Source organism: Rutilus rutilus (assembly GCF_951802725.1).
Source record: "Rutilus rutilus genome assembly, chromosome: 18".
NCBI lineage: Eukaryota > Metazoa > Chordata > Actinopteri > Cypriniformes > Leuciscidae > Rutilus > Rutilus rutilus.
Genome location: NC_140231.1, coordinates 25,759,757 through 25,820,704, shown reverse-complemented (window position 1 = coordinate 25,820,704; position 60,948 = coordinate 25,759,757). Strand labels below are relative to the sequence as shown.

General features: G+C 38.9%; 2 long non-coding RNA genes across 3 annotated transcripts; both read right to left on the bottom strand.

The window, feature by feature from the left end:
* Positions 1 to 2,142: 2,142 nt before the first annotated feature.
* Positions 2,143 to 14,519, bottom strand: LOC311276780. The gene is made up of 3 exons (XR_014625126.1): positions 14,439 to 14,519; positions 14,199 to 14,322; positions 2,143 to 2,949 (listed from the first exon to the last, which is right to left on the bottom strand). It is a non-coding gene; the product is annotated as an uncharacterized lncRNA (long non-coding RNA).
* Positions 14,520 to 14,688: 169 nt separating this feature from the next.
* On the bottom strand, positions 14,689 to 24,427 carry LOC311277607. 2 transcript variants are annotated; one of them, XR_014625303.1, is made up of 3 exons: positions 24,299 to 24,427; positions 15,674 to 15,978; positions 14,689 to 15,337 (listed from the first exon to the last, which is right to left on the bottom strand). It is a non-coding gene; the product is annotated as an uncharacterized lncRNA (long non-coding RNA). The 2 variants fall into 2 exon arrangements; XR_014625304.1 differs by lacking the exon at positions 24,299 to 24,427 and adding an exon at positions 23,425 to 23,535.
* Between the last annotated feature and the right edge of the window lie 36,521 nt (positions 24,428 to 60,948).

Genomic DNA, 60,948 nt, shown 5'->3' with positions numbered 1-60,948 from the left:
TAAAAGTAATCCAGACTTGCTTGATGAGCAAGGTTTACTGTGAAATCTATGGCTAAATTTACCGCAGGGAACAAACAGACAAAAGAGATAGACTAGGCCAGTAAAAACATTAAGCGCTGGAGGATATTCTGAGAAGACAAAAGCCGTTTTAATCTAAAAGCGAGCACTCGCACAAATGTTGGCAAAGCCAGTGTCCGTGCTGCCATCGAAATGACCTGCCCAGAATGCTGTTGGTATTAAGACAGCGTGGAAAAACACACAACCAATCGAAGCCAAGCCATCAGCCTTATGTGCCAGAGCTCTGCACATCACTAAAGCTGCCCAAGTGACAGCGGCTGTCAATATATCGATGGGATGTCAGGAATTCTGTTAGGCTTCTGCTGCATGCAGACAATGAACTGCCAGCCCTGCGTCTATCTGCCCCCTCCTGACGCTTTTCCGTTCCTCCAACTGCCCGAACCTCAGACACAGGCCGTGATGAAACGGAAAACACCTGTCCTGTTCGATCTGCCGTATCAGCCGCACACACGAAGCCAAGTCGCACGGCCAGATGAACATGTAATGAAGAGAGAGGAAGTGGGGGATGGCGTGAGAGTGAGTGCAAGAAGAGGTTAACAAGGTAGAAAGAGAGCAACTCCAGCTGCGCTAATGTCTGCCATCTAATATTTCTCATTAATTAAGCCCACAAACAATAGCGTTTCCCAGGCAACCACAGTTACCTAGATTAGACCGACCTGATACATGTACATGCAGATCTCAAAACACTCCAGGCTCCTGGAAATCTGCTGAACACACTGCAGCATCTCTGCAACACACTGAACAGGAAACATAAACAAAAGATGGATTTATTTGAATTGAACTGTGACAGCGAAGTGATTGATTCAGTTCTTGGTGTTAATGATCTCTTACAATATCAAAATAATGTGATACCTGCATGCTGCATCTATAAGGACACCAGTATCTGATATCCAGGAGATTTTATTGCTGCTTAATTGGTTGGGCACCAAGCGTAGTCCACTGAAACACACACTTGATCCTTTTCAGGAAGTCACAACACTTCTGGTCTTTAGAGAACTGCAGTTTTGCAAGATAAGGAGAAAGGAAATCAGAAGAAACAGATACAAAGGAAGAAAGTCCATAAGTCACTTTTGGAGGAAAAATGACTGAATACACCATTAAAGCGCCATGTCACAAAAGAGATAATAAAATAAGATAACACATTTTTCTGAAAAACAAAAAAAAAGTTATACCTGTACCCTTGAAACTTGTTGTTTGTATGCATCCGTTTGTGCTCATACTGAAGCTCAATGTTTACGCTGCGTAACTGATTTAGAACTTTGTACCTCCAAAATCCGAATAAGTTCAAAAACAGGCATCTCTTAATCATCACAGAGGTTTCTAGACACAAATGGAAAACACATATTTTCATTTGGCTTCTTTGTGATGTTGTGCAACTGGGCTGTGATCCGTGTACGTGCCAGCAACATCTCAGAGCCTCTGCCAGGTAGATTAGCTCAGAGAAGCGAAGCAGAACCGCGCTTCTGATGCGCCGTGGACGTATGCAAATGCGCGGGGAACGCACAAACAATTCAATCACTTTCCTTCCTGTCTGGGATGCATGCACAGACATGATATCTGAAGTTTCAACAAGCTTACAGAAGCTAAGAACCAGTTTTAGACCCACAGAACCTTCCCCTGTAAGTTGTGTTTACAAAGTGCTCCTGTATCAGGCCCTCCAGAGTGGGAACGGATAAGAAAATTGCTCCTCAGTCTAACGACTAAGCAGGTTTACAGCAAATATTAGACTTTTCACTCAAAACACCATGATGTGCTGGTGCTTTAATCCCCGGGAGATCTTTTCAGATTAAAAGCTCATCATTTAGTGACATCGTTTAGTGATATTCTCCAGGATCCCATCAGCCGACTCACTGTCAGCCAATTACGGCAACAGCAACACTCCAAACAAACTATATAGCGCTACCTTTATCATCACATCGGTGTTTGTTAAGAGTAAGCCAGTCTGTCTCGAGCTAATATGCGATTAACGACGCCCTGTCATCCGAACGTGCCGCCCGCATAATTGTGCCACTCTGATACAAGCTAATGATTTGATGAACAAATTATTGATCTAATGGTCTGGGCAGACGCACCACAGGTAGGCTGGTAAATAAATAAGAACGCTCCAGTTCTCCCGGATGGTGGACTCGTCAATCTTGGGAATTGCCTCTGGAGTGCTTCAGTCAGTTAACATTTTAGAAAACCGTCACCCCATTAATAATAAAGCCATATTAACATAAGTGAATTCCTCCACCGTGTAGGATTCACTGAGGCAGTTATTAAAGTCCAATTTGGCCCCATTAATAATGCATACACCTTTGACTCTCCAGTATCAAGATTATGTGGAATTACTGAGGGCATACATTATTTATCAGCGACATTCAATTGGGGACCTTGATGAGCCTTAATTGGTGGTTGGGGGTGTCATTAGGCTGTCTCTGATGAGACCTGTCAATCACCCCTCTTGTTCCTCTGATGCGGCCATACCTGCCCGTATCCTCAATGCCACCTGTGCCACCTGTGTCATGGCGGATGACAGCAGCGACACCCCGCTATTGCCAGGTTGCGCCCTGCCCTCTCGCTCTTGTCCGTCAGACCCGTTTGAAGGGGTTTTGGGAGGGATTGGTATGCCACAGAGCAGCAGTATGGACACTGGCCCCTGTGTGTGTCTGACCCCTCTCTTTCCGTCGCTCTCGCTCAGTCTACCTGCTTTAAAAGTTAATGACTCCCGGCTCTTGCAGGGCGTTCCAGAAGGTTGTGGGGCGGTTAGACATTCAATGCATCATTCTCCCTGCGTCTGTCCTCTCTGTCAGTCAGTCACACGTGTCAGGATGGGGACTTTGGGCTGTTCGAGGCACCTGCAGCGCGTGGGTCACACACACACAGTGGGAACTGCAGATGGAAAATCAAAAATGAGCATGGTTATTCACACAAGTAGAAGCAGATGTAGAGTGTGATATGTAAAAGAACAATAAAACGTCATTATTTTAATGTATTACTGTTTGATCTACAAAATTAATTTACTTTCTTAACAAATATTCCCAGACTTATTTGGCAGATATTTTATTTAACAAAAAATCTAAAACAGCTAACAGTGCATTCAATATAAATACTTTTACAGTAGTTCCCTGGGAATTGAACCCACAACCTTGGTCTACAAAAAAATATCCCGATGGATATAATCAAGTGTTGCACTATATTATTTACCGCTGAATATTTAGTTTTACTTAAAAATAAGTCAAATCGCAGCCATGTTTTGTGTGAATTGTGTTTCATGTCTGAATGAGATTCATGAAAATATCATATGCAATGCAAACAAATACAAATATATGCAAATAATGATAAACATACTTAAAGGTGCATTGCGCAACTTTTCATGTTAAAAATACCCGTTTTCTAACCCATACATGCTTAAACAATTGCCTGATGGGCTGACTGAGCCCTTCTCTGATCACTGCGATTGCCTCTATAATCCTGTACAGTAAAATAAATAAGAGGGATTCGGGTCGGAATCTGAGACTGGGCGTGACGTCATGCGCGTTCACGGCACGCTCATATGTCTGGCAGGTTTGTGTATGCGCCGACGCCGCCATTCTCCGTAGAAAATGGATTCTAAGAGACCGGCTTGTAGTTCATTTCAAACACCAACGCAAACTCCACGTAAGATAAAAAAAAAAAGAGAACTTTTGTCTAGTGCAACCAAAAGGTCCAAATTGGAGTCAGACAGGCGTCGGGGTAAGACGAGAGTAAACATAGGGAAGGCTTTCAACAAATGGAGAGATCTCCGGTCTGCTCTAGGGCTCAAACGGGATCCTCAGTTGGCTTTTTTCTTGATAAAAAGGTAAGATATATCCCATTCTCTAATGTCTGATACGGCCAATAATGACAATAAATGACGATCCATAAAATGTGTAATGCTTTAGCGTAAGCTAGATAAATGTACAATCGGAATAGGTTTTACTAACTTGTCAGTGATCAGGTTCAGAATGATTGTGATATAAAATGCTGATATATAAGTTAGATACTTAGACACAAATTTTGAGCAAATTACTGCTTAATTACGATGTATTGCTATTGGAATATGCTACTTAGCTGATCAATAAAACAGGCTAAACCCCCGCAAATCTTCGGCGGATTAGCCTGTTTGGCTTTTATGGTAACGTCATAGTGCCACTTGATTGTTTATTACCTTGAGACATTTGGGTGTACTTTGTTGACCGACTGTGTATGGTATGGTATCATGATTACAATTTTGAGCTTTTACAAAGTTATAACTTATATTGTTCATGAACGTGTTTCCATAATAATAGTCATAAGTGGATACAGTAAACACATAACACAGTTCAACATGGAGATAGATGGGAATAAAAAACGAAGTTTTCTACTACCCCCATTTTTTCCCTCACACATAAGTGTGTTATTTACTCAATTGCCTTTCCTTTCACATATTTTAAATTACTTGCAGATTTAAAACTTTATTACCTCTGAAGACATTATGATTGTAAACAAAAGATTTGTGCGGCTGATGCTCCTTGGGTTATGATTATGACCAGCTCGAGCTCGTGCAAGCGTGCGTGTGCGTGTGGTCCGTGAGCGTGCACACCTCTGGTTGCAGTTTTGCTTGCCGCCAGAGGGGGCGTAGTTCTGCGAAAACTCAGACTCTCGCGCAATGCACCTTTAAATTATCCTTCAAATTTATTCTACTTTTTTTTTGTGCTCACCGAGTCTGCATTTATTCGATCAAAAATACATTAAAAATAATACTGTGAAATAATATTCCAATGTAAAATAACCGTTTTCTATTACTATATATTTTAAAATATATTGTTTAAATTCCTGCCAATGTTGAAAACAGTTGTGCTGCTCAAATTATTTGTTTTTCAGGATTCTAATATTAACTTACAGTTTTTCTCAGTCGCTTTGGTGCATTTCTCACATCACTTTTTACATTTGCACAACAGTTAGTTCAACCTCCACAACATTTAGTCATTTGTGCACATCATAGTAGCAGTTTCTCATTCCTTCAAACAAATTGCAAATGCTTTTGGACATGCATCAATTGCTTTCATACAACTCTCTGCTGTTTTATAACATTATCATTTGCTTATGTCATGTCAGTCAAAATTAACTATACTTGTTAATGCTGAATAGTCATTCCATATAAAACTAATAGTCCTCATTTCATTGCTTAAGTCATTACATACAAAAATGTTGAACTAGTTGTCAAAATCTGTCAAGCAAATTTTACACATTTTTTTTAATCTTTTTTTTTTCTGAAAATGTCTCCTAAATTGAACAATTTGCAGTTGAGCTAGAGATGATATTCGCTGTGATGTAGATGAAATTATGTGGCCAGACAGAGAGGAACGTCTGGATGTGCATGAATGATTACAGTACTATGTATGTTGTATGTTCAGTTACAATATGTACTGCAATATTGTTTACAGTTGTGCACAGCTCTACCCAAAGGGAGTTTATGTTTGTTGTAAATAAGGGTGTATTTTTTCTTTTGCACAATGCTGTGAACAAATTAGAATTGCAAAGAGCATATGCAGTAAAATGTGAAACATACACATTCAGTGTCTTGTACTCAGTTACCTCACTAAATACAGTAATGTGTAACTTTACTGTATTTTTCAAATGGCTGTGCAAATAGTATATAGTGCTGTCTTGAGCATTTTCAGGCAGTGTCACCAAGATCTGACTTTTTTGCATTGAAAACATGACAAAGCCATTTGACTATCTTGTTCATAAACAATGGTGTCAGGACTTTTCATCTTGATGACATTGACACTTTCATTGACATGAATACTTGCTTTTAAGGAATGAGCTCTCCATTTTGAGCAAGTGACACGCTTTTGCAGGTTATCAACTAGGTTTTGCAATTTGTACTAATTGTTTTGAAAACTGCATTAACTGTTGTGCAAATGTAAATAGTGATGTGAGAAATGCACCAAAGCGACTGAGAAAAACTGTAAATAATACTTTCATTTAAAAAAGAAAAAAAAGAAAAATCTCACTGACACCAAACTTTTCAATGGTATACATGTACAATGTACAGTATGAGATTTTTTTTCGGTCAAAATATGACCCATACACTGCATGTTTCGTAAGATTTGAACTTATAATATTAGTATTTTAGGAGAATCTCACATGTGTCAGCATAACAGTCTAAATTAAAGTGAAATTAATGTCAGAAATGGATGTAAGTGTAAATGGAGTTGATTTCTATGTTCAGACAGGATGTACCAGACATAAATCCGCCGTGCTAACTCAAAGAATATGAACAGTGCGAGAATGAGAACAGGTAAAAAGTGAGGAAAGGCGAAAAATGGAACATGTGAAAAATCATATTGGCATTTGGTGATGTACTTAAATAAGTTGGAATGAAACATGGTTGATCCTGCTTATTAGCTGAGTTTCATTCACACAGATGCACCCTGGGTGAACAGAGGTGGGAGGAATAGTTTCTCTCTCACTGCCAAAAAATAAATCAGTGATGAAACTGATGTGCAGAAATATTGTTATGGAAATTGAGATCATTGGATGATGAGCACATACTCATAAGTTCTAAAAAATGTGCTGGAGTTCAGTTTACAGCTGGACTCTTGAGTTAGCAAGATTTGAAATACACACACACACACACACACACACACACACACACACACACACACACACACACACACACAAAACGGCCTTACAAACACAAAGATGTCAAATCCCTACTTTGGATAACTTACAAAGAAGAAAGAAGTTATAAAGAGCGTGGTAGAGCGTAAAGCTGTATTGCATGGTGAATAAAACACAAATTGCACTACAAAGATGTCAAAAACAAGGCAAACAACTGCTATTTGAAAACGGTGATTTCTCAAAGAAAAACAAAAGCCTTCTTCTTCTTCTACACCATCTTGAAAACACAAACAACAGGGAGAGCCTGATTTCAACTTATGTTGAAAAAATAATAAAATTGGAACTTCAAAATCGATTTACCTATGACAGCAACCATATGATTCAATGAATGTCTGTTTAAAGCTGTTGTTTGTTCACTGTTTATTTCACATTCCCAAATAAACTTGCTCACCAGACTCACAATGTGAGGAAATTTTAGCCATTTCTGAATAAAAAAGGCATCCACTAAAGATCCTCACTGTCTCTATCCATCACTTTAAATGTTACCTACTCTCCAATGGGATGCCATCGAATATAATTGGCAATTCATTTTAGGCCCTGACAATATAGTAGAGTAATTTTGCCCACATTCAAACAATACCAGAGCAGGATAAAGCCCATGTGTCAACCGTCCTCTCCATTATAGCGTGCACCGATTGCCTCATCTCCGTGGCCACCTCGTGCACATAATTGTTTTCTGCCGCTCTTCCCGCAGCCAAATTACACACGGTCCCTCCTCCCTTTGGCAGAGAGCAGTGGCGACGGCATACAAACACAGACACACATGCATACATACACAAAATCCTCACACTTCACTTATCTTCACTGTCTACATCTTAACGAAAAATGGCGGCCAGAATATATCCCTGTTTTAGGCCTGCGATCCTGGACTGATATATTCCGGAAACCGTAAAAAAAAAAAAAAGATGTCAAATAGATTAGGACAGTGAAAAGGGGAGATAATATAATGTATTCTTAAAAGTTAAATCCTAATTCACCTGCCACTTGTAATCAAATATTTTGATAAGTGATCTGAGAAATAATAAAAAATGGGATGTAATAGGTTTTTGGTGTTTACACATATGCAGGAGTACTATAATGCAAAACTGTCTTTAAAATCATCCAGTTCAACAAAATTGCTCTAGCAAATTTCTAAAATTAACTTTTAATTTGCTTCTAATCTAGTATCTGTCAAATTACCATATATCATATTCAAGGTAATGGGTAATGTGCTATACCATAAGAGACAAAACACAATTCAAGACTTTTGTAATGCGGGATGGTGAACTGATGCAACACTAAAACAGTTGATGAATCTCTGAATTATGAAACTGCATGAGAGAGTGCGGCAGTCCCTGTGCAGTCTGATCATTTCTAATCCATTTTCAAACCTACTCTGGATCAGGTAGGTGTTATAGGTCTAGTTCTTAATAACATACAAGTACTGCATACATTGGATGGCTCCAAAAAAGTGGAACCCAAAAGGGGTTCATGTGAAGGCATGGTGGAGATTTATTTATGGTGATATATATATATATATATACACACACACACATATACATATATATATATATATATCCCCAAACTGATTCAGAGTAGGTTTGAAAATGGATTGGATATATACACACACACAAATGTTTGGTTTTCATGTTTTATGGGGGACTTAACAAAGACATAATGATTTTTATACAGTACAAACTGTGTATTCTATCAAAAAACATAATTTATGTTTTCCTCATGGGGACCAAAAAATGTCCCATAAGGACAAAGATTGCGGATATTGCCATCATAACATAGGGTATACCTCAACCCCCCCAAACACACACACACACACACACACACAAACTTGTTTTTACATCTTTACGTAGACTCTCCATAGATGTAATGGTTTTATACTGTACAAACTGTATATTCTATCCCTCTAAACCAACCCATCACAGAAAACATCACTTTGTATGATTTATATTCCTCATGGGTCCTAACCAAATGGCCCCATAATGTCTAATTTTTCACTGTACTATTCTGAAGGGACATTTGGTCCTCTCAATGAAGGTTAAACAAGAACAAACAGATAGATAGATAGATAGATGTATAGTATAGTGTGATCTGCGCGCACACACACACACACACACACACACACACACACATACACACACACACACACACACAGTTCATTCAATGATCAGCACGAACTTGACCTTTCTGGTCAAAGTTGTTCTGTAAGTAATCTGCTCAGCAACTGCATGCAAATCTACTCTCACAACGTGCTTTGTTGTTAAGCAATTTATAGTTTTATCACAACAATGATATGCATCACAAAATAGCATCAAAGGTGGTTGAGGGGGCCCATAAAGCATCCCCCTTTTTCCCAAAGAATTCTACGAACTACAAGAGTCCTCTGCCATTTCAGTTCAGCTGTTGAACAGAACTAGAGTTCTGTCCCGTCATTGCTGTCATTTATGCAATGCATAATTCATGTGTTTGCATCGCACATATGCATACATAACACGCAATGAGAGTGGTTTTCACCATCCGAGCTTCCAACAGGGGATTTCGACTTCCTCTCCCCTCTACATTAAAGCTGCTTGGTATATATTCCATATTCCGAGTTTTGCACAAGATTACCGTATTACTGACCTTTGCTGACTACATTCATTTTCACAGAAGAGTCTTGAATCTCGGTGGTTCTGAAAAGTGGAAATACTCTGGTGTGATGCTCAGTGCTGTTTCTCAGGGCATCTCACCCGCCCAATGAGAGGTGAGTCATTTTGTGGCCTTGTTAGAGGAGACTGAGGAGAAAGAGAGAGAGAAAGAGAATTTGACAGGGCTATGCTGTTAATTGCTTCTTTGCAGGAGGCTTCGTCTTCACAAGGTCCCTCTCCCCCCTCCTCGCTTTCTCATTGTACAAAGACGTACAGTAGGAAAAAGCATATCGAAAGGATTGGAGCCTGCCACGCACCTGCCCCCTGAAGCCAGCCAAACACAGACAGACGCTTCAGTCCTTCTCAACGGGAGTCCAGCTCTGTGGTCACAACACCTCACAGATCCATTTCTCTCATCTTTGCTTTCAAATCTTGTTGTCTTTTGAGGATGTCAGTTTTGTCATCGTTTCTCAGAGGAAAGGTTTATTGCTCTTTTCACAGCTCAAGAGACTTAATGAAATTCTCAGGTGTTTCATTTAACTATCGACTCTGCTTCAGATGTTTTTCCTAAACATTCTTTAGGAGAAATAAATAAAGACACAAGAGACAATTACTGACATGTATATATGTGGATAGAATAGCTCAGAAGGTGGAGTTCATGTTGAGGCCAAATCAAATCATATATGTACGGTATGTGTGTGTATATATATATATATATATATATTTGAGGATAACTAAGGAGGATAACTATAGCAATGACGAAAAAGATGTAATTTTTACATTCTAAATATAAAAGAATAGCAGAGCCCACACCACAACTATAACGATAACGGCACAGAGAAATTATATTGTTGGAATTGTTGGATATTTCTTTCCATCAAAAGAACTAAAATTTGACAGCCAATCAGAATCCATCCCGCTTTAAAGAAGTTGAGCATTTAAAGTGAACGCTTAAAATAAACAGAACGATATTGTCTGTGGTGTGGATGCTAAAATAGTAGTTAATTGACACTTTTGATCAATTTAATGCATTCTTAGGGGAAAAAAATATGAATTTATTTTTGGACATCGCATTTAAATTCACTTGGCTCAAAACTCTAAAGAGGAACATGCCATTCAGTTTGTGCCTGCGTGAACATTCTGATTTGGATGCTCTGTACTAATAAAAAAATTATCTGAAGCAACCTCCAAACACACATCAAGTAAATCAATTCACCTCTCTGGCCACTGTTCCTCAAAGGAACACAACAAAACCAGTTGAAGGGAAGGAGTAGGCACCTATAAAGAATGCGAATCACTGTGACTTAGTAACAGGGAAATAAATCAGTTTATCTAACATAAATAGTACAGGTCATGAGCTCACAACTCAACATGTGCTCTGGGCCAAACCTTCTAATGCTGCTTTTAAAATTTGGATCCTTTTCTGCTGCCATAAACACCTCTCAGAGCCAGTGCTGCATCATGCCACGTGAAGCCCACTCAAACCAATAATAACCTGTAACCTTGGAAACGAGGCACAGGCACCAATAATTCTCGGCACACACTTTCAACACGTGTGCGGCTGGTGCGACATGCTCCCTGAGTGTGAAATACAACAGGGACTCCAGCATTTTGAGGACAATTTCTTTTTAAGAGCCCTCCATTTGTATTTAAATAGAGATAGGGAGCTGAGGGATAGAGAGGGAAAGAGCGTGAGGGAAAAAAAAGGGAAAGAAAGTGGATCCATCTGAGCGAGCTGTGGTTAAAACAGTGGCATAAAAAACTGTCAGGAATAAAAATAGATCTGCACATACGGGCAGACACATACGGGCAGACAGATCAAATACTGTATTGGTTCTTTATGGTCACTTAAAGTAAACTGACCTCATCTCATGGCAGTGTGTCCTAAAGGCCTTATTCCAGCTGTCCACCATATGTTGACATTCAAAACGTGTCCTGAGGACCCATGGGGGTCACTTTGAAATCACAGTAGGTTATGCTCTGGAAAAAGAGGGAAATGATGTATATGTTTGTGTATGTGCACTGGTTGTGCAGGGCAGCCTTAATCCTGCATTTTACTTTTATAACCCCTGTAAAGGAGATTTATTTGCCTCTCATCCCCTTAAAAGTGAGTCTTTTATGAGTGGGGCACCGCAGTGGGCTTGGGTAAGAGATGCGCTATTGCTTGGAGGCAGAGGGATGTCCGCAGGGAGCACAAGCCCTCTGAACTTGCGTCACATCTGCATTCGGCCCCATGCTTCACCTGCCTGCCTCTCTCTCTCTCTCCCTTTTCCTCTAGGGAGATTTAAAATAAGGATCAGGATGGATATTCAGCCTGATTCTTACTGCACACCAGGCAGGCACCACTAGTTTGGCTTCATATTGGATATTTGGTACAACAGTACTAAAATTGTTTATCATGCAAAAAAAAAAAAAAGAATAGAAACAATGTATTAAAAAAATTAATAACATTACAAAGATCCTTTCCAAAAAAGGAAAATTTACAATTTTGAGTTCCAAATGTCCCTTGAATTGTGATGGCTTCATGCTCTCAGCAACAAATCATTCACTGCCTTGTGTGCAGCACTACGACATATACAGTATTGTTCAAATGTTTGTGTTTAGTAAGATTATTTTAAAGGGAACTTATCATGCAAAATTCACATGAGCATAAATGTGTCTCGGCAGTGTATGTACAAAACCACCCTATAATCGTAAAAATCCACCCACTTTTTTTTTTTAAATCCCCATAAATCATAAGCAGTGTCTCAGAATAAGCTGTTTGCAGATTCTATGCAATGTGACTTCACATTGCACAGGCCCTACCCACCACTGCTGACAGACTCTGCCCTATTAGCATAGACCCGCCCTCAGAGAGCTGTACACAATCCATCATGTTTATCTCCTCTCCAGAGCATTTAACAGCAGCATTCAAGAAATGTATTCTTATTAAAGCTTCTAAAGTTATTCAATCAAGAGCAGTGAGTGATTTTCTGTTTTTCTTTTGTTGTTTGATTCATATTAACAGCATATATAGCATTGGGTACTGTATATTACGGTGCTTTAACCTTTTAAAACACAGATCTAATATACATATGCCATTTCTTTACTTGCTGTTTATGTTCACAGACATAACCGACTGCGCTTATGTGAAGTTGGTGAGTTTTTCCTTCCACTAAAATAATATGGGCATTTACAACATGGTATAATAAAGATCTGGGGCATTTTAAGCTGAAACTTCACAGACACATTCTGGGGACACCTGAGATTTATATTACATTTTGTAAAAAGGAGCATAATAGGTCCCCTTTAAAGAAATTAATTCTTTTATTCAGAGAGAATGCATTAAATTGATCAAAAGTGACAGCAGACATGTATAAATACGTTTGAACTTTCTATTCATGGCCACGTACACACTGCAACTAAATTTGGTTGTCAATTTGGGTAAAATGCTTCAGAGATGTTTCTCTCCTCTTTATGTGCAAGCAATCACAGGGAAAGCAGTACGAGCTCTGAATCATACGTGTTTCCAGATCTTGCTAGAAAAACAGAACAAGAACAAGGTCACAATAAACTGAAATAAATCAAAATGCTTTATGCTGAAACTAAGATCAAAATATCATGACCTGCACTTGCTCACTTTAATAACTCCATAAACTTTATCGCTTTATGAGCCAAGCTTAAACAACAAGCCCAAAAAGGCTTATAATTAGTGAACATGGCAACACTGCAAGTGAAGGTGCCTTTCCGAGCATAAGCAAAACAAGACGCCTCCGTTGACTATGCTTTAGTTAAAATTGCTGAACACAAGAAGTCTTTTGTGGCTGTAATATTTCTTCGGTCAGAATGGCAAATAGCAAACACGCAAGATGCCAAAAACGTTGCTAGGGTTACCACAGTGTCAATCATCTCAGTTTTGGGAGCGAGTCGTATTCCTTACACACACGGAACATTATTCATAATTTATGAATACATATATATACATAATTTAGGGGCCGCACTCCTGCATTTAAATTTGGTTGTCACTCCTGAAACTTTACAGTGTGTGCGTGGCCATTTGAATACTGGAAAGAAAAAAAATCACGGTTTCCACACAAAAATTAAAGGCCCACTGAAGTGCCTTGAAACGTGCAGCATTATTCAATGTGTTGATGTCATTTCCACTGAAACAGGAAGACAGGGCGGGACATATCGAAAAGCTCCTCCCATTTTTTTAAATAGCCAATAGCATTCCGTTTATATCACAGACAGCTCGGCCAGAGAAGTTGAACTCGGTAAAGCCGCAGTGTCCTCCGTTAGTCTGCCGGTTCACGTGACACTAACCTGAAACCAGACTTCCCCACCAGCATGGATGTTATTTTGCACGGCTTCGTGAAGAGAGCTGACTTTTTAAGTGACGATGACCTCCGGGGAAGAGATAGCCTGCGGGCATCTCTTCGGACTGGGGCATCATCGTATAACCACACGCCCTTGCTCCCACGATAGTCAAATAAGTTGAAGTCAAGGGCACAAAGACACGCGAAGAATAAGGTTTTCCCCATGAATGAATTGACATCATGGAGATCCTCAAAAGTGTTCCCATAGCACTGAATTAAGGGCAGCATTAAGTGTAGGGAACAGTAAGGCTAACATATTCATACTAAAAGCCAAAAACATGGGGACTTTAAGCAGCACAACTGTTTTCAACATTGATCATAATTACAGGAATTAATTACATTTTAAAATATATTCACTGAGAAAAGCTATTTTAAATAGTCAGACTATTTAAAAATATTTTACTGTAATTTTGATCAAACTATTGTAGTCATGGTAAGCATAAGAGACTTCTTTCATAAACATTAAAAGCCTTACTGTACTGTACTGTAGTACAACTGTCCTGTAGCACAATCTGACTTTGAGTACCATCTCGTGGTCACTTCCTCATCTCGTTCCCCTCTCTTCTCTCCTATCTCTTCCTGTCTTTCTTTGAACAGTCCTGCCAAAATAAAAGGCAAAAGCCCAAAAATATAACTTTAAAAAACACAAAACACATTGTGGATGACACAAATTATGTTGAAACCCATATTTAATGTAATCATGACTTTGTCTTACCTTGCGCAGTTTTGTTCATAGTTTCAAAGAGAAGCCCATGGTGCGCAAACAGTGTTGGTGTCTTGGACTAGTATGGCAATGGTCCTGTAATGATTATGTGGCAAAGCACGAAACTATAAACGTCACGGTCATGCGTTCAACACAGAGAAGAGTCTCACAGGCTTTTAAACAAAAGATAAAGATGTTTCCTCCTCCTTTTGAAAAATTTATATTTATTTTGACATTTCAAAAGTGAATGATTATATGGTCCCTGTGAGTTTTAGTTCAGTTCGCAACTTTTTTTAAACCCCACGGAGGAATTACAAGTAGGACTACAGAGGTGCTTCTGCACAGAGGGGCTTCTACATATAAAAATAATAAATAAAAACCATGAATAAAATAAAATAAAGCATACTCCTTTTTTAACACGTATTATAAAATAATGGGTTACAACCCACCAGCTGAGAAACCTTCCTGCCACATACAGTAGAGGCCATTAAAACAGCAGCACTAGCTTGGAGATTATAAGCAGAGGACAGTCCTGGCGGTAATGGTAAAGGTGGGCCGGTATAGTCACAGCCCCGCATGCTGTTGTTTGTGCCTGCTGTGTTTGAGTTGGGTGATCTTTCCACGCTGCTGACTGCTGAGTGATTGATGATTAGACGCTTTCCTTCCAATGTCTAACACAATTAGAGTGAAGGTCATACTTAATTCTTCAACAACAACCACAACTATCATCGGCAGTGTGTGTGATGGTTTCCACAGAGCACTCTGTCAAACACAGCGCTCAGACTGATCCGGCTAGCACGACAGCTTTCCAAAATGGCTTTTTGCCTCTCCATTCCTCCATCCTTCTCTCATTTTTCCTATTTCCATGGCCTTTTCTCTTCATCTCCAGAGAATATGATTTGTCATGGTGACTGAGAGAGAGAAAGAAAGAAAAAATGTTTACTCCGGGAGCAAAAAAAAAAAAAGTCTCTAACGCCCCTTAATGAATTCTTTTAAAAGAATCGACGCAGTGGCACAGAAAAAGATTAATTTATCACGCCATCAAGCACAAGAACTACTGTTGAGAGGAATGGGTGTAAATTGCAAGGCGATGACAATGCCTGTGTTACAGATGGATTTCTCTGTCTGCGTCTCATATTGAGAAGGGGGGGGGGGGAGGCGGTTGGGGGGAGAGAGGGGAAGAAAAGCAATTTCGTCAGCGTTCGTCAAAACTTTCAGACGGGGGTAATTTTGATCCATTAGCTCACCTCTGTTCGCCTCCACCAATTCTACACGTTTCACTTTTCTCTGCTTAAGATCTTGCTGCGAGAGAGAGAGAGAGAGAGAGAGAGAGAGAGAGAGAGAGAGAGACTCCCTGTGGCCATAAATGCATCTGTTTTCCATAACAACCTACAGGTCCCATCCAGCACAGATGTGGTTTCACTCCATAAATGCTGATTAAGTCATTGTTATATGCCTGAAATTACAAGAGACACCAAACAGCATTAACCTGACAGATTTCTCACTTACACTTTCCTTGTAGTGAGGTTATTCAGCCAATCAGCGAAGGGACCTATAAGAAAAGAGACAGAGTTATGCACTCATGAATATTTATGTCGGGTTATCAGGGAATAGGTACAAAGGAGGTTTACTGATCACACAAATCCAAAAGCTTCTCATTAGAAGAGCATCGCTTTAAGTGCATCCCGAATGCTTGAATGTTAATAGCAGGTCTAGGTTTGAATATTAGCCGAACCAGGATAAATCACCAGGTTCATTACGCCAAAAGCATATACCATTAGTGTGAAAAGCAGGGCCCAAAAAAGGCATAACCCCTTTTATGTTCTGAAAATTAATTCCCATTTCTTGTCTAATCCTTCCAGACCTTTAGTTTTGGGTCGCCTGATTATCATCCCTAATAAAAATAATCTCACGAATTAGCCTGTTTTCATTTCTCGTCTCCCCCGCACACCATAGCAACCACCGCATGGGATTTAAGCAAGAAATCTCCCATCAGGCAAAGCGCACACCAGGTAATGCCGCAGCAGCGCCGGATTGATAAGGACTAGAGAGAGTGCCGCCATTATCTGCGAGGAGCGGCGTGTGTGAAGGATTAGCACGGATCAAGCTTATCCTGGGCTCCGCTGGCCAGCCGGAGAAGCTCTTCCCCTCTTACCTCAGCGCTGCCCAGGGAAAAAGGCCTGGCTCCTTATCCCGACAGAGGGAAGCTTACAGGCTATCACACTTCCTAGAGTCAGCACAATCCAGCACCAAGAGGATGGCGGAGGTGAAAGAATTACTCAGCAGGGCCTGATATGTTTCCGGCTGGCCCGGAATATGCCACAGCAAGGATTATGTTGGGATTTCTGGGAATCCAAGGGATGAGTGTGAATAGTGGTACTATAGACGTAATATATGATGCTTTGGATGGGGTGACGGGCGGATGTATAGAAAGACCCTGCATCCCAATGTGCATACTATCCATCCTAAATAGTATGTAAGATTAGAATAAGTGTGTCCCAAAGCACAGTATGTGGAAAAGGTAATACCGGATGGTCTATTTTTTCAGGAAATGTGGATCCATGCACACTGTAATGGGTAATATTGCCCAAAAACCATTGTGCTTTGGAGGATTCGTTTTAGAACTACAAACACAAATAAAAAACTTCTAAATGTGAGTGAGGGGCTTGATTTATTAAGTCAATATCTAACCTGATATATCTTTTATAAAGATACAAATTGCATAAAAAACATAAGCTGAATGTTCTACTCGTTTCTCTCCAATATGGTTGAAAGACGTTTTTTTATTTTTTATCATTTGAGTAGTGTACATTTAATTAAATAAAATGTAGGGTGCTTATATAAGGGTTTTATATGAGGAGTGCTTATATGTTAACTGTGACAGGATGATTGATAGGCCGGTTTACAGTGACAGCTTGCACTAAACTATGTGAAAAAGCGCAATTTTATAATGTGGAAGTATGTCCAAAAGCTTGACTACTCTGCTATACACCCAAAAGTATTTACTTTCCCTTCTCAAAAAGAGAATACTTTCATTGGGACACAGCAAAAGAATCCCTGCCGCAGTTGAAAATACTGTTATCGTTTATTAATTAAAACATTTCAGGCCTATCGGATTCGTTTTAATAGCATTCAGGACCGCATTTCCACCTACTGTATGAAATGGAAAATGACTTTCTCTTGACTCATAAGATTATTAATGTTAAATTAGCGAAGTGTAAAAAAGAACGATAAAAAACTAAATTGCATGGAAATTTTGTCAGGTGTTCCCAGGAAAGAAATGAAACGGAGAGGAGGGGAGTTAATAAAGAAAACATGTTGTCAGTTTGCAATCTCTCCCACTTCAAACATAATTCAATTTCAGCTATGAAAGGAGATACAGCTTTTAATTAAATTTGTTTTAGTTTTTTACCAAGGTGCAATAGGTGAGAGACCTCAATTATAACATTGTAATTAAAAAAAACCACACGCACAAAAATAAATAAATAAATAAAATGTACAAAATGGAGAAGGAAACTTGAGAAGCGTATGAAGTCGCCACTATCACATTGCTCATATAAGTGGAGGAGAGAATCTAAAATTGAAAGTGACAGTGGAGCCTTTGGAAGGCAGCATTTGATTTCCAAATTATCATATTTTCTCAGTCAATAATGAAAAGCTTATGATAGCTCCTCAGTAGCTGCACCGACAGCCTTTAATAAGATAGGACCAGTGAAGCAGGGGATAGTGCTGAACACAGCTCTGTCTGTACACGCGCACACGCTTGTGTGTGTGTGTGTGTGTGTATGTGTATACGCTCTTATAGCTCAGGTTATGTTCCTTGCAGGTCTAAGATTACAGAGTCTCGGATTTTAATATCTAAGGTATGAAATGGAGATGGCATTTGGTTCTTGATTGAAATTTTAGCAGCTTGAGTATGGAGAATAATTTGATTTTAAAAGGACAAATGCATTTACAGCCGACGGCTGGTTTACGCTAACCTCGTCTGAGGTCACGGCCGCCTCTAAAACAGCTAACGAAAACCATCTCCCATCCCCCAAAACATTGCGCAGGCGATGCTTGTCAACACAAAGGGCTGAAGATAAGCTATAACCCGCGGCACGCAAATGAATTGTAGCGTTTTTAGGGCGAGGCACCCCTCATTGATTTGTGAATGTAATCTCCGGTGATGAGCCGTAGAAGGTGAACGTTTGCATACTGCAGTGATTACGGGCCTAGCCACCGCTGCACACTTCATTAAACAGGGCCGACGGTGAAGCTCGATGGCAGTCTCTGGGATAATTGTCTGAGAGGGGGTCAGAAGAAAAGTTGCAGGTCCCGGGCAGGCGGTCTCAGCGAAGGCCTGCAGGTACGCCAGAGGGGCCAAAGAGCAGCAGGAGAGATTTATCAGGGGAGGCTTCGTTCCTGAAGAATGTGACTTGTAGCGTCGACAACATGAAATGCATTAGCTTCCAGGAAAAGGTCTTTTTCTAATCTTAAAGTTTGTCACACCCTTCAAGGCTGAGATACACAGATGTGACTCATTGATGCTGCTCTTAAAAAAAAACAGAGATGAATTATTCATAGATTACCTCACAAGTCTGCGGGCATGTGTACTCAGAAATATGCTAATATTAACTGACTAGTCAATTTCACTGACTTGATGTATAGTAATCATAAAAAATGGACAATCCAAGCGCATTAACGCTAAACAGGTGAGCGTCAGGAAATTACACAATAAAAGTCTAGCGTAAACTAGCGTATCACAGGGTGGTGGTGATAAAAGAGAGGATTTTGATGTGAAAGTGAATATATATTTAATATACAGAAATAAAGTAGTCCACTCAACTTGTACACTATATTCCAAGTCTTCTGTGGTCATACTATAGTACAAAATGTAAAAAGATAAGCTACAAACAAAGTCAACTCCAAAGGGGGTTATTCTCTATCAATAAACACCGTTTCTGAACTCGAATCTTGAGTATTCCTCATTTAAATAATTCTCACTGAAGGCATATGCAAAAAAGGTGTTAGGCCTACTGTATGTTGAAACTTGCGGTTATGGTAAGGACATTTCCGAATCACGCACAAAGCAGTTGACCAATCACAACACACTGGTCCACCTGACCAGAGTACATTGTGCTTTTCAGAGGGAGGGGCTTCATAGAGATAGGAACTAAACAGAACGTTAGTGACAGACTAGGGAGGGAGGTGCTGCATCAATGTAAAATAAGTGAGAAATAAGCTGTTTTTTGAACATTCAAGCATGAAAACCCATTCTAGTAGACCCCAAAACCAAAATCAAGACTTTGCACAATGGCATAATACTAAGTATTCAGTAATGATTTAACATTTTTGGTCCGTTTCTATCCAAAACTATTGCATTGGCTTTAGACTACCTGTAATTTAATGCATGAGCCATGTTTACCAGTTTAATTATATTTTATTGAGCTTTAGCACCCTTTCTGAGATTGAAATCTCCAATCCCTATTCATTGCATGGAAAAGAGCTGAGAATATTATGATGTATTCACATGTGAATATGACTACAGAGTTTACTAAGCTATATAAAAACTATTTCTCGAAATAAACGTGGCTTGTGTTCAGTAATCACAAATGGACTTGGTGAACACTGCCAAACACCAAACATGTCACAGCAGCACAACTAGCCCCTCTGTAAAGAGATTACTGCCCTCTTTTGAAAGAGCAATCCACCTTGACCATCTCAGCAGCCTGACAAGGACATCAAACAATCAGTGCAAGACCAACTGTTAATGGCCACATAAACATTATTGATGCCTCCAACAGCTCGTGATTTATGAGGCCAAAACTATATTACATGTGTAAGAGAAAGCCTCATTAGAATTTGCCTTCTACTCGCTGACAGAAACTACCCATTTATGAAAAGCAGGCAGTGCCCTGTCCTTCCTACTAACCTTTTTCTCGAACAGAGAGACAAAAGAACAGAGGGAGTGATAGGGAGAGAACGAGAGAGGGATAGACTCAGAGAGGATCTAACATTTAAAGACAGCCCGGCAGTGGGAGGCTGCGTCTTATCGCGCGCATAGACTGTCAGGGCATCTCTGACCCTCTCATTAGATATGCAAGCGCATTAGCCGGGACGGCTGTCTGCTAAAGGTCAGGCAGGGAGGATGTTGGGACGCATGGAAGGAGAGGCACAATCTTCAGCCTCACCCCTTTGAACTTCAATCACTCCGGCCAGCGCTTAATAGGCCTCTGGGGAGGTTCAAAGCGAGCAAGATGGTGGAGGGAGGCAAAGAAATGTAAAGGGACATCACGCTACCTTGACATTTTAATTAAGAATCTGCCATTAACATGCACGGAATTGTGGGGGAAAAAAGACACCTAATGTAAATTCATGAAATACTAGGAACAGTGTAGATGGGCTTCCTTTTTTTGTAAACATGAACCATGACCTGAGAAGAAAAAACAGGGAGAGAAGCGATAAGAAAATGTTTTGAAAGGGTAAATTAAGGAAAGCAGACAGCATAAAATTTGGAGACAGAAGCAATGATTTTCCCAACCATTTATGTGCATTATTTGTGCATAGATTTTCTATGACATCTTCAAAATCACTGATAAAGATGAAAAACCGCACTCTCAAGGTATAATTTCATAAATTTATTGTAACCATGTCCACACAGACGCGTTTCGGCCTAAGCCATCATCAGTGTGTATCTTCAAAATCACTGCCAACACAGGCAGTGAAATGATTAGTCATGCTTCTACTTTTATAATAGTGCTTGAGCAATTACATTAGAACAGGGGTTTTCAACTAGGGTCTGGGGACCCCCAATGGAAAAATAAATAAATAAAAATAAAATAAATTAAATTAAATGAAAAATATTAAATAAATGAAAAATAAATAAAATAAAATAAAATCCATTCTGCTTTCAAAAGATTGTTGAAAATCATGACATGAATCATCATTATTTTATTCCATTGACATTCATAGTTTGATTTTCAATACTTAATAGAGGTTAAATATTTTTCAACTATTTTAAAAAAATTATTATTCCGCTGCATTACAGGACTGGAATTAACAGCCAAAAAAAAAACAACTTAACACCACATAGCCACACAAACTCATGCGCATGTACAACACTTAAATACAGGCATATCTTCCAATCGCCTTCAACTTTTCTAGAAATTACGGTCGCACCTTAGACACTGAACTCAATAGACTTTCCTTTAGTTCCTATTTTGACAAATCCCATCTTGAGCTATGAAGAAAGAAGCAGGTATTGATCCAGGGGGCACCTAATTTATCACGCTGCCTGAAATCCTGAAAAAAAATATTTGACCAAGGGGGTTATTCAATACCATTTTCTCCATCTATCCGCAGAATTAAACCAGTCTTTTTTTCTAGCAAAAAGTGAGTGATGACAGCTGTCAGACAGATGAGATTTGTGACAGAAATTCTCTCTCTCTTTCTTTCCTTTCCTCTCCACTGGCTTCATTTTCAACATGAATAGACTTTCAGGCACCAAGCTATTGACACAGAGATATGCGCACGGTGTCGTTCAAACGTACAAGAAATCCCACACATGGAACAGTATCAAAGCAATTACCTTTACTATAGAGCACTACATGAAAGCATGGGCTAAAGTGCTCTCACACAAACACATTTCACAGAGACACAATGGGACAAAGTGCTTGAATAAAAGTATTAAGCAATAGAACAATTTCCATATCAATATTTAGAGCAACACCAAAACCTTGTTGCTCTGCATTTGCTTGGGTGATCTAGGTGGTTGCTAAGACAATGATAAGTGGTTACTAGGGTGTTTTGGGTGGTTACTTGCTGGTCCAAGTCAAAAGATACCACCATCAAGTCTCTAAAATATTCAGAAGATATGGCTTGGGTTTCCTCTTCAATGCAAGTCTAATGGATTTCTTTCTATTTGTTTTTAGAAATTCAAATCACAAAAAAAGGCCAAGAATCCTCAAATATGATATTTCTATTGTGAGGTACAATTTCTAAAACACAAAGGTAAGAGGCATTAGCAAATAATCACAAATGATGTATGTATATATTTTTTTTTTTTTTTGAAAGTATACGTTAAGATTTCTGTTTTGGTTTTCTAAAAGAAATATTATTAAATTCATAAATTAATATCAATGTATTTAAATTATACTATAATACTATTAATATAATATACAAATTAAGCTAAATTTGATAATATAAACAATATCAAATTTGGCAAAAGTAAGTAAGTAAGTAAATAAATAAATAAATAAATAAATAAAGGCCACCCTTTAGATTAGGGTCCAATTCTCACTATTAACAAACTATAAACTACGACTTTTCCCTCAATAAACTCCTAAATACTGCTTATTAATGGTTAGTAAGGTAGTTTAGGTTTAAGTTTAGGTATTGTGTAGGATTAAGGGATGTAGAATATGGTCACGCAGAATAAGGCATTAATGTGTGCTTTATAAGTACTAATAAACAGCCAATATCCGACTAATATGCATGCTAATAAGCAACTAGTTAATAGTGAGAATTGCACTATGTCTATGTGTGTACTACTATGTGTGTGTCAAACTGACGTCACAAACTACCTTGTAACCAATCACGTCAACGAGTGGATCTCTGAGCTGGTGTGAGTGAGTGGAGGCGGGGCTAAATTTCATATTCATAGAACCGTGTATGCTAAATGAGGCAAGGGGTGTAGAGTTACATTCAAGCAATTATAAGGCATGAATCCTTCTTTTTTTCAAGGAAAAAACATTTAAATATGTAATTTTGGTGATCAAAGATGAGTTTTAAAGGATAAAATGATTGACTACAGGGGGACTTTACAACTGTCATTCACACCTGTGATGTCATTGTTAATATAGTGCCTATCTTTGCAATGCAAATGAGCCTAGAGTTATGAGAATGGAGCGAACTATTACAGCATAAGTATAATCATGTATACGTATTGTCAGGGAGGGAATCTATTAGAGTAACCTTGTAGGGCGGGGGAAATAAGAGGATAGATAGGGCAACTCACCTCCCTGATGGGTTTTGTGGTTTTGGGAGGTCCATAACTCAAAGCCCTGGTACTCACAAGGTAACAGGGGAATGCAAACAGGAACGATGGGAGCTGGAAGCATCGTCTCCGTGGCCCAAAGTTATCTCTTGCATCCCAGGTCCCAATACATTACGATGAACTACCGTAACTGTCCTGCCCGTGGCTGCAAACTGTGGCTTCTGTTGCATGCTCATCATTAAAGAGATAGCAAAGCGCTATCGGGAAACATAGAAGCCCCTGCAGCGAAGATCACTTGGATCTTGTAAAGGGGAAGAGAACAAGCAGAAAGAAACTACACAAAATCAGAGCAGATGTAAATAAAATGCAATTTGATTTGAAGTGTTTTTCAATCACAGGACATTTTGTTCAATCCCTTTTATTGCTGTCGCTACACCTGTGTGAGGAACACAAAGGCTTTTTTCTCGGGTGTCGCTGGTAAAGGCAAACGCTAGTTCTATTCTCCGTGTGAGGCTGTGTACAAATAAACTGCACGATGATCGGCTGTCAAAACGGCAAATCGTGCAAACTAAGCATGCGAATTTGAATTTGTTTGTGTCACAGCGCGTGCGGGGGCATTCCTGGAAACAATAGCAGGCACGGCGAAGAAACAATCAGAGCCCGAGTCGCGTCTCCAGTCAAGAGATTGTTCTATTGTTTTCTATCAAGCTCGCATTGTATTTTCCAGCATGGAGACAACTTTCTTTTCTTTTTTCTTTTCTTTTTTCAATATTTCAAGAGAAGTGAAGGAACTGTTTCCTGTCCTGCTCCATTAGACACGAATTGTTTCGGGGGGGGGGGGAGGAAATTGGTTTGAAAATTGTGTTGTTTATTGTTCAAAGAAAAACACGCATACCGTAGAGAGAGGACCGGGTCTCGAGATGTCCTCTGGGCGCAGGTTCGACTGGAATCTGTTATGAAATGTTCAACCCTGGGAAACATTCAGAAAATTGATTGGTAATTGAACAAAGCATTTTCAAGACAAATGTTCTGGTGAATGACCATACGTATAATGTGTTCGGAGGTAAGAAACTGACTGAGGCGTAACGGAACAGCATTCATGGAGGCCCTAACATAATAGCAACACTGTTCCTCATACTGTATGTATCTGCAAGCCATATGAGTCTCTCTCTGGGTTTGGCAAAATACTCTGCAGTATCTGAAAGCAAGATAATTACGGACACAGTTACCAGACCAAGAAGTTCAGCGTAAGGTGAGATCTGATAAGCAGCATATTATGTGTGTTTTTTTTTTTCTAAAGAATTGTGATGAACCTATTGTTGAACAGCAGTAAAGAGGGTGAGGAAACCAAGGCTATTCATGTGCATTTGATAATAGATTCTAATTACATAAAAGCCACGTGTCACACTTTTGTCTCATAATTGCGCCTATTGTGCCATATCTGAGTAAAATGTACTCAGTCGCACGCTCATAGTCTGTTATTGTGACCATCTCTTTTCATGTCATCATAACAGGTCACCAGACAAAGGAGAACATTATCGAGCAGAGGAAGAAAGCCTGCACAGGCATGCAATATTATGAAATGTTTTTTAGTCTTTACCAATATAATAATAATAATAATAATAATAATTATATCAATATTGATAAGAATATCAATAAAAATTATGATACTATTTATTAGTTGTTAGTTTTTAGTCTTTACAAATATAATATAATAATAACAAATGTATTATTATTATTATTATTACCTAACAAAAAATAGAGCAATATAAGTAATAATAATTAATAATAACAATTATTATTATTATTAACACATGACAAAAGAGAGCAACAACAATAATACAAATAATAATTTTTATTATCATCATCATGATTATTTTGTTGTTTTTTAGTCTGTAAAAATATAATAATAATAATAATAATACGGTTTAATAGTAATTGTTGTTATCAATATTATCATTATTATTAATATTATACATGCCACCTGACAAAAGAGAGCATTACAGAGTAAAAGAAGAAAGACTCCACAGGCATACAATATTATGAAATGTTCAACACAGATGATCATGGACACGGCTGTCAATCTTTTAAAAAACATTTATTAAATCAAATTCCATGATATGCATGATGATTATTATGTACCCAATGATGTATTCACTGAATCACTGATTTTTATTTATTTTCTCCTGAAGTATTCTCCTGAAAACTCTTCTCATAGTGACTGCCTATGAATGACAGAATTATATTTATGCATGTTATGGATCCTTATTGCTATCAAATATAATCGTTCAAAGTAGGATATTCAATATTGTAGCGCAGAGACGCAAACTAATTACAGAACACATCTCCTGTAAAATGACTAATCTCACAGATAGCCCGCAGTGCAGCCACATTTTTTGCTATTTTACTTGATCCCAAAAGTAATTACATTTCCCTCTAGATAGAGAGAGTGGGGGAGAAGAGAGAGAGAAAGATAGAGAGAGCTAAAGTTACAGTGGGAACTGCTAAGCCACTCCTCTAACCAGATATGACCTTCATTTGAAAAATGACATCTGAAGACTCAATTACGCCGATAAGCATTATTAGCCTTGTTTGGATGGTGGATATGTTTGATAAGTTAAAACCTTCATATAGGTATTTAATATACTGAGCAATACCATTATGAAACTACACGTTAAAGTGTCATACAGTATCTTTCTTTTTTACAATGATTTGTACATCAAATGACAAAGCTCGATTCATGCAGTAATAAGCATAGGTATGTTTGAAAGGACTTTTTTTTTTTTAAACAAACCCTTTTGATCGCATAATGGCTTTGCTTGACACTCAGACAAATAATAAGCTTTCCTAAGAAATAATATAATGTTATAAAGTATATAAACCATGTAATTTATGTAATGTAAAGCAAACCATCTGAATTGACCTGTTAAAACCACGTCCTGGATAAGAGTATAAGGCACTTTCACACTGGTTTTCCACTGGTCACACAGGTCAACCTGCAACAATAGACATTTTAACCAGTTTGTGCAAGTAACAAATTAATGTTGCCGGTCTTAATATGGTCCAAACTGGTTTAAGCTGTATTTTCTATAAAAATATAAACAAATATATAGATGAATATATAAATATAAATAATAATCTATATATATACATATTTAAATGTATTAATTACAAATGTTCGTATGGTAAAGTTTTATTCAAGTCAAAATATTATTTAAAAATGATCGACAATTTGACAATTTCCATGTTTGTGTGAACTATCCCTTTAAGTTGCATGTGTAACATGGATTCATTCTCAAAATCATTTTATTATTATTGTGGTAGAAATTACCAATTACCATTATTAGCCTTGTTTGGATGGTGGATATGTAAATAATGATGAATATGTATTTTTATTATATTTATTTTCATATTTTCATTTTTTTCATCATAAATATTTTTTTTATATCATTACCATAATTGCTAGCGACTAATTAAGGTTTCTTGGCATTGGAAAGGACATACTGTCCACCCTTAAATCTACACTAACACTTTCTACATCTCATGAAACACACACACACACCAACTAATTTGTGGTATCCAGACGGAAATACAAGTATATCTGTTGTTCTAACATGTTTGGACTGTCAAGAGCGCTTGTTTCTCCCCCAGCACCTTCCCTTCCTGGGTCTGGGCTAGTGAGAGTCTCCTGCTGGGGCAGAGACTGTCAGAGCTAGAGGTCTTCACATGGGTGGATGTGATTGACCTTGACAGGCTGTTTGTTCATCTTCCACCTGGGTACGCTCACCCATCCCTGGCCCCACAGGCATGAGAACTCTGCTTGGCTCTGACCATCTCCCTTACTGAGAAAACCTTAAACTTTAAAGTCTACAAAAAGATTTCAACTGTTGTTGCCCAGGAAAATCCAGATGGAAAAATTTTAAACACATTGACCTTCTGTATCTTTTGAAAACAAGTTGTCACAGTGGAACCTGCCATTAAACAGCTGATTATATAATCTTTTATAATAAATTCTGCAAGCAGCCTATAAACAGCTGATTAAAGGCTGCTTGCAATATTTATCATAAATGATTTATCTGTGCATATCATTATTTTAATGTGCCCTCATAGTCTTAATCAAAACCCCTTCATCTCGCAGCGACCCTTCTCTGATGACGTGTTTACTGGCGCGAGGGCGGGACAACCTCTGTCACACACATGAGATCGACCAATAGCAGACCACAAACATCTAACATCAAATCAATTCCCAATGGACAAAATCAAGTTTGGCATTTTTCTTGTCCGAGAAAACTGGATAAACATTTCAGAATATATGGAAGATGAGACAATCGCAACTTCCGTTTCACTGACACTTTAACGATAATGATAAGATTGAACTGGTAACAAAATATATAAAAATATAAATTGGAAGGTTTGACCAATATATATTTACTCAAAATTCAGATATTTAATTATTTACAATAAATATAAACACTCATTAAATACACGATTGCATACATTTGTAGCATTTATAATACATGTGATGACAACCTGCCAATAAAAAGTGATTTTCAGTCATCTTTGCAGGAACGCAATATGAAGACAGTACAAAGGAACATTTATACACTCACCTAAAGGATTATTAGGAACACCATACTAATACTGTGTTTGACCCCTTTTCGCCTTCAGAACTGCCTTAATTCTACGTGGCATTGATTCAACAAGGTGCTGAAAGCATTCTTTAGAAATGTTGGCCCATATTGATAGGATAGCATCTTGCAGTTGATGGAGATTTGTGGGATGCACATCCAGGGCACGAAGCTCCAGTTCCACCACATCCCAAAGATGCTCTATTGGGTTGAGATCTGGTGACTGTGGGGGCCATTTTAGTACAGTGAACTCATTGTCATGTTCAAGAAACCAATTTGAAATGATTCGAGCTTTGTGACATGGTGCATTATCCTGCTGGAAGTAGCCATCAGAGGATGGGTACATGGTGGTCATAAAGGGATGGACATGGTCAGAAACAATGCTCAGGTAGGCCGTGGCATTTAAACGATGCCCAGTTGGCACTAAGGGGCCTAAAGTGTGCCAAGAAAACATCCCCCACACCATTACACCACCACCAGCCTGCACAGTGGTAACAAGGCATGATGGATCCATGTTCTCATTCTGTTTACGCCAAATTCTGACTCTACCATCTGAATGTCTCAACAGAAATCGAGACTCATCAGACCAGGCAACATTTTTCCAGTCTTCAACTGTCCAATTTTGGTGAGCTCGTGCAAATTGTAGCCTCTTTTTCCTATTTGTAGTGGAGATGAGTGGTACCCGGTGGGGTCTTCTGCTGTTGTAGCCCATCCGCCTCAAGGTTGTGCGTGTTGTGGCTTCACAAATGCTTTGCTGCATACCTCGGTTGTAAAGAGTGGTTATTTCAGTCAAAGTTGCTCTTCTATCAGCTTGAATCAGTCGGCCCATTCTCCTCTGACCTCTAGCATCAACAAGGCATTTTCGCCCACAGGACTGCCGCATACTGGATGTTTTTCCCTTTTCACACCATTCTTTGTAAACCCTAGAAATGGTTGTGCGTGAAAATCCCAGAAACTGAGCAGATTGTGAAATACTCAGACTGGCCCGTCTGGCACCAACAACCATGCCACGCTCAAAATTGCTTAAATCACCTTTCTTTCCCATTCTGACATTCAGTTTGGATTTCAGGAGATTTTCTTGACCAGGACCACACCCCTAAATGCATTGAAGCAACTGCCATGTGATTGGTTGATTAGATAATTGCATTAATGAGAAATTGAACAGGTGTTCCTAATAATCCTGTATTTAGCAACACTATGAGCAACACTATGAGAGTATATAGCAGAAACAACAATGCTGGTATAACCATAGATATCTATGGGTACAAAATGCTTTACTTGACTAAACGTGCGTCATTGTTTTCAAGTACCTCCGTTGTCACAGTCCACACTACAACGCAAAAACAGCGTTTTCAAATATCTCCGTCTTTATTGACAAAAAAACTATCTCAATATGTACGGAAGGCCAAATAAGAGTGAAAAGAAGTGTATTTTCAAACGAAAACATATTAGTGTGGACAAGGCCTAAATGTATGCTTGTATGTAGGTTTCAATTTATTAACTTTTTTATATAACAGCTAAAGCAAAAATTATGATATATTTTTAGTTTGTAGGTATTTGATAAGAAAAAAAAACCAAAACATTTGTGTAACCAGAATTCTGACAATGTCCCTGTGTGACAACTAGTCCTGGTCTCTCCTATATTTGTGTGAATAGAGTCACAAAGCCACTAGCTCTCTGAGAACCACTCCTTTGTCTTTTTACTAAAACTCTTGATGTAATAGGTTTCTCATGAAAGCACACCAATTTGTGCACTTCATAGAAATATATTGTTAGTGTGACTCAATCATTGCACAAAAAAAAGGTCTTAAATTGGTGGTTTCATGTGTGACTGGTGTAACAGGGATGTCATTGCGCCTGGAGAGACCGTGATGGAGTGTCATACAGTGGTAACACAGCACAGCTGCATTAAAGACCAGCCCTAATGAGAATAAATGTTCCACAGCACATGTCAAGGTTCATTGTATTGCCACACAGGCCACATCATTTAGCTAGGGGAACGCAAACACACAGGAGGGGGCACAACAGGACCTATGCCTTATTAGTGGTGCTTGCTAAGGGAAGCATCACTACTATTGCTCATACTAAAGGTTAGGGTTTCAGGAAACTCTTAATGCTAAGTATTAAACTTCACCGCGTTTCTACTTTCAGATTTTTACTACAAACAATTGGTTTCACCAACCACTCAAAACCAAAACAAATAGTGTTCCAACCAATCACCGACAGGGGGAGGGTGTTGTGAGGTTTTGAGCCAGCTTCTTCTTCAGCTCCGACTTCGCGTGCAGCCGTGCACGAGCACAAAACCTCACAACACCCTCCCCCTGTCGGTGATTGGTTGGAACACTATTTGTTTTGGTTTTGAGTGGTTGGTGAAACCAATTGTTTTTGTGTGCAGATCTCAGAGCCTAGGCTGCCTACAGAGACGCGGTTTTATGACGGCATGCTTATGGGACGGGCAGCTAGCGGATCGTTAGGAAAGATTAGATGAATGTGATAAAAAAAATTTGGGCCTGAAATCACTGATACAACCTTTAAAATATTTGTAGAATATTTAAAATATTTTAGTCAAAACGTTTACTTTTTTTCCGTTTTTTAATCATAAAAAATAATTTTATTATAATTTCATATACATTTTTTATATATATATATTTTTTAGGACTTTACAGAACTGTTATCAACAATTTCCTCAGAGTTTGACTGTTTTGCTATTGCTGGGGATTTTAATATTCACATAGATAATGCAGAATCCAATACGGCAAAAAAAGCATAACTGTTTTAAATACTTTTGCTCTGACTCAACATGTACACGGACCCACACACAATCGTGGACACACTCTAGATTTACTTATCAGTAAGGGTCTAAACATTTCATCGATTGTTATTAAGACGTAGCACTGTCTGATCATTTCTGCATTTTCTTTGATATATTGATCTCTCCTACTATTGAAGCTAGATCTGTGTCTGTCAAGAAGAGAGGCTTAAATGAGAACACTAGTGGTGTGCTATTTATGAAGGCCATATGTTTAACACCAAGCATATCTGCGGACTCTGTTGATTCTCTCCTGTTGAGTCCTTTAATGTCATTTTTTCCCCTTACATTACTTTTACTTTTATACTTTAAGTAGTTTTGAAACCAGTACTTTTACTTGAGTAAAAAGCTTGAGTTGATACTTCAACTTCTACAGAAGTATTTTTAAACCCTTGTATCTATAGTTCTACCTGAGTAATGAATGTGAATACTTTTGACCCACTATTGAAGATCATAAAAAAATATTATGAGACATATAGATATTTTATATCTATGTCATCCAGCAACTCTAGTTACCCTTCCTTCTCAAGCTCGCTTTAACTCGTTCTCTCTCTCTCCATCTCTTTCCTGTCTTTTTTGCTCGGACAGTCTCCTGTTTTCAGCTGGAGGCAGAGTTCTGTCTGTAAACCTCTGGAGACGCGCTCTTTCTCTCTCACTCGTTTCTCTCGCTCTGTCTCTCTGACAACTGCTGCAGGGGTAAAGGCCCGTTGTGTTTCTTGGTGTTTGTTTTAGGAGGCTGCATGTTAAGTGACCTGTCCATCCAAAACACTCTCTCCATCTGATCTCTCTTTACATCTCAGTCAAACGCTCAGCATGGACAGCGGTATTCATTAATATAGTAACAACCTATATGACACACTTGCATAACCCCAAACCTAGCACGTGCGCACACACACACATGAAACCCAGCAGCAATGAAACAGAACACCTCCGGAAAGCAGTTTGTGTCACACTCTCTGTACACCCTAAGGAAGTTCATAGTACAGTGGAGAGATAGAGACGTTCGCTAAACTGTAAACAGCAGATTAGATGCGTGAAGAAAATGTAAGTGGTGTTTGAGCAAGAACTTGTTACCTAGGTGTGTTACTAGTGTGTTGCTTGCTGATGGTTATAGTGTGTTAGGTGGTTCACTACAAAATAAATAAATAAACAAAACATAAATTTTATATATATTTATTTGCAGTGTTGGGGAGTAGTTAACTACAAGTAGCGACGCTACTAACTTAACTACATTTTTCAGTAGCTTGGCAGTAGCTCAGTTGCTTTTTAAACAGTGTAGCTTTTCCAGTAGCTAACTACTTTTTGCAGCAAGTAGTGGTGTAGCGCGAGCAAAAGCTACATTGCGTTTTGTTGTCGAGCCTGCGCGAATCAGCGCGATGCAAGGATATTCTTCTTCTTGTTAGATTACAAACATTTTTTTTGCCATTACCGCCACCTGTTGTTTAATCACGCATCTTGCGGCTAACGGTTCACTGACGTACAGAAGTGGGTTGACACACCCATATTATCCATGATGGAGCAAGACGATATTTGAGTGTTGTGTGTAATAAAACAATACTCTTTGAAATCATAATTGTATTGCATTGTTTTAAACACTAAATATTTTACTTAAAACATTCCTCAGACACTTATTCAGTTATTTATAATATACGTTGTTCAAAAAAATCAAAAGTAGTTTCAATGTAGCTAGCTACTTTTTGATAGTAACTTGTAGTGTAGCTAACTACTTTTCCAAAAGGGTAGCTTGACTGTAGTTTAACTACTTTAACTTACGAGTAGCTTGTAGCTTGTCAAACTACAGTTTCAGAGTAGCTTCCCCAACACTGTTTATTTGTGTGTTTCATGTGGTAAGACCTAAATTAACTGTTTTTATATATACATTTTTTTTTATTTCATATGACAAGATCAACCTGACTATATAACGACTTTTATTTTTCCCAAATTCTGTTTTTTAACTTTAAAATTTTTCCGTTTAAATCGTTAAATTACATTTTAGTAATAAAAAAACATGTCTAATTTTCTTATTAATTTACAGTATTAACAATTTATTAAAAGTAAAAGAAAAATTTATTTTAATTTTATTTTTAATTCCATGTTTTCTGTTTATTTTTTTCTGGATTACATTTTAATGGTTGAATTATACTTTAATAATCAAATAATTTCTAATCAACTGAATTCATAAAACTAACAATTTAATCATTTACAAACCTTATTTTTACAGAATAATATAGAATGGAATTTCCATTGTTATGACTGGATTCCATGATTCCGTTCATGTTTTCAAATCACGGAAATCATAAGGCAAGGCAAGTTTATTTATATAGCACATTTCATATTCTATGGCAATTCAAAGTGCTTTACAGAAAGGAATTAAAATAATCACAAAATAAAAGCAAGGAAAATTAAAACCGTTATAAAATAAATTAAAAGAGATATAAAATACAGTTATAAAATGAATTAAATGAGTAAAAAGATGATGCATACTGAAGATAAACTTCTCATCTGGCAAAACACCGGTATATCATATTTTTCCAACATGACATCATGACTTTGCATAAACATACACGCCACTTTCAAGTCAAGTGGCGTGTTATCTATACGCATTTTGAGCTATCCGTGTGTATGTCCATGCCGTTAAATGTCCGAGTGATTCCGCGTGTACAGTATGTCTACGCCATTAAATGTCCGAGTGATTCCGCGTGTATGTCTACGCCGTTAAATGTCCGAGTGATTCCGCGTGTATGTCTACGCCGTTAAATGTCCGAGTGATTCCGCGTGTATGTCTACGCCGTTAAATGTCCGAGCGAAACGAAGCAAAATGTAAATCTACATCTGGGGAGCGATATTTTTTTACTAGGATGGTAGGGGAAGACTCATAAATGGTATTAACCCCAGTGACGGGTAGGTTTAGGGACGGGGTTGGGGTAAGTCATATATATTTATATAGAGAATAATGTAACATTAAGTCAACGGCGTTGATAAACACGCTGAAAAGCGATTATGCGTGTTGATAGCACGCCAAAAATGGAAATACGAATTGGCGTGTCACACATACGCCATTTCATGAGATCAGTCTGTATTTTTCACAACTCCCAGTTTTACTCTGAGCTTTTCCCATGGTGATTACACTGTGTCTGTGGTGTTCTTTCAGCACGCCTAAGAAATCTATTGGACGTCTCCGATGGACCCGATTTTCCCCTAAATTCGGACAGGAGGAGCTCTAGGACCGACTCACGGGGTAACCTCGGGTTCACTGCCCCATCAGTCCGAACCCCAAAAACCCATTTGTTCGGAAGCTCCAGGAATGGAATCAGTCCAGTCCGCACCCCACAGAACCTCGAGTTTAATCACGTCAAACTCACTACTCCACCACAGACCCAGGCCATCAGCATGGTTTTATCTCTCTTACCCAATTCTCAGTGCCATTTGAGTTCAGTTTAGAATAAAAAGGAGGATGCAAAATAAAATGCAGTGTAATCAGTCGGACGTACTCATTCAGTAAATGCACAGCTAAACAGATGTGTTTTGAGTCTGGAACTGTCTTGTGGTCTTTTTGGGAAGGCCATTGAGGAGTCCATTACAATAATCCACCCTGCTGGTGATGAAAACAAGGTCTGACTCTAGTGTCACACCGAGATTCCTGACTTGATTTTTAGTTATTTGACCCCTAGCGTCAAGGTATGCGTTCACCTTGAGAACTTCCTCTTTGTTTCCAAACGCAATGACTTCAGTTTTGTCTTTGTTTAGCTGAAGAAAGTTTTGGCACATCCAACTGTTGAATTCATCAATGCATTGGCACAGGGAGTCAACGGGGCTGTAATCGTTAGGCGAAAGGGCTAAGTAGATCTGTGTGTCGTCTGCATAGCTGTGGTAAGCAATTTGGTTCTTTCTCATTATTTGGCTCAGTGGGAGCATATACAGGTTGAACAGGAGTGGCGCAAGAATCGAGCCTTGAGGGACTCCGCATGTCATGGATGTCCACTATGGTCTCCTATACTCACATAATAACCTCTCCGTCCTAAGTATGATCTGAACCATTTTAGGACTATCCCTGAAAGCCAGACCCAGTTTTCCAGCCTGTCAAGAAGTATGTTATGATCGACAGTGTCAAATGCAGCACTGAGGTCGAGTAGTACCAGAATTTATGTTCTGCCTGTATCACTATTTAACTGAATATCGATTATTATCTTTATGAGCGCTGTCTCTGTGCTGTGGTGTGGTCGGAAACCCAATTGAAAATTGTCAAAGTATCCATTTGAGATTAGGAAGTTGTTCAGCTGATTGAAGACAACTTTTTCAATGATCTTGCCTTTGAAATGAAGATTTGAGATTGGTCTGTAATTACTTAATATGTTGCTATCCAGATTGCTCTTTTTCAGGAGGGGCTTGACAACTGCAGTTTTAAGGGACTTTGGAAAGGTCCCAGAGAGATGTGAGGAGTTTACCACTTCTAGGAGATCTGCTTCTAAACAGTTCTGTACTGTTTCTTCCAACATTTTACCATTCATTTCTTCAAAATCAGACATAGTAACTTTCTGAGGATGTGGTCTGATCTGTCTTACCTCAGTGCCACACGAGGATATGCTGATCGTCTTTCTGATATTATTGATTTTCTCAGAGAAGAAGGAAGCAAACTCACTGCATTTTCTGTTGAGAGCATTTCACTGGGAATCTGGCTTGGGGGTTTGTTAGACTCTCTACAGTAGCAAAAATAGTGCGTGTGTTATTTATGTTTCTGTTTATAATATTTGAGAAGAAAGTCTGTCTAGCTTTGCCTAGTTCCACATTGAAAGCATAAAGGCTGTCTTTATAGATGTTATAATGGACTACAAGTTTTGTCATCCGCCACATGCGCTCTGCTTTTCAACATTATCTTTTCATATTTTGCACTGCTGTTGAGTTTCTCCAGGGTGCTTTTTGTCTGCCACTCTTCTTCCTGACTTTTACAGGAGCAATATCATCAATTACACTCTGTACTTTTGAGTTAAAGGCTCAAGCTTGATTGACTGTCAATGATTTTAACGTTCATCGGCTCGTTCTGAAAGCGATTCTACAGTTATCATTCCTTTGTGCTGTTATTGTTATAGTTATGGCATAGACTTTCCTATTCTCAGAGAATTAGAAACTTTAATTATTAATACCGGGTTTCGTTATAGTTTGTAGATCGTCCTTGGTGTTCAGGAAACATGTTTGAAAGCAACCATTATTTTTGCAATTCCGCTTAGTGCCAGTTTAGTGCAGTTAAACCCATGTCTAAAAACGCGTGAGAGAAAAAAGGATTGTAAAACTACATGATTATTGTATACCTAATTGTCGAATAAAAAAAACAACATTACAATTATTGTATTAGTCACATTATCGCTTAATTTTATTTAGGGATGTCCCGATCCGATCCACGGCATCGGTATCGTGCCGATACTGGCCCAAAACGCTAGATCGGATATCGGAGGGGAGAAAAAAAATTATCCGATACCTGATCCGATACCCATTAGGGGTGGAATGCTGAATGTACGTTCGGTGCATGGATTTACACAGAGAATACACGGTATAAAAATAAATAAAACTCGCGTGCACATTAATTAATGTAATACGGAACAAACGTTACTGTTAGATACGCGCATATTCGGGTTCTTTAGGGACACCTAATCTGTAGCCCCGCCTTAGCTCTGAACGCGCGTCTATATCGCTTCAAACACTCACTTTATGATTATACGCGCGCGGCGCGTCCTATTCGCTTTGGACGCGCGAATGGATTCAAACTGTTCAAGCATCGAAATAGACGCAATAGACGCGAATTTGATGCTCTATTCGCGTTTGGTGTGAACGCAGCAAAATGAACAGGCTGCGATGTCAAGATTGCAATGCTGGAGTGTGTGTGTGTCAGAGAGAGAGAGGCATGGGCGCGATCGAACAGTGGAAACATAAAAACATACTCCGTCATTTTCATACACATCATTAAAACTGCAAAAAGTGTTTAGCCTACTTATATTTGTGTAAAACACAACATTGTGCTTTTGTCAAACTGTAACTGTCACCCAACCAAAATCACACACACGCACACACACACACACACATGCTGTTTAAAAGCAAAAATGATCTCATCTTTTGGACATTCATCATATTGCATTGGTTTTCATTTCTTGTCCTAAAACAGAGCACTAATCTGTTTATTTTGAAGTTACACATTCTACATTGAATAAAAAAGAAAATCAAATGTGTTTTTAAAAGTAATATTATTTTATACAGAAATAAATTATTTATAATTCAGATGAGAATAAAGTGAAAGTTAATAAAAATTTTAAGGAAACAAATATATTGATCTGAAATATAGCAAATTAATTTTAAACTCATTCAGGTACAATTACCAAACATTATCTCAAGGCCTTTTGAATAAAGGGTGGCAGTCTTTCATTATCAACTGTTGTTGTGGACTATATACTGGAGAAGTATTTGTTCTCCATTTGAGTGAGATGTTTTTTATGTGGCTAATTGAGCAAAGTGCTTCCATATATTTTATTATTAGTAGTATTAGTTCAAGAATAAAATAAAAATATCGGATTGATATCGGTATCGGCAAATAGCCAAAGCTGCGTTATCGGTATCGGTATCGGAAGTGAAAAAGTGGTATCGGGACATCCCTAATTTTATTTTACAAATATTAAACATACCCAATCCGGAGTGACATAGCAATGAAGGGAACCATAATTATATTTAATACAGAATAAAGGAGATGCTACATTTACTGCCTATTAAAGTCAATTTACAGGGTGTTTTAATGATAAGGGACTTTTATATTATAAATCATTGAACCTGTCAGTTATAGCATACCATACTCTATAAAACTCCAGGGCAAATTAGATGAGCTTTCTGCTCATATTCCCTAATCAATATACAGTGAGCGGATCATGGACACCTGGAGAAAAAGACGCTTGCTGATTCAGAAATTCTGGGTTTGTAACAGAGGTGAAAAAGTAGTTCAAGGGCTACTTTCATGTTTGTATTACCATTTTCTCTTTCGACTGTAGGAAGCTCTGAGCTTCCCTCCTCCCACTTCCCCCCAAAGCTTTCTGTTCCATCTCTCCTCACACACATTCACAAAGCATATCATTACACACAATGGGGTTTTTATCACAAGCTGTCATGAAATACTGCTGGATTTGAATAGGAATTTAATTAGGCGTTCTGTGGGTTCATAGACACTCTAAAAATCTCTCCTGTCTTTTTTTTTTTTTTTACAGACACACACACACACACACACACACACACACACACACACACAGACGTGTACTCACAAACAATTAAGCGACTTAACAGCGCACACACACATATTCTGACTAAAATGAACAGAATACGAGGACAGATTTATGAATAAATATTATATGCATTATATGGACCACACCAACGCTGTGTTAACTTTTGCTACTGGAGGTTACAGCATCACAGATGAAGAAAGAAATGAAGGCAGACGTGCAACGTCAATGCAGAAGAAAAATCTTGTAGACTCTGGAGTCTTGCATTGCGCTATACATTAAAATTGTGTTTTTTTACTTTGGACCCTGCAGTTGTAGTAGCCCCAAATCCTCAAATAATCAATCAAACTCTTGAATAACTGTCACAGACAAATGATATTACTGACAGTTGCTGCATAACTAGTCAGCTGGGAATAACAGGTTCAAAGTGAAACGTTATTTTTCGCTGACTGGGCCAAAATTTGATGCCTTAGATTGTAAAGAACATATTTGAAAATGTTACATTTTTACAACAAATATTACCTTTTATAGGACTTGTGATATTAAATATTAAAGATGAAAAAATAGCATACTCATAAAATATTTTATGAGTATGCTAAGCCATGGTCAGCACTGTAAAAATTCCAGCACTGCACATTTCAAACCCCCATAAAGGACAGACAATCTTGGGTGGATGTTTCAAATGGCTGCAGTACATGTATTAATATAAAATGTTGAGTTCTTTAAATGATCGGGTCATGAGGAGGTAAGGCCAGAAACATAAATGTTTGCCTAACACATCGCAAGAAAGGTCTGTTAAACATGTGAGCTCTTGCATTGCTGCGAAGTACTGAAGGGATCGACAGATTTAGCATCAAATGTCTGCGCGATTAAACCAGATATGTTATTGTTCAGGTAGCTAGCTAAAATTCATCAAGGTTCTCTAGTAATCTCTTCCATTGGCAGCTGTTGACCTGGAAGAGAAGGGGTTGTGAGGGGTTGTCGCCCCCTAACCCGGACTATCCTGCCCCCTCAGTCAAGATGAATGTAAAAAGGGTATGCATTGACGTCACATTCCCGCCGGAACGCCCCCCAGTCAGCCGGACTGAGTGGCAAAAGAGCCAGCTGCATTACTGGATTTAATAGGGGAAACCGTGAAAACGCGAGTTAAACAAACGATTATCAGTTTAAACTAAACGTTGGACTTGATAGTGTTCCTTACATCTAACCAAAGATCCAGTGATCCGTGGATATTGACACGTAGCCAGGAATCGTGTTTCCTGACATTTATATGTGCCTGATTTCAACACCGGGAAATACATAATGCAAATTTGCTATTGAACGCTTTATATAAATACAATATAGGTAGGTCTAAATCCGGGTGATTACTTATATCAATGTTATATAGTAGTAGTAGTAGTACTTTATTGTTCAGCCTTAGCTGAAAATTGCTCTTTGGTCTTGCCATATAATCACAAAAACAAATAACAATACACAACATCCACCCAATACATCTAACAATACACAACATCCACAATATCAAAGATTAAAATATTCACATGTCCTACCTCTTATTCAAATTGCATTTGGTAAAAAAGTTTGTTTATATATTGTTTTAAGTGCTTTTGGTGTTCTGTAACGACGACGTGATGGTAATAATTCAAAAACATGATTCAAGGGGTGTGTTGTGTCTCTTGTTAAAGTCAAAACTTTTCTCTGGAACAGCAATTTGATATAACTGAGCGACTGACTTTTGCTTAGATCCTATAATTTTACCTGCTACTCTTGTAATTCTGTCTGATTTTACTTTATTCACAGATGTAACTCGTCCGAACCACACAGTTATATTATACCCTAAAACACTCTCAATTAAACTATAAACTCTTTGCAGAACAACCTGACTTACAGAAAATTCTCTCAATTTCCTTAGCAAGAATAGCCTTTGATTTGCTTTCTTACAAATAAGAGCCACATTATCAGAGAAATTCAATTTACAGTCAATCATGGTTCCCAAATACTTAAAATTTAAAATTCCGACTAATTTAAAATTGACTCTTTTGTTTTACTTACATTTATAAAGAACCATTTTTCTAGTTTCAAAACCTGCTCCTCATACTTAAAATGTACACAGTCTTTCCATAAAAGTGCCACAAGTGCCATATCATCTGCATATTTGTATAATTTATAATTCTCATGCTGCACTCCTATACTACTTGTATAAACAGAAAACAACAGAGGTGACAGGACACATCCTTGGGGTGCCCCCGTGTTTAAAAACATAGCCTAATATCTGATTTAAACACCAGAGCACAAAATCGCTGTGGTATATTTGTTAAAAAATTCTTTATCCAATGAACTATTCCTCCATTTACACCTAGAACCAGGAGACGTTCCAAGAGTAAATGTATCTGCATAGTATTAAAGGCAGAGGTAAAATCAATAAAAAGAACATAAGCCTTTGCTTGTTGTAAATGGCTGGCAATTGTATCAACCATAGTGAACGTGGCATCTTCTGTCCCTCTTTGTGATTTATATGCAAATTGCAGTACATAGTTGCTCTGATATGTATGGTTTAAGGTGATAACTAACTACTCTTTCCATGCATTTAGCGAGTATTGATGTAAAAGCACAGGACGAAAGTCCTCTAGATTTTTTGCTCTCTTTTTTTTAGGAAGGGGTCGATGTATTTGGAACGATCTGTAAGTCTAATAAAAACTGAAATAATTTTGTTAAGGGGTCAGTTAGTTCACTTGCACATATCTTTAAAACTCTGCCCTTGAGGCCATCTGGACCCGGTGCTTTATAGGGCCTAATACACTTAAGGCACCTTCTGATCTGGTCACCTGTCAACCAAATCAGCGGCCCCACTGGAATCCTATCACTGATTTCTTCAATCTTATTCCAATTGTCAGCTACATCATATCTTCCATAAAACAGATTCAAATCATTAAAAAATATCTGTCCCTATAATAATATCATTATTTAGATCTCTCGAGTCACGCCCCATCATCTTATTCAAGCCTTGCCAAGCACTCCTTGCATCTTGATTCACTAACTGATCCTCTACCTTACATTTAAAATCAAATTTTGCTTTTTGTATCATGGCTCTCAGTTCCTTCCTTTTAATCTGAAAACCCTCATGATTATTTTCACGAAATGCCCAATATCGTCATTTCGTCCAGCCTTAGAACTTTTATAGTTTTTGTCAATGTTTATTTAAAAACATCCAATTATGCAAAATATAAGATGGTAAATATTTAACTGTTGAGTTGTCAATGCAATATATAACAATACAATTATACAAATTTATAGGGTAGATTTCACCCCAAAATTCAACATATTGGGCCCTATTTTAACGATCTGAAACGCAAGTGTCAAAGCGCAAGTAACTTTGTGGGCGGGTCTTGGCGCTGTTGCTATTTTCCCGGCGGGATAAATGACTCTTGTGCCTGGCGCAAATCTAAAAGGGGTTGGTCTGAAGTAGCTTCATTATTCATAGTGTGGTTTGGGCGTAACGTGAAATAAACCAATCAGAGCGACATCTCACATTCCCTTTAAGAGCAGGCGCGCTTGTTCTAAAGCGGATTCCTATTATAACGGCGGATTTGCCAGGCGCACGCGAGGAGCGGTTCACAGCCGAGGAGACCGACGTTCTCGTCAGGGACGTTGGGGATGGAGAAACACACCCAAATTAACTTCGGTTAAACAGGCGTATGATAATTTGGGTAAATGTGTAAGCTAGATGTATGCTTTTATAATAAACTGTCTATCTATCTATCTATCTATCTATCTATCTATCTATCTATCTATCTATCTATCTATCTTTCGTAATAATGTATGATTTGCAAAAATGATAACTGCTGCGTCTGTGTGTAGATGAGAGAATCAAAGTGTATGCGCGTTGTGCACACGCTACATTGATTAAGGCCAAGCATGCACCCTTAAAATAGCATATGAATAACATGGGCAACGCGCCACTGACTTTAAACTGTTTTTTTTCGGTTAGTGGCGCAATTGTTTTCTAAACCTGTAAAATAGCATGAGGGAACGTTTGCGCCGGAACACGCCTCCTCTTTGCGCTGAACCGCCCCGGGGAGCGCAAGTGTATTTCTTAGTTAACCGACGTGCTTCTGTGGAGGGAAAAGTCCACAGCTTTTGCTTTTGCTTTGCGCGGGTGCAAAATAGGAATGATACATGCGTCCGTGTACAAAGTCAATTGCGCTGGGTGCAAGATAGGGCCCATTGACACAAAATGATAACTGCAAATCCACATTTCCTTGCCTGGAGTCCAGTGGTTTCTATGAATTGCAGTAATCCAGAAGCATTCAGCAGTCTGTAAAATACAGACCAATTTCTTGTCAAATCTATTTGTACAGTCAGTCTCAAAGCTCTTTCCCTTTTTAGGTGTGTTTTTCGCTGCATTCACGCTGAAAACCAATGCTGCCGCTCAGTTTTTTAGCCACTCAGTGGGCGTAACCGTAGTCACTCCGGCCGGTGGTGACGTCACATGCATACCATCTATAGCAACTAGTGATGGGATTTATGGCTCTTTGAGGGGATCCGGATCTTGGCGATCCGTTCCTTTCAAAGAGCCGTTCAAAAGAACGGCTCTTTTGGCTCTTTTTAAATATTTAGTCAGTTTTAAGTTTTTGGAGGCATCTCAGTTTATCCTGGAAATAATCACTGGGAGGAATGATGAGGTGAGATTTGTAGTCAAATAATTAAAACTCAGATATCACACACCAATATCTGAGTTTGAATTATTCTGAAATATTGATTATTACCTCATTTGTCATGTGTGGACTATATTCCATAGGGTTGCACAACATCCCTCTGCTTAGACAGTGACATCACTATTTTGGATTTACCTTTAGTACAAAGTGTGTGTATGTGTAAAGCTACGTTGACTTATGTTATTCATACAATACCTACTCACAAATAAACATCAAAAACAAAGCCGGCTGCAATGAATTTCTGTGCAAAACAGCTTTTACTACAAACACTTCCACACAAGAACATTTTGATAGAAAACAAAAAAATATTTAAAGTTTTAAATATATACTGTAGATAAAATTAGAATAAATAAAATGGAAATGTCTACATACAGTCCACTATTAGGCTACTACTATTACTACTGTAAACTTTGCAAATAGGACATAGGCAGTAGCACCCCTGCGCTGGGTGCGCCCCTCCCCTATAACTGTTCTGGGGTGCGTTTCCCGAAAGCATCGTTGGCCAACTATGGTCGCAAGTTCCGTCGTTACCAATAGAGTTCAATGGACATTGCGATGAACTTGCGACCATAGTTGGCCAATGATGCTTTCGGGAAACGCACCCCTGTCTCGCGGAGGAGCTAATTTGTGTGCATCTGTGTGAAACACGCATAGGAAAAAAAGAACGACAGAAAGAACGGCTCCCCTCCAGCCGCGACTCGGCTCCCATCGTTCATGTTTATGAGCCGTTCAAAAGAATCGGTTCGTTCGCGAACGTCACAACTCTAATAGCAACATTTTAGTTAGTGTCCAAAAAGGAAAATCATCATTTAATCACCCTCATGTTGTTCATTCAATCAACCCTCATTCAATGTTCTGCCATCTGCATTTGCGCTTCTTTTTTTTTTTATATAAGCATCAATATGTTTCCCTAAAAAATTGCTGCACTGTAAAAAAAACAATTTTATAGGGAAAAAATGGCCTATGCATAAGCTTCCCTAGTTTCTTAGCCTCTCTCTCTCTCTCTCTCTCTCTAAGTGCTCCTGACTGCATTTCATAGACAAAATATCCTCTATAGCAGCTGTCAAAGTGGTTAGCCAGTGGCTTGAATCTTTATCTGCAGTTTGACGTCTAATATATATAAAAAAAACTGCCCTACAGGTTCGATATCTTTTCCCTTTCCACGCTGTGCAGGAGGAAGAAACATAAAGCTTCTCTCAGGTTCTAAATGAGCACATTTAGAAGGTTATTCAGCTCTCTCCACTGCGGCCAGAGGAACTCACAGAGATAACGGAGAACAAACACACACAAAGACACACTCAAAAGTGGTGCTTTTAATTAGTCCAGTCACTCTAATGAATGTTAGGAAGGATGGGGGGTGTATAAGATGAGAATGGCCCACAATGACTTTTAGTAAACAAATCGTTATTGAACCATTTTCCCTCCTCTTGCATGAGCATTAGCATGGCCACACGCATTTTCAAAGCATACAAACATTAACAAAAATTACTGGCTCATAAATGCATTACACTAATAAGCGGTGGCAGAGGAACATTTAGTAGAATTTCAAAAGTCACATACAAATAAAGCCATTAGAAATTACCAGTAAATGAGCTATTCGCCATGAATAATGAATTCCGTTACAAACTGAATCACTCAGGGCACGTTCGATTACTCATTCAGACAGAATAAACCGCCGATGCCGCATAAAACACTTTAGTCAGCCTCCAGTTTACGCCGTCGGCAGGCAAAGTAAGATTTAAGTTTTCAAACTTGCCTATTGTGCGTTTACACACTTGTGCACTAATAGAAGCTCTCCGTCTTCATACAGCGACTTGTTTTTCTGCAAACCCATCTTGGATGAGAACAGCATAAAGAGTTGTACATAATTACACTTTACTGGTCAGCGAGTGCCCACAGTGGGCTCGCAGACAGCTTTTTATTTTCACACTTCAATTTGTCGTTATTTCTGCTAACTGCACCACACTGCAGTGCTTGGGTGTTGTACAATAACACCCATATCCGCACAATGTTACGAAACCAGTGACCTGCCACAGTGGACAAGTTCAACCTGTAAACAGAATAATTAATGAAATTAGTACAGAGTCGATCAAATATCTGCATTTTTATCATGAATTTTCCTAACTATTTGAAACAAACATGTTTTGACTTGATTGGGTCCAAGGCAAACTCTAATGTGAAAATAGCTCAAATCCTTTTTTATTCAAACAGTTGATTCATAGTAGAAAAATACATTTAAAAGCATAAAAGGGCTGCAAATCAGTGTTGTTATTGTTAACTGAAAAAAAGCTGAAAAAATTTTGAAATGTTGCATTGACAACCAGTTATTATAAAATAAGTTGAAGTTGAAGTACTACAATGACTAAAAACTAAAACTGAAATAAAATAAAAGCTAAATAAAAAAAATGAGTGGGGGAAATCACAAAATCACATAGAATTGCTAAAACTTAAAATAGACTTATTATAGAAAATAATTTTAATATAAAATATAATAATATATAATTAATACTAAAATAACACTGCTGCAAACCCACATGTGTTTTAAAGTGCCTCTATTATGCTATTTTAAAGGTTCCTAATTTTGTTTTGGGGGTCTCTTACAAAAGATGTACATGCATCAAAGGTAAAAAAAACACTTAAATATTCTCATAATATACATTCCACATTACCTAATTGCTCAGAGTCTGAAAACGGTTCGTTCGAAGATTAAATCTCTCTAAACCCCTCCTTTCCGAGAACCTTCTCTGCTCTGATTGGTCAGATGGCCCAGTTCATTGTGATTGGTCTACAGCTTACACAGTATGTCGGAAACAAAATGACCATTACCATATTTGAATTTCAGTGATACGAACAGTAACGATGCCGTTGTTTTTTCCTTATCAATTCCAGCACAAGTCCTCATCCTTTTGAAATGAATGCAATGTGGATTCACAGCGCAGAAAACATCGTCTTCTCGACATGTCAACAACACGAACCAAACTCTGCCAGACCTCAGCTACAACTATAGTGTTTGAGGGCGTGTCAAAGTAGATGTTTTTCACGGGCAACCAATAGAGACAGAGCGCAACGCGTCATAATCTGAAGACCACGCCCACCCAGGGGGAAAACAAACCAACCGTCCCCATTGACTTTGCATTGCGAGAGGCTGCCTCCTTGTCATTTCTTGCTTCTAACAAAAGACAGAAAAATGCCTAAAAGCTGCTATGTGACAAGGTGTACAGAAAACAAGCTAAGAAACCCAGAAATAAGTTTTCATAAGCTGTCGACCCCAAAAAACGAGCGTTTGAGGACATAAAAGTGGATACAGGCTGGAACGAATGGGTAAATTGTGGGATCCTGACACTCAGTATGCACTAAAAATACACTACATCTGCAGTAAGTTAAACATTTGGTCACTGGTGAGTCAAATATCCAAATGTCAGTTTTATATATTATATTTCTGTAAGATAAACTATCCTGTGTCGCCGATTACGGTCTCCTCCTGCGGGCGTACGTTAGTTCTCAGAGTAATGAGACACGTGACGCTCTGTCTCAACTGCCTGTATCCACTTTTATGTCCTAAACACTCGTTTTTTGGGGTCGAGAGCTATAAAAACTTATTTCTGGGTTTTTTAGCTTGTTTTCTGTACACCTTGTCACATAGCAGCTTTTAGGCATTTTTCTGTCTTTTGTTAGAAGCAAGAAATGACAAGGAGGCAGCCTCTCGCAATGCAAAGTCAATGGGGACGGTTGGTTTGTTTTCCCCCTGGGTGTGGGCGTGGCCTAAATGCGCTCTGTCTCTATGAAGAACATAGGCTGGCTTTATGCAAATTTGTTACGTTGCTACCAAGCGGCAACCTTCCGGTCTCTCTCTTGAGTCCAACATGGAAGTGACTTAAACTGCAATTCATCGACTGGCCGCTAGATACAGGCTCCAAAAGAGCCTGAATATCAATCCCAAAAGATATCAATCCCATATACACCCATGTGAATATGTCCAACTTTACAGCAGAAAAAAATATGTTTACAGCCTGGTACAAAAAGTGGTTCTGGTCTATATAGCTAATTTTGCCCTTCATGACAACTCATCCGTTTAAATTATGTTAAGCTTTAAAGTTCTGCATAATTAAGGGCGTGGCCACTTGAGTGACAGGTGGATTGCCGCTGCTGTCACTACTAGCCATGTGTCTGCTGTCTGTTAGTTGTCTAGGGCTGTCACGATAAGGGCAATATTGTAGTACCGCGTTACTGACAAGCCAACCGCAGAGGAATGCAAGTAACCGCAGCAACCGCGATATTCGCGTTTTCTTTTTTCATAAGGCCCTTCAACCCTTCTTGTTTTGAACTTCGTGCATGTGTATTGAAAGTTAAATAAGTTAATAATGATAACAAGACAGTTTATCATGGTGATTTGTACAGAGGCTTTGTGGATTTGCATTAAAGCCTAAACAGACAGTGAATGAGAGGGATCGACTGAGCGCGTGCGATTACCTGCGTCTGTCTTTGAGGTCAAGTCATATATATTCGTGAAAAGGTTGCCGTGTCCAAGGAAAGCGAAACATTTGTCGTATCACCCTTTTAACGTTTAAGGGTATTTACCATGAATGGCATTAGCGACAGCGCAGGTCAGCATTCCACAGTGCGAGCGAGGAAGCCGCGGGGGGGAAAAATCAGCAAGTCACGCATTGAATCAATGTATCAGCTTCAGCGTTACCCATGCAACGCATTGCTGGTCAGCTAAGCCTTGAAAAGTGGAGCTCAAAGTTAAAAAATAATCTTGTTTCTTTACATCTATCTTTTAATGAATCAGCATTTTTGAACGTGTTCGTTGAATGAGCGGTTTAATGACGGTTTAGTCTGTTGCCGTTACAATGTAACTGCGCACTGAGTGACAGCCTTTCAATGCGCAGAGACGCTGTTTAGTTTCGGTTACATTGGTTATGGAAAATGTCCTCGGTTTTGTGCATGCTGACCACATCGTAACACTTATTTATATAGCAACAAATAAATATAAATGAATAAATAAATGGCGATAATACCACATATTGCGCTATTGAGCCACTCAAAATACCGCAAGGGAAATTCCTTCACCGCGACAGCCCTAGTCACGACACCTCGGCTAATCCCGTCTCTTTGCCCATTTACGTTTATCCGGGAGTGACACGCAGTGACGCGCTGCCAATATGGCGATGGCCGGCTCCGCCCACTTTGGGCTTCAAAAATGCTCTTCAGAAACCTACGGGTGGCGATATTTTTTTTCCCAGGATGGTAGGGGAAGACTCATGAATATTCATTAGGGAAGTCATCCCTGATTGGTCTTAACCCCAGTGACGGGTAGGTTTAGGGTCGGGGTTGGGGTAGGTCATCAGACCCCCAGTGGCGGGTAGGTTTAGGGGTAGGTCATCAGACCAATCAGGGATGACTTCCCTAATGAATATTCATGAGTCTTCCCCTACCATCCTGGGAAAAAAAATATCGCCTACGGGTGACGTCCCATGGACACTACGTCCATGTTTTTTTTACAGTTTATGGTTGCTACGTAGGTGTGCAACAGGAAGTGAGACTGGAATTTGCTGAGCACTTCAGAATCAATTGATTCTTTTGCATGAAAGGTAATATTTGAAAAAGCATAATAGGGGCACTTAAATAAATCTTTTAACTATTTTAATACCGAAGTCTGATTTAAACCCATTTTTCTAATTTCTCTTAAGTATCCACAATGAGCACTCCATGACATTGTCTTTTTGACATGTTCTTTTGGTGTTCAAGCTTGGCTGAAATGGCATTCTACTGTATATGGCCTAAAATTATTTTCTTATACATTCAGTCATTCACTTTTCTTTCAGGTTCAAATGAAACCTTATACTAAGCTGCTATGCCGCTACCATATATCTTGCATACCTGATGCTCCTCAGTTCATGAAATCACCGCATATTTTACAAGCAGATCACTGCGGTGGTGTTTTACAGGCCTTGTGTCCTCCAGCCTCTGCTCTGAATCTATCAAAGGTGATAGATCTCAGTCCTTGGAGTCTAGTTTGTGGTAATGACCGAACTGGAGTTAAAATACAGGGTGAATTCTAAATGTACACGGGATCTCTTGACCTTTGATTTACATGGTGAGTAAGAGATTAATTTGGAATAAAAAGTTCAGATTCATCGTAATCCCACCAGACACAGCAAGGTTGTTGTTTTTTTCTTATAGAGTAGCAAAAAACAAACTAGCAATGATGGACTGGGACTAAATAAATCAGCTCAAGACCAACACTGGCCCATGATAACCCACAAAACTCACAAAAGAGGCGTTTACTAGCAAGTTCATCCCTAGTTTTAAATACACTTTCATATTCTATCAACTGATATATTCTATTCATATTCTACAGTTTCATATTCTATCATAATGTGATAGAATGTTACTGAACGTTTCTTTAAATACTATTGCCTTCAACTGCGTTCACTCCCCATGAACATTCCTCCTCTGAAGTTATTAAGTTTCAGCAATTATCAACTGTTTGGATATTTGCTAAATCGTTCTTACGCTCTACACATCACATACGTTTCAGTGAGTGAACACCATAAACATATTTCCTTAAAACAAACCATATAGCTATTTATGCTAAATTGCAGTTTTCTAAGGTTACTTCTTAGCATGTTTTGGCCATTTTGTAAATGACTGCTCTACGCTGCTCAGTGAGCCGAATGTTAAGTGACTGGAAATCTGCTTTGCGGCGACTGTGAGAGAATTGAGAGAAGTCTTGTGGAGAAAGGCTAAGTTACTTAACTCTCCCAATGCGAACAATAGATCAACAGACTCAAATGCTCTTAGAGGCCTCAGTTGAGTAAACAAAACAGAGTGACCTTAACATAAATGCCATTTAGACTTCTGTCATCTCATATGGCGGCATAATGAGGACGTGTCAGCCGTCCTTTAAGTAAATAAACTGTAAATGGGCATAAATCTGTGCAGCTAGTGAGTCCACCAGTGTATTCATTTAATACATTTCTTAAAGTGCATTCTAAACCAATGAAATCAGGGGGTGGGGAAAGGAATAAATCATGATAAATCAAGGTAATTATCACTTGTGAACAAAATATATTTCCTTATATATAGATACTTATAAGTGATCAAATGTAATTTAATTGTGTGTATTTAGAATAAATAAAATGCTAACTATGTAATTAGAAAGGCAATTTCCATGGCCATCATACCAATATAATGCTATAAATGCTGAAGTGACAAACAGACAGCACCACTCGAAAACAAATGGGTTTTGGTAACCTACCTACAAAATCCTTTCTGGACCAAATTCTTAAACCTGTGGGCAAGAAAGAAATTGTAAAAGGCCTGTGTCAGTTGGCCAGATGTTTCTGGAATGGAGTGTTTTACCAAGTACGTAAATAAGACTTGCTAACAGCCCCTGTCTGTGTGTCTCTTTCAGTTACTCTCATAGAGACGAGGGCTCAGGTCGGCAGAGAGCCCAAGGTTGAGGGGGTTTCTGCTGATTGTCGAGGACATTTCTTCTGGTCTCAAGCCTCTCTCTGGCCAGGATAAAGCACCGGGATATATGCGGCGAGCCGATGTATGCAACGGCAGTGAACCACCTCATCTGAATCCGCTGGGGCCTCTTGTCTTACAAGGACACAGCCTGGATATTCCCACCTGGCGTAAACACTATTGGACAGGCGTGGAATTGAAGAGCACTCTCTTTCCCTACACTCACTCAAATCAGCAGAGGAGGCGCACGGTGTTCATTCACTCGACGCAAATGTTCTCTTTCTATATCTTTCTTTCTCTATCACACTTTTTCCTCCCTCATTCACTCTCCCCCCTGAGATGAAGGACGAATCCCTGAGTGGAAGAGAGAGAGAGAGAGAGAGAGAGAGAGAGAGAGAGAGAGAGCCTGTTGAAAGTTCTCATGGTGAGCCTGCCTAAAGCTGCTCTCTATAGCATGATCAATATTTGACCTTCCACAGTATTATCATTCTTCTCTCCCTCTTTTTTTTCCCTTATTCCCCCGTTGGAGCCTGAAATTACATTCTCTGCTAAAGGCCGCCATGCACAGTAGCTTCTCAAAATGGCCCTGCCAACTACAGAGAGAAAGAAAGAACACCGGACGGGCTTCAGAATGAGAGCGCCAGCCGCCTCCGAGGAACCTGGGGAATAGAACAGTCTGTCACAGAAGCATCGCTGATGCAATAGAGTACAGCTCGAGTCAGCCTGGGCTAATAGTTCCTGCTCATGCCTAGACACTATTCAGGTCTCAAATGATAGTTAAAATAAAAAGTCAATGCCTCATAATGTGACTGTTTTACTTTTTGTATTACATGGTACGGATAGATTTAGCGGTACATGGCGTAGCAACCATTACAATTTTGTTCTACCAATTTATAAATAATAATTTAATAATAAACTAATAGTAAAACATAAAATAATACAGTAGCAATATCTTGGACAAGTCCTGTGGAATTCCATTCAAAACATTCTACAGGTCATAGACAGAGACAGTAAGTAAGAAGGAACATGCTTTCAGGCTTTCCCCTCATTACTTGGATTAATCTGGAAAATTAATTTTGTGTTGACATTGAAAAACGTGTTGCAATTTTCTTTTGATTAAAAGCTGCAGTGTTTTTTTTGAATAATCGCCTTTTATGTTTGGAATACATTTATTTTACAAAAAAAAAAAAAGAAAAAAAGATACTAATATAAAATATGAAGTGAAAATAAAAGAAAGCGCCTCTGATGATTACAGAAATAAATTAAAGTGAAATCATTTGAACAAAGGGAACATGATAAAACCCACTGATGTGAAAGAGTTTGTGTGTGCACGTCTGTTTGATAATAAAATATTAAATTCCTCAGGGATTTAGATCATGCTGGGTTTAATTCTGTTGGAATAGTAATCAAAAGAAACATGAATTAAAATAAGAAGATGAAAAAAAAAATGCATTGGCTTTTTGGGGGAATACAACATTAATCAAATAGAACTAAATTACTGTACATTCTTATTTAAATTCCTGCTTAACCTTCGAGTTCTCGCTCACCAGAAGAAGCCGAAGTCCAGCGTCAACCACTCAAACCTATTAAAAAATACAAATTACATGCTTCTCAAATCTCAGTGTGATTTAATTCAGTCTATTTAGATGACGCCCCTCTGGGCTTTACTAAAACAGAAGGTACCGAAGGACAGCTTACAAGTGTAACCAGAAACAACCTAAAGTACGACCATTCTGAATATTATTACAATAACATATGACTCAATAAAGGTAAATGTAATTCCGTCAGCTATAAATGGCTTTTTGTTGTTAGACAAAATAACTCACTCCGCAGAAGGTCTAGCCTACACTTGAAACGAACAAAGCATTTCACTTTTTTTCTATGCATCCATCCAAGTATCAATCTATCTACTAAAAGGGACACATCTGTCATAGAAAAACACAAAATGGAGGCCATTTGTTTGAAAATGTGCGCGTATGTATTATGCATCTATAGTTACCCCCATTTCCATTGAAATCAAAAGCTGATAGAAGTTTACTCATCCCCCTGTTTTGACTCCATTCAATCAAGTGTGAGTATAATTACCCAACTGCCGTATGCTAATCTATGGGGACCCAAATATTGCGGTTTGACAAATCCTTCATTTGTATTCACATGCCACACAAAGCATCAATCGTGCTTTGCGTACAGGCGCCCCCCCTAAACTTACCCGCGCACCCCCCAATTCCCAGGAAAACAGAGCTGCGGAGCAAGCGCCGCCTGATTAGAACTGGGATGCATGCTGGGATCTGTGTGTGTCATTAATATCTTCCCATCCAGATGGCTCTTTCTAGGTATTTGAATTCATAAAAAGCGCTAAGGCTGGGTCCTGCCCTGGAAGAGTTTGGCGACGCGGGCTGTCAGCGGGAACAGAAACTGGGAATAAACAGAGTGTGCATTCCAAAGTTGGCCACCCGCTGGGGCTAATAAACGGCCCTCTTTCTTTGGTCACCCAGCCTCGGAAAGGAAACAGAGGCTGTAATTGCCATGGTGATGTGCTGAATCCGCAGACACAGGTAAGCGCACGTTCGCCGGTGCGTCGTGTTCTAAATGGGGACATTTTTTGCTCATCACCGGCGTTCATTACGCACACCATTGATTTGTGCAAAGTGTGTCTCTGTCATGTGTGGGCGTCTTTTTTTAACAAGTTTCTGCAAGAAACAGCAAAAAAAACTGAGCGTGTGACTAATATGTATATAAATATATATCAAAAAAGCCTTGCGTCTGTTATGTTTTGGACCTGAAACAAATGACAGTGGTGTGTTGATAGATGGATGAAAAGGTGAAAAGCCTGTCAGGCCGAGAGTGTTCCATCACACGGTCACAGCAGCTCTCGTCTTTTGTCTGTGTGTAATTATGACGGCCGCTGCAATCTCCTCACAAAAGGGTGAGTGGAGAGAGGGCAGTGTTTCTGTCAGCTTGTCTCCTCCCCTTTAAATACAGACTGCACAGCTGCCTCAATGAAAGAGTGGATCTCCCCCCGCCAGAGCTCTGTGACACCACTCTCAAACTCAGCTCAGCTCATCTATCTGTCTGTCTCTGTCCGTCTATCTGTCGGTCTTAAAAACTGTCTATCTATCTATCTATCTATCTGTCTATCTATCTGTCTGTCTGTCTGTCTGTCTGTCTGTCTATCTATCTGTCTGTCTGTCTGTCTATGTATCCAGTCATCTATTTGTCGGTCCATCTATCTGTCCATCCATCCATCTTTTTGTGCTTATTTACAACAAAATATAGATATCTATACATTTGTCTATATATCTTTATTTACAATCAAAATAAGCATCCATCCATCAGAATATTCATTGTTTTATCCATTCATCAATTCATCAACATGACATCATGACTTTGCGTAAACATACACGCCACTTTCAAGTCAAGTGGCGTGTTATCTATACGCATTTTGAGCTATCCGCGTGTATGTCCACGCCGAAACGAACCGTCATCTTCCGCGTGTATGTCTACGCCGTTAAACGTCAGAGTGATTCCGCGTGTATGTGTACGCCGCTAAATGTCCGAGCGAAACGAAGCAAAATGTATATCTACATCTGGGGAGCGATATTTTTTTTCCTAGGATGGTAGGGGAAGACTCATAAATGGTATTAACCCCAGTGACGGGTAGGTTTAGGGACGGGGTTGGGGTAGGTCATATTTATACAGTAATATAACATTAAGTCAACGGCGTTGATAAACACGCTGAAAAGCGATTATGCGTGTTGATAGCACGCCAAAAATGGAAATACGAATTGGCGTGTCATACATACGCCATTTCATGAGATCAGTCTGAATTCATCTATCTAGTAGCCATCTATCTATCATTCTACTATATCTGACCGTCGTCTGTCTATATCTATAATATCTATCAATATATTCACATATCTATCCATATGTCTATCTTTCTTTACAAAAAATAACAATAAAATAACAACAACAAAAAAACATGGATCGGTCTGTCTTGTCTATCTATCTGTCTATATCTATATTTACCCATATCTACTCATAGATAATTATGAGTAGATATGGTCAGATGGATGGATTGATGGATCTATCTATCTATCTAACGGTACATGTATTTGTACCAAACGTCACGGCATGGATGTCACGGTTCGGTGCACACAGTCAGATGCCGAATACAGTCAGTCACAGGCGATCCACACTCCAATCCAGAATGGGGTGCGCGCGGTAATGCAGTGCTGTTTGCTAACCACCACAACAAGAAAAGGAGCAGAGGAAGAAGAGATGACATACCCTAGCCTGGCAAGCCAGACCCACATCAAGATGTTAGGTCTGGCAACTCACCATAGACACGGCTCAATCCGAGGGGCGGGATAAACGGCTGTCTTTCAAATTCTCTCGGCACGCAATAGGACAGCGCTTCAACCAACCAGAGCGTTTTCCCAACAGCGGAGCTAACGTTAGTTGATAGATTCAACTTTTGAATCTGCCGGCAAAACTACAAACACATCTTCCTTTTTTAAGAATGACTTAAGTGCCGTTCTTTGCTCTTTTCTCTAAGAAAAACTCAACTCCAAGTCCTCCATAGTCGCGGCCAAAGCCGATTCGAAAGACTGTTCGCCAGCAGCAGCAGCTCTTCTTTGTTTTCAAGTAGCAGGGAACCGTCGCAACTCTGTCGTCATTATGTTAAGCCCGCCCCGCCTACTCTATACACGACGTGATTGGCCTGACCCAATTTAGGTTTTTACAGCTCCGAAAGTCAACGGAGAGTTGCTAGACTACCCTGGCTGCAAAATAAATTTTGCTGCCGCTAGGGTGCGTCTAGATTTCTAGGCTAGACATACCCCAAACCAAGGCTGCATTCCAGTCCACTTTTAGACACGCACTTGTGAACTTCCCTAAGCACTTCCCCTCGGGGGAATCCACCCATAGTGGATTCTAAGTGATCAAGGGCTTAGCACTTTTCAATTCAGCCTATTGCAAAGGTTCCGCCAGTAGTGGGCACTCATGCAACGTAAGCAATGACGTACATCCGAATAACGAGACGGAGGGAAATTAGCAAGTGAAGGGCATGGCAAATTTGGACTGGAACGCAGCCCAAAACAAGAGTTCAGATTCTTGCTAGTAGCCTATAAGCGGAGTTTCGATTATTTTTTGTGACTTGCTCTCCTAACTTCACGGAAAGGAAACCAGGACAGGAGAAAGCGGCATCCTGTTTGTTTTCTTTATTTTACAAAAGCACAATGATTTTATTTTATTGTGAGTGTACACATATAAAAACTCTTTACAGTCCCTTTACAGCAGGGGTGCTCAATCCTGCTCCTGCCGATCGACTGTTCACAGTTCATCTCCAACCCTAATCAAACACACCTGAAGCAATCAATTAAGGTCTTCAGAATCACTTGAAAATTAAAGGCAGGTACCGAATGATGTCGTACTCTTATCTATCTATCTATCTATCTATCTATATGTCTATCTGTCTGTCTATCTATCTATCTGTCTGTCTCTCTGTACACTCATCCTCTCGTTTTCTACTTCCTTCCTTTTAGTTTGTTTGTTTGCTTCTTAATTCCTCACTCCAGCCTCTCTTCTCCTTCTCTCTCTCTGTTCTCCCACCAGTGGAGATTTGGAGGACGGAGGGTACAACAGCAAACATGGAGATTAGTAGTAGCTAATAATCCTCTTTTTTCACACATACTCTCATATTTCTAAATTAAAGAGGAGTGCAGGGGGGCTTATAAAACATAAAAGGCCGCTCCATCTGAGCAGTCGCGCCCTCCGCCCACCCGGGGGGCTGCAGTGCACCCTGGGATTTGCGGAGAGTAAACCGAAGCCATACATCATTGAGCGGCGGGGCCACAGGAGATAAGTGCGGGCCAATAATTCTGAGGTTAAACAATGTAATTTGGATCTTGTACATGCAATTTATTTCAGACGTCAGAAGAAGTTCAAATTTTTCTCTTTTATTTAAAGGCAAATGAAAGCAAGTGGCAAATGGTGAAAATGGTTTCTAACAAAATAAGATGTTTATTGTTTTAGCATCCTGATTAGCTAAACTTCAAACGATTTACAGAAGGCGGCTGTGTGTGTGTTTATGTACTTTGTGTCCTTAACCATGTCATTATTTTAATCCTTTTTTATTGCAATCACAAAGCAACTGATCAGACTCTATTATCATACAAAGGGATGTTCAACCCTCATTTAACATGCATCATTAATGAACAGTTTGAACCATGCAATTCTTTCTTAGGGTGCTGTCCACATTCACCGACACTGAAACAAACCAAGTTTTCTGCTTTAAGAAAACCTGCCGGCCTGTAAATGACACACCGATATTTAAAACCACAATTAATTTTGTACTTAATTTTCATGTGGGTCCCGTCTTGAAAGGTGTCAGGGTGGTGGTTCGGAGACGGGGAGGAAATCTCCCACAGTTTAGAGGATTAACGGCTACAAAGTGCCCGCCAGAAATAAAAGAAGGCCAGCCGGTGGAGTGATACAAGTGAATTAAAAGATTAAGGTGGTTTATAAAGACTGATTACAAAGCCATAGGGGTTTCTGAATGGGAAGACAAACCTTGCGATGGGATAATTCCCTTGTTCTTTCTCCTCATGGATGAGCTATTATTTCACATTGCACTCTCTACTTTAAATCGATTAGTAATGGACACTCAGATCAAGATTTTGGCTTATAACAGGGTCGAGAGTGAATGAGACCTAAAAAGCAGAAAGAGGAGAGGAAAAGAGACCGACTGAAAAAGAAAGCAAGATAACACTGTTTACACAAAAAAAATCTATGAATGAAAGACAATCATTTGCGATCATAGGAACGTGTTTTGTCCAACCTTGATGTCACAGTAAGTTGTTTGCTAGAAAAAGAGACTTTAAAGTAAAACAAAATGGAACAGGCCACATCATAATTTTAGTACAGAACAGATCAGTCTTTATAAATAAACTTGCAATAGCAATGATAAAGTCTCAGCCTCAGACGGAACACCTACGGACCGCCTACAGCCCTTTCACTGACTGCCTGATGCATATTGCACAATAAACTGGTAAGCACTTGTGAAAATTGAGAGCTTCAATCAAAAAAGCAACTTCCTGGAGACTAGGGACTACACATACAGTAAAAACATTAATACTGCAAAATAATATTACAATTTTAAATAACCATTTTCTATTTTAATATATTTTAAAAATGTAATTAATTCCTGTAATGGCAAAGCTGAATTTTCAGTCACATGATCCTTCAGAAATAATTGTAACATGCTCATTTGGTGCTCAAGAAACAATTATTGTTGTTATTATCAATATTAAAAACAGTTGTGGTGCTTAAAGTTTTTTTCGTGGAAACTGATATACATTTTTTTTTCAGTATTCTTTGATGAAAGTTCAAGTCAAGTCAAGTCACATTTATTTATACAGCGCTTTTTACAATACAGATTGTTTCAAAGCAGCTTTACAGAGATAACAGGAAAATAATGCAGAAAAGTTTTTCCAGAAGAAAATAGCATCACAGTCCAGCTTAAGTAAGTTCAGTGATGTTTCATTTTTGTTTTAAAAAAGTTATTAATTTAGTTCATTTATTTATATATATATATATATATATATATAGTGCAATGCATAAGTTAATACACCCATGCTAAAGTTGACTAAAAAGAGGAATAATAAATAATATTTTGGAAATTGAACTTAATGCCTTAATTTAAAAAAATTGGAAAAATCCAACCTTTAAGGACACCAATTTTCTTTGTGAATGAATAATGTATCGTAAATAAATAAATAAATAAATGTTCTTCCTTAAAATACATGGTGCATAAGTTAGTACACCCCTATGTTAAATTCCCATAGAGGCAGGTAGATTTTTATTTTTAAAGGCCAGTTACTTCATGGATCCAGGATACTATGCATCCTGATAAAGTTCCCTTGGCCTTTGGAATTAAAATAGCCCCACATCATCACATAGCATTCACCATACCTAGAGATTGGCATGGTTTTATTTCAGTTAGCCTAAAAGCTAGTTTGATTTGCATTGCTCTCTAAGTTCAATTTCCAAAATATGATTTTTTATTCCTCTTTTTAGTCAACTTTAGCATGGGTGCATTAACTTATGCATTGCACTGTATATATAATGTCATCGACCAGCTCAGTTCAGTTCTTGTATAAATAGTGTCAATGCAGGCAGATCAATATTATTGTTGAATATTAAATTAAATGTTACATTTAATGTCCCCAACTAAGCAAGCCAAGCCAATGGCAACAAAGGTGGAATAAGGCGACAGTGGCAAGGAACCAAAACTCCATCAGGTGGCAGAATGGAGAAAAAAAACACCTTGGGATAACCTATTCAAAAGCAAAAGCATTTATTTAAAATAGAAATCTTTTGTAAAATTATAGATTGCTTTCCTGTCACTTTTGATCAATTTAATACATCCTTGCTGAAAAAAAAAAAAAATCTTTATATAACAGTTTTGACCATCTGTGCATAACCATGGCTGTTAGGAAACAAAACCAATACAGAAACATATGACTCGAGTAACACTTCAAGGGTAATGTTAGTCAAGATTTCTTGCACCAAAACAGCCTAAATACACTTTTGCATGAACACTTTCTGCCCTTGCTGACATTTAATTAAGTTTTGCTACTATACCTTTAAGACTTCTACATGTAAATGACCTGGGTTATGATTGTCTTCCATCACTGGCGGCCAAATTGATGAATATTGATTAGGCGTTGATATGTAAACGTGGGCGGTCATATGTTAATGTCCTCCTGGCCGTTTTTACATCCTAGTTTTAACAAAAGGCCATGGGCAAATTGAGGAGAGAGGTTTTCTAGTGCACATTAGAGCATCTCCACAGAGCACATACTCTTTTAGAGCAAATCAAATCCTGTTTCCATGATATGTCCTAAAAATGGGCCAGAAAATATAAAGGTTTAAAGAAACGATGGAAAGAAAAAAGAAATGGAACAGACTTTACTGTGACACCATTGCAAGTGAGCAGAGAGGCAAGAGAGTGAAAGGAATAAATAAGAAAATGAAAATGAGAGCAGATAGGAGGAGAAGATAGAAAATGCTGGCCGCTGCAAAGTCTTCAGACAAAAGCGCGAAGCGAGGGAAGAGTTCCTCAAGCCCTTCTTCGTTCCAGCGAGAGCCAGTAAGCACTTTTTTTCTGAGCTGAAAAGCTCACTGGAACACCACCCATCAGCACTTTTCCACCACAGGAATAGTAGATCCAGGTAAAGAGTGACAAGTGTAGAGGATTTCTCCAGCGACGGTCTCTCTCGTTCCTTTCCTTCCTCTCGCTTTCATCTTTTCGTCCTTCAGCCTCCCTCTTTTTCTCCTTACACTTTTTCTTTTTCTAGCCCTTAACCAATCCCCCTCCCAATTTTCTCGCTTTCTCTGAGAGCCTAAACCCTTGCTCTCCTCTGAACTCCCATAATGCCTTGCTGTCACAGCCTATTAGATGATAACCAGCTAAGATCATGGCATCTCTTTTAAAACTAAGCCACGTATTGTGTTTCACACCAGTCCCGCACAATGCAATTCCCCTTCCATCCCATCCCGGCCCTCTTTCCACCGTATTTTCCTGCCAACAAGGGACTGATTGCGGCACACGTGGCATTTGTTATAAAAATCCAGTTACTCATTGTGCTGTCTTTTTTAACAAAAAAATTACACTAGATCCAACCTATTATCTTCTCACAGTGTCCGCAATTATTAATTACGAAAGAAGTAACAATTCAGCAAATGATTGCTATGCTTTTTAGTGTGGCTAGCAGCGAATCTCGCTCAGTGTGATTTTTAAAGAGGTGAACGTGAACTGGTTTAGCTGCATGAGATTTCATGTATTAAAAAAGGAAAGCTCAAGCTCACTGTGAAGGAGCAAACAGGACAAACACATTGTCTGAACGATTCCTGGCGATTCCTGGAAATATCATATGTATTGAGAGCTTCTCGAACAAAAAAAAAGATTATAGGGCAGGACTTGATTTTGTCCATTTGGAATTGATTGGATGGTTGAATCGTTGTGGTTTGTTATTGCTGCGATCTCATGTGACTGACAGGTTGTCGTGGCAACGTGCAGTGAACATGCACTGGTTTACACAAGGACACTGCACGCACACACACACACACTCACGCACGTCGAACCCGCCTACTCCCACCACCTGACCCCTGGATGGTTGAATGGCAGAGCTATTCATGTGACTGGAGTCTCCCACAGTGAACAGCGCTCTCCGAGGGAACTTGAACTGAGACACAAATTACATTTTCTGCACAATTAAAGCAGTAGCGGGGCTAAGTGCGTAGAGAGAGACGGGCGCCCCTCTAGGCCCTGCCTCTCACTATAATGGCCATGTGATGAAGACGGCCCCCAGTTAATTAGCCTCTGAAAATACTCATTCTCGCCTCAGCACTGCTGATGGAAAAGCGTGCAGAAAGGCCACTCTATCTTATAACCTGGCGCAGACAGACATCTCTCAACAGAGCTCTAATACAATGATTATGAGGGGCGCTAGGCAGCCTAAAAACAAAAGCTCGCTGGGATTTGCGGTCTTGCTCTGCCATTTTAAGGGCAATTAGCTATATGCTTTATCGATGTTCATTTAGGACGATTAACACACCAGTTACTTTGAATTTTACCGCTCATAAGGTTTTATGGCACCACCGAATGACGC